This window comes from Brienomyrus brachyistius, chromosome 2, assembly GCF_023856365.1.
Source record: "Brienomyrus brachyistius isolate T26 chromosome 2, BBRACH_0.4, whole genome shotgun sequence".
NCBI lineage: Eukaryota > Metazoa > Chordata > Actinopteri > Osteoglossiformes > Mormyridae > Brienomyrus > Brienomyrus brachyistius.
The window spans coordinates 8,898,781-8,964,144 of record NC_064534.1 but is presented as its reverse complement, the minus strand read 5'-3'; the positions used below and the strand labels follow the sequence as shown (position 1 = coordinate 8,964,144).

The 65,364-nt window shown below is 40.8% G+C and overlaps 1 long non-coding RNA gene across 1 annotated transcript; it reads right to left on the bottom strand.

Annotated features, from left to right (window-relative positions):
* Positions 1-35,076: 35,076 nt before the first annotated feature.
* Positions 35,077-45,273, bottom strand: LOC125728317 (uncharacterized). The gene is made up of 3 exons (XR_007389025.1): positions 45,160-45,273; positions 43,789-43,919; positions 35,077-35,449 (listed from the first exon to the last, which is right to left on the bottom strand). It is a non-coding gene; the product is annotated as an uncharacterized LOC125728317 (long non-coding RNA).
* Positions 45,274-65,364: the final 20,091 nt, after the last annotated feature.

Sequence of the window (65,364 nt, the reverse complement as noted above, 5' to 3'; positions counted from 1 at the left end):
AAAAATTCTTGTATTTGACTGAAGACCTGCCAGTGTACTGAGTAAATGGGAACACTTCACTTGAAGCTCTTATCTTTATTGCATTATAGGCACCGTCACAATGTATTACAAAGCATCTATAATGCATAATAATGGTCGGTATAAGAATTGATAAAGCATTACAGAATCTTCTATTGCCAATCATAAAGCATTATAGCATTGATTATAATACTTCATAAGCTCCAATGAAGCTCTCATCTATAATGCACTACAGATACCTTCATAATGCATTATAATGGTCGATATAACAAATTAAGGATGCTTTTCAATACACTGTGAAGGAGTCTATAATGCATTATTATGGTATAAGAATTAACAAAGCATCACCACATTGGAAACACTTGAAGCTTTCAGCAATAATACATTATATCCAGATACCTTCATAATTATCATGGTAGGTATAGAATTAATAAAGCATTATAACATCGTCTGTTGACAATCAAAATGCAAGTAAAGTATTACTATGCAACTTATATCAGTTTGTCCCATCAAAAGTAAATATTGTCTCAGCTTTAGTATTATTTAGTACTGTATCCTTATAAAATAAAAGAACTCAGAGTCCCAATAACACGAAGGACACTAAAGTTTTTCCTTGTTATGGTTCTGCAAGGGGCCTGAATAGATGAACATTTGGGTGTTTGCTGAGTACGTGACACATACACTTAAAATGACCTCTGAGTGATCACCGACTCTGAATGTGTAGATGCATGCGGTTTAAGCATTTCAGCCCTTTCTGTAGTAATAGCTGCCAACTCATGTGCAAAAAAGCTGGGAAAGATATTACTGTTACTAAGAAGGAGACAAGACAGTAGAGGAAAGAGAGTGAGAGTGAGTTACGTCACCTGCATCTCCAAATATCTGAATTTTCAATTTCCCAAGGTTGCTACTAGTTTGCTAATATCTTACATTTTTTTTGTCCAAAATGAAATGACAATATCAAGCATCCACTTTCAGTATATGGATGCGGGGCAAATTAAAACTTAAATTGTTTACATTTTAGACATCTCTCTTTTCTCTCTTCTTAGGACCTGTTGGCGAAACAGATTCAGAAAAATCCCAAAAATTTTACACAATGACTGGATTGTTTTTTTTTTTTTTTTTTTTAATCAGACCTGGACAATTATGACCATGTCAGCAGGGGCTATTGTTAATGATTATTTTCGTGTCCCACAATAGCTGAAGCAGAATAGGTTTAATGGGTTTAGAAGTTTCCATATGTTTTTTTTCTTCTTCATTTTGATGATTGTGCAGACCAGTAAAACAGATACACATCCATGGTCTGCTTTAAATGTACCGGACTAGATAAGGAGACTCCGCTGTTACAGAATGATTGCGATGTAACTGGTTGGTAGGGAATTGTTAGCATGCATTTAGAAGCAGGGGGAGGCATGTTTCGTATGTTTTGAAGTAAACAGAACAAAAGATCTAAAAGTCTGCAGAGGTTTGTCTCCGTGGAAACTGGCAGGAAGTTGTTCTCCGTGGGAAGCGGTCAAGCCGCCCATTAGCCACCTCACAGGGCCGCTCTTTGCGTGTTCGCTTTTTATTTTAGAATCACTCTTCCTTCCATCTCACCATGAGATCCCACGGCTGCACGGCTGATTTTAACTTGAAAGGCAATAATTTTCCGGTTCTCTCTAAAGTGACCAGAAGGCTCACATCACTGCTATGGATAGTGACAACTGCGTGGCGACGGAAAAGGAAGTCGTCACGTGAGGTGCTCCGCCTCCTCGTTAACCTAAATCATCTCAGCTGATTCGTGTTTTGCACTCCGTGTTACCCACCTCTCGTTTCTCATTTTAATAAAGTGAGAGGATGGAGATGGGAGGTAAAGAACAGCAGTGGGGAGTTTATTAATGTATTAATGTGTAATTAATGTCCTTCCGCACAATGTCCTACTGCGTGTATGTCTCAGGTCGCATAAGATTAAAATCCTGATTGGCTAACTGGACACAGCTCACGTAAGGGGCCATAGTGCACCATGTGCAACTGGTGTAAAAAAAGTGAGATGCCCATAAGCAACCGTATAATGGTACAGAATATAGCGTACAGTATTTAACTTATAATACCAATGCAGTGCTCCCCTGCCTGTTGCGGAAGTTACGTTCCAGACCCATCAGCGATAGGTGAAAATCCGCGATATAAACATTTTTTTTATAGTTTAAGCCTTAAAGTACCCCTCCCACACACTTGAAACACATGTAAACATATTAAAACAACATATATGATATGTGGATGTTGGGCTAAGGATATGAGTAACATAAAAATAATACATCTCTCTCTCTCTCTGTGTACGTAATGGAATATGTAAGAATATGAACATTTTAATAATGGCGAGCGACGTCTGCGTAGCGCTTTCCTTCCCGAAGCATACCCAGCAGTTTGACCTTCTCCTGAATGGTTAAGGTCTTCCTCTGATGCTTAGGCTCACTACTACCAGAAAGCTTAGAAGATGCATCGTAGGGCATCGTAAGCCATCATAGGGCTTAAAAGAAAAGGAAAACAATTGGACCACAAGTAAGGTACGCGATACACAGAGAACTGTGACGCGTCGGGGAATAATCCGCGATATAGCAGGGGTGTGATAGCTGAACCGCGATATAGCGAGGGATCACTATAATACTTCATAATGATGATATACATAAGTCACGCATATATATATTTACTTTTATCATTATGTTAATGCGTATTCTCTCTCTAACATAAAGTATGTTGGCTATTTAGGCATTTCGAGTACAGTGTAGGTACAATGTACCATATAGGTTTGTATAAAGTGCATATGACGTTCGCATAGCACTCAAGTCACATAACATGCGTTCCGTTTATCTTGCCTGCCAAGGGATTGCCTGTTATTGTGTGTTTGTATGACATGTCTCCTGGGCATAAATTATGGGGGCATTTCTTGAAGGTGGACAGGAAATCCGATGACTGGATGTAGTTCAGCATCTCATCCCACCACACGAGGCAACCTTCTGGAGTGACACTTCCTGCGTGGTGGTAAGAGGTCCGAGCTCTTTGCCTATGGAGGGGAGCTCTTCTCTAGCAAGCTTTGTGGCAACTGAGATAAGAGAATGTATTAAGTGACTCAATAAAGGCACCTCCTCTTAAGTGTAATAGAAAACCAGGGCGTCCCTGAAAAGAACCACAGTGGGGGGGGGGGGGGGGGGGGGAATCATTTTTCCTCGATTATTCATACACCTGGTAGAACAAACGACTCAGGCCTTACACATGATTCAAAGCAGCAGCAGTGGGCCCTCGTCCAAGGCATTACTGATGCTGGATTGAAGGCCCAGGTCTCACCACTTGAGAGAAGCTGCATATAAGAGTGTTGATTCGTCGAAAAAGCTGAAGATCTCCCGGTTGCCACAGCATCACGCCTAATGGGCTCGTTGGCCGCTCCGGCATAGAGAAGCAAACCCGATTTTAGCTGACGTGTGACCAGTCAGCTTTTCATACTACGCCTTCGCATGTTTGTTTTATAGCTCTCGATGAGTGAATGAAATAAAAACACTTAAATTCTCGCCACCAAGTTCATTTACCCTCTTAACAAAACACATGTCACATATTGTGAGGCAGAGATGAGGGGCTGTGATGGGGAAGAGGAAAGGGGGCTTATCAATGCTTTCTCTCATGCATTACAGAGTGAAAAAGCCACGTCTGTCCCTGCAGACCACCTGAGCTAAATCTCCACAACATTCACACTCTTGATTTCTTCTTTCTGGCAGAAACGTTATTTTAAATCTCCCTGTAAAAGCTGGGTATTTGTCTGTGTTACTAGGTTAGAATGTAAAGTCTTGCTTTGCTTTATCTGGGCTTTTATGTATGTATGTATGTATGTATGTATATACATATATATATATATATATATATATATATATATATATATCCATCCATCCATTTTCCAAACCGCTGATCCTACTGGGTCGCGGGGCATCCGGAGCCTATCCTGGAAGCAATGGGCACGAGGCAGGGAACAACCCAGGATGGGGGGCCAGCCCATCGCAGGGCACACTCACACACCACTCACTCACACACCATTCACTCACACACCACTCACTCACACACCACTCACTCACTCACACACCATTCACTCACACACCATTCACTCACATATGCACACCTATGGGCAATTTAGCAACTACAATTAGCCTCAGCATGTTTTTGGACTGTGGGGGGAAACCGGAGTACCCGGAGGAAACCCCACAACGACATGGGGAGAACATGAACGGAGGAGACTCGAACCCAGCTCCCAGAGGTGTGAGGCAACAGTGCTAACCACTGCACCACCAATGCCGCCCCACATATGTATATATATATATAGTATACTGTACTGAACCAGCAATAAGCCAAAGTCTGAGAGAATTTACAGAATATACTGTACATGAATTTCTAATAGCAATGGCCTGCAGTGGAATATCGTTGTGGGATACATGTGGAAGAAATGAATTTCTCTCTTGTACAAACAAATAATCTACAAGCATCACACTTAAACATCTATTTTTTTTGGAAGTACCAAAAAGTGGGCTCTTGCTGTTAAAATGGGTTCAATTTCTGCAGAATCCACAGGGATTCATTTAAAGAGAAGAATGGAAATTATTTGTCAAAGGACATGTAACAACAACAAATGAAAGCTCTTTTCTGTTTTAATCTGTGTTTCAATGGAAAGTTACAAAGCAGTCAAAAGTAATTAGAAAAAAATGTCACATAACAGTGTGAAAAAGTGAAAAGCAACACATAAATGTAAATGTCATTTTAACTTGAAGCTTTTTGGATCCTTCAGTTTTGTAATGGACTGATGTTGAGATAATGACCTTAGGAAGGAAAAAGAAATTGCTGATACCTTAAATAAAGCACTTTTAAATACAAGGTAGAAGACCAGCAGTTTCTGTAAATCATCACCTTCAGCTTTTTCGACTGTCTGACTGCCCACAGATTAGAGGCTGCATGGATGACCTTTATAAGAGTTGGTCATTGATGCAGTAGGAGGAAGGAGAAAGGCATCATCAGAAAAAATTATGATTGTAGATTAAAGCTAATTTGACATCTGAATAGCTTCACTCTAATCAAACATTTTCAGAGAGTAAGTGAATCAAAACCTTGAGGAACCTGCAATGCTGCAGTTCAGCGATGATCAATTAAACGTTTAAAAGTGTAACATGATGTTTCTCATTCTGGCTCTTGCGGACCCGCAGAGAGTCCAGATTTTTACTTCCTCCCATTAAAAGGAGCAAAAGCAGCAAAACTGTGGCAATGAGCTGGGAGGGAGCAAAAATATGAACTGGCTGTGGGTCCCCGAGGGCCAGATTGGGAAACACTGGTCTAACGTCTTGTAAATTTGCCATATTCTTAGACTGCTGAGCTGATGTTATTCTAAGAATTGGCGCAGCGTATTTTAAAGAGAGATGTGGAATTGTACGATTTTAACCTTAAATTAACTTGCCGTACTCCAGCTGAAGTCGCAAATGAGGTGTGATTGATTATTTGGGCACGGTCGGCCGTCTGTTTTCAAGGGTCCCGCATCCGCAGATTCGACCAATCGTGGATCGAAAATACCCAAAAGAAAGAAATTCCAGAAAATTCCAAAAAGATAAAACTTAAAATTCTCAAGTGCCAAGCACTACACTAAATCCACACAAATTAAGTGTAGTTTTTGTTGGTGATATGTGTGTGTGTGTGTTGGGGAAGATGCAAAGGTGTGTAAGTTATATGCAAATACTGCATAATTTTATATAAAAATCAGCGGACTTTAGTATGTGTGTGTGTGTGTGTGTGAGTGTGTGTGTGTGTGTGGGGGGGGGGTCCTGGAACCGATCCCTGTGGATATGGAGGGACAGTGTATGTCAGGCAACAGTACATGGGGGGGCTGTACCCTTGGAAAAAATATGATCAGATCTACTTCATGGCAATAGTTTACATTTACTCTACTCATAACCCTAAAAAACATGACCTAGAAGAAGGTACATTGACTTACTTGATATCTGTACACTTTTTACATCCACCTGAATTCAAATAAACATCTATGTGATTATTTCATAAAGCCGGTAGGAAGAGGGGTTAGGATGATGAGTTACATTTCACTTCATTTATTTTTGGTTTCTGTTTACTTTCGCCTTTTCCTTTCCCTTGTATTTTTAAAAAGCCATATGCACTGACGTGTCATACATTTTTAGAAATGCTGCTTAATGCAAGCATGTAACAACAAGGAACAAACTGTATCTTTCAGCAAGGGGACACATTTCTACTCAAATGAATGGCTTGGCACATAGTGAGCAGGCAGCTGAAAGTTTTCTTGCTTTTTTGTCATTGGAGAAATTCACTTACGGCGCCTTTTATCTGCTTGGGTCAAGTTTGAATAACTAATGGGCACTAAATATAACCAGGTGGTTTGAATTGGGAAGGACGTACTGTAATGTAGCCATTGTAGGGTTTTGCTTTGACAGTTTGAGTTGAATGAGTTTAATTCTATGTCTCATTTATTTTCAGTTTTGCAGTTTTATTTAACAGATTTTAACTGAAACAGATCCATTAAAACTACATCCATCCATTTTCCAAACCGCTTATCTTACTGGGTTGCAGGGGGTCCGGAGCCTATCCCTGAAGCAATGGGCACGAGGCAGGGAACAACCCAGGATGGGGGGCCAGCCCATCGCAGGGCACACTCACACACCATTCACTGACACAGGCACACCTACGGGAAATTTAGCAACACCAATTAGCATCAGCATGTTTTTGGACTATGTGGGGAAACCGGAGGAAACCCCACGACAACATGGGGACACATGTAACCCAGGCGGGGACTCGAACCCGGGTCCCAACTGTGCTAACTACTGCACCACCATGCCGCCCCCATTAAAACTACAGTGTCCCGGTTTTCTTAATCAATTTCTTTTATGTTCCCATAATCTGTGATCCTCATTCTTTTATCTGGCCATGGGGAGGCGCGACAATGACAGCATTCACCGGAACATAACAATACATGACCCTTCCATCCAGGCAATAGAGCATACAGAAGATTACAGCAATTAAAAATTAAAATAGCATGTCAAGACTGCTAGAACACTGGAGTCAGTAACACACGTCAGTTCGATAGGATCAAAAAAGTATTTATGCTTTAGTGCGTAACTAAGGACCAAACTGTGACTTTGCGTGGTCTCTGCTGTATGACCTTCTGTGTCTAAGTACCTCTTTTCTGAAACAGCCGACTCATTTAGAAAATAGGTGTGCGCTCAGCAGAAATAATGTACCTGAACACTTCAAGAAATACTTCCCTTTAACTGTCGTGGCTCTTGTAGGTCAAACTCATTATTTCCTACTGATTTTCCTTGGGGCAAGAAGCATGTAATCATACGAAACTTCACAAACATAATACACTCTTCTGCTTTGGAGGGTCTTCATAATCGACGGGTGCTTGTACCTGACCTTGTGATCCGCTGTGCCCCTAATTCATGGGGCAGGCTGCAGCTGGAAAGGAATTGTCAACACCTACACTTTGTCTCATAATTGGTACCACTGACATGATACGATGATGATAGTTCCTAATGCTCTGCGATGATTCGGTGTGAACTGCCACTCTCCTTTGCACAAACAGTCACGGTGTCTGGATATATTACGTTCAGCTTTGTCCATCTGAGCTATTCTCTGCAGTCAGGCACTAGTGCAACTTTTTAAGAAAAACCATGCAGAGATATCTAGCAGTATTTGATTTCTCACTCTGCCCAGCCACTGGTCTTGACTAACTGTATCCCAGAATCTCTTCAACGAATTCAACACCTTAACTTAACTCAGTTTGTTACCTCAAACCCCATCCCATCCCACTTGCCTGAAGCAAATAGATCTCTGATCCATGGTCATCCAGGCCACACACACACACACACACACACACACACACACACACGTAGGGTATACCTATCCTTATGGGGCCCGCTCATTCACTTCTATGGGAAAAATGCTAACGCTAACTATGACAATAGCAGTCACCGATTTATAAAAAATAGAGTTTTCCCTTATGGGGACCAGGAAACCGGTCCCCATAAGGGAAAAAAACGGATATATTTGGGGACATTGTGTCCCCATAAGGATAGGTATACCCGCTCACACAGTCATATATCTATGTATACATGTGTATGTGTGTGTGTTTAGCAGTGTGTATGGGGGAACAACACTGCAGGGTGCAAGCTGCCTTGTAAAATAGCCTCATATTCCTTGGCAATCATATGACTATGTAGAGCAGACCTTGGACATACTGACTGCCATACTATGGCTGCCTACCATGTCCAGTAATTGACCACAGATATCGTGGGCTGAAGGCATCCTCTGACTTTCTGTATGTACATGCTAATGAAAGGAAATCAGTGAGTTGAGATGACTAATTTTTTATGCTTCTTAAAACTCGCAGTGAGTCTTTGTAGACTTTCGAGTCTTTGTAGTCTAGCCTTGAATATAAGCAGTTTTCAAATGAGAGCCCCCCCCCCCCCCCCCCCCCCCGACAAAGGCCAGCTTTGTGAAGATCTCAATGTACTCTTCTTATTGAAGCTCGGCCACTGAGGTATGACTACGTGCCTGTCTATCCCTGATCTTTGACTCATGACGTCTGTTGCTCTTCACCAACGCAGTGTGGCTGTGTACCTATTCAGTCGTGGCTTTTGAGACTGTTTTCCTTGACACATTAACGAAATGTTGTCTTATGACCAGCGCACCTGCATTTCTGGCACTTTGTTGGGAACTAACGTTGTCACATATCACAGTACGACCTCTTTTATAGCTGACATTCACTGTTAATTGGCATTCAGCCTAATATGACTCACCTCTGTACATGTGTCACTTGCTTCAAGTCCTTTTTTTCTGTGGTATTAGTGCTATTTTTTTCTACCTGTTGTATACTGAACCCTGCAAAAGACAACCAGGTATAGAAGATGGATGAATAGACAGAAAGTCGTCCATCCATCCATCCATCCATCCATCCATCCATTATCTAATACAGCGTGGATGGGTGGGCAGCCTGGCATCTACCCCTGGCAGCACAGGGCACAAAGGTAAGGACACACAATACCAGTCCATCGCAGGGCACATGCACACATAATACAAAGTCCGACCGATTAATGGATTCACACCAGAGCTCATTTGCTGTAAGACATTGTCCTCTCTGCAGAGACTAATGCGTTGCTATAATGCATTCATGGTGGGGGAGGACATTCTGCAAAGCTGACAAGCCATCAGGAGAATGGACAGACAGACAGGCAGATGCGGCGGCAGCTTGTGCTCGCATTGTTCAAGTCGGGCTCCTCCGAGCTGCACGACACCGCTGTTCCTGTCCGTGAGAAAAACGATGTCATTATTCTCCATCTGTGCTTAAAAGTGCTGAAAGTCAGATCACCTAAGATTACTGAAATGAAAAAAAATAAGATGTACTTTTAAAATGCTTAAAATGGCTTTATGCGCTTATGATTGGTCTTTGTCATTAGTTGATAATGTAGTTTTCTGTAATCAGTCACCATGTATCCATTTAGAATCACAATCTATTTAGTCATTAACTCACCTGAAAGCACACAATAGTATTACATCTGAATATAATTATGATTGAAATCTTTCATTTGTTTTGTTAAATGGTTGCATATGTCTACATCAATGTGAGGCTATTTATAATTATTTTAGATTTATAATTTTTATTAGCATTGTTATACTTATCATTTTAAACAACTGACATGCTTGAACGGGGGTGTAATGGTGGTGCAGTGGTGGTGCAGTGCTTGGCACTGTCACCTCACACCTCTGGGATTTGGGTTGGAGCCTTTGCCAGTTCTGTGTGTGGAGTTTCTATGTTCTTCCAATGTTTTCATTTTGGATTCCTCTACGTATCCAGTCCCCCAGTCAAAAAAACATGCTAAAGCTAATCTGAGCTGCCAAATTGTGCATGCGTGCGCATGCCCTGCAGTGGGTTCCTGCCCCATCTTGGGCTGTTCCTTGTCTTGGGCCCTAAGGTGCTGGACCCTGTGTGACTCAGAACAGGATAATCAATCCTGGAAAATAGATGGATGCCTGAATGGTTTATGTGATTATCGTCCACAACACTGGGGAATATTAGCAATTATCCCCTATCAGCCTGAGTTTTCAATTCAGACACGGGTGGGATAAAACTGTATGGAAACATTTCAGAAAAATGCCAATAATGCATTATGGCTTTGTGTGTCCTGGTCACAAGCGGCTGTCGACGTGTCACAAATGAGCCGTGGTTTAAGGTTTGAGTTACAGGGAGATCTTCCCTAGGGAGGGACCCAGCCACGCTACTCGTCACATTTCTGCATCGACTGCTTTTCATTCCCAAACCCCAGCTGACTTATGCACGTGACAAGCTGAGAACTGACCGTCAATAGAGCGGGTCCCACATGAGAATCTAAAAGCTTGTTTGAACTTGTTTGATTCAAGATTCAAGCAATCTATTGTCATATGTGCAGTGTCTGCATAATGCAATTCTTGGTTTATTTACTCCTCCAGATGCTATGTTGATGTTTTTTTTCAGCACAAATGTAGTTACAAGAAAGCACACCTTTGTGAGTAAAATAATCCCTAGAATGAAGGAGATGGAGTTCCGTATTTGGTGGCCTGACACCTGCAGGGATGTGGGTTTGATTCCCTCTCTTTACATGTGGAGTTTACAGTGTAAAAATAAGATTCAGCTAAGCTCAGGGCTGGAATTGATAAACAGTTAAATCCACATAGCTTTGAATACAAAAATAATAGAGAGTAAGGCCTACAGTAAGTTGCATGTCACACAACAGTAACCCTAGACTGTTTGTAATCTGTCTCTTAAGTTATATCCAGTGTGATTTACACGGCTTACAGTTTTACACATCTATATTTAATGGTGTCAGTAGGGTTACCCAAGGAACCTGAACTGGAAGCCATCTGATCCAAGTGCAATGAGGTAAGTCAACAGATCAGCTAATTTATGATACAACGTGATTCTCTTACTGCTTTAGTATATTTTTGACCATCATCTGCAACCGCGTCTTTTGTAAATGACACCAGCAGCTTCTGCAGCTGGTTTCACTGAGGGCGTGAAAAGTTAACCGGTTCCGTATGTCCATGTCTCGCGACTCGCGGGGATAAACGATGCGAAATGCTTTTGCACGGCGACCAAATGGCTCCGGCGCCATGTTCAGCGTTTGCAATTTTAATCGATCCGGTTAACGGTAAATGGGGACTGGCTTTCAGTCAGTGACAATCAAATCTCCATTGAGCTGCATTTGAGGCACGACCGGGAGACAATCCAGGGTGTTAATTGAGCCGAATGAAAGCAGCACCTGCAAGATGAGCTCTCTCACCAAACCTTCCCCCAGGACGGAGTGCTGTGAAAATGATCCAGTAGCAAGAACGCAAACACTGCGGCATGCTTGTTTAGCATTAGTGTGTTTAAGTAATGGAGGGAACCCAGCTTGCAGTATAAAGGGTTAGAATCCTTTAGTTAGGCTTTAGTTTAGGCTTCTTCTAGAACCTTCCCTTATAGCGCAGCCATTGAGGCCTCACAGCGCAATATTAACTTATGATACGTTTTTTTTCAGTTACTGGTTAATGTAACTGCATGTTTTTTTAAATAAAACAAACCAAACTGCATTTTTAGTGCTACTCTTATTCTAAATAAAAGAAATATTCAGTGGAAATTGACCTGGATTTATCCTTTAAAACTACCAAATGCTCCAAAAAGAGCCAAAAACAATACTTTGCTATCTATTAAGAAATGAACAGATTTTGCAATGGTTTTTACGGACAGCATGTGTTCATTTCAAAGCCTACGGTGGCTGTCAGTCATAAGCTGTCATAAGCTGTCAGTCACAGACAGGTTTAATGTTCTTTATTTGGGTACTTTGCTGAATCCCATTCAGTTGGCCAGTGATTGATAGCTTGCTTTCATCTCTCCCACTAATACTATAATGATTGGTAAACTAATCACACTAGGTTATAGGGTCTAATCCCCATGCACAGGGATACTCTAATAAATACCCAACTGTATAAGTAAACAGATAAAACTAATAATGTAGATAACACCTGATACAATAAACAAAGGAAATGGATGCCTTCCTTAAGCATGACGACCGGCAGACCACATAGAAGTGATGCGTAGGCATGAGTGAGCATGGGGAGCTGGGACAGGCAATTTCTCTCCCATCTGTTTCGCCACATAATGAGCCTGGCAGCCCTGGCAGCCTTGCCCGCTGGCTGCCCCCAATCATGCCAGTTTTGGGGAAAAACAAATTACTGCAGCGGACGCTAATAAGGACGCTAATGGTAATGACTCATGCAGTTACGGTGCCGCTCCTAAGCTCCCTGAAGTGCTTTTCTGTCAGGGTGACGTCCACAGAAGACGTGCCAGTATAAGTGCTTTATATCACGGGAACCGGATCCATCCAGCACACCACCACTTCGCAGAGTGACCTCTATATCCCGGTGGGGAAAAACTGGCAAAAACCATCCCCCGGTATCCCCCAAAACTGCCTTGCATAATCTCAGTCATGTATAGGTAAATCTACCGACCATACCACACAATTAAAACACAATGTGTTTGACACATTTAAAAAATTAAAAAAAAAACTCCTTTTTTTCCCCACCATCATCCATGAAATATTTTTACAACTCCACCACTGTCTTTAACATCTTATTCAACGGGGCTTATGAACACAGGTACCAGGAAAATACTGTTAGTCTGCTTGTGTTCAGTCTTGATCAAGAAAACATGAATACATAGTAATTGGTTGTGGGCAGCAACAAGGTTCAGTAGGCAGAGATGAAGCCTCACATTTCCATGACTGGGAGGTGGAACAGCAACTTCATTCTGAGTATGTGGAGTTTGGGTGTTCTCTCAGTGTCACTGGGGTTTCCTCTAAACACTCTAGCTTCCACAGAGTGTGCATCTGTGTGTATCTGTGCCCTGCAATGGATTCGCATTCCATCTTGTGTCCTGTTAATGTGGATGGATGGAATAATCGTTTGAATGAGTGTATCACATATAGGTGTTTGTGTATTGTTGGTTTGATGATAAATATTCCTTCACTCATTCTACGTTTTTATTTTCAAGGAATTTTAATTCAACACACAAGCAAACAAAAATTACTACTAATGAATGAATAAAATTGAATGTACCATAGATATATCAACCCAGCAAGACCAGGATAAATAGTTAGTAGAGAAGGATGTTTTTTCATTATAGATTTTATCTTTCAGTTAAATATGAAGTCGCATATTAAATACATAGAAATAGATTCGATATTTATTTTTTGCATAAGCTTTATAAGATGCTAACATAGTATACATTTTCTTTTCTGCTCGAAATCCAGACTTATTCAACACTGAACAAGAAAATTAGATTTTTTTTTTCTGCCTGAATGCAGTTTAAATTGATTTGACATAATGTTTAATGTGTTTTTCCATTTGGGTGAATCATTTTGAATATTCACTAATGATGACAAATCAGAGAAAATTACCAGGTGTCATTAAGGTGGCACAAAGTGAATCAAGTAAGTCAAACTTTTTGAAAATAGTAGCCACACAAATCTCAAAAAAGCAGCTCTTTAGCTGAAGGTCTTCGTTAAGGAAGTTAACCAAGTTGATCTTCAGAAATAACACCATGAGTCATGCTGTGAAAAATAAATGAATTTTATTTATAAGTAAATTACAGAAACAAAGTCCAGAGTTATATAAGAACAAATCACACCCACCCACTCCTGCATCTAATTTTATAACCAAATATCATTTACTAGGCCCTGTAAGTCTGAGCTTAGTCTTGGACTCCCAAGACAGCAGGATTCTGGATGGGATGCCAGTCCGTCATAGATCATTAACATACAGCACTGTATGTAATACAATAAATAAGTCCAGGTAACAAAAGACCAAGCACTCCTTGATATCTGTTTTGCGATGCTTTAGTACGGAACTTCTTTGAGTTCTAAAATTATTTTGCATTTCATTGAGTTATACGCCCAACTTTTGGGCTTCATTTTATTAATCCTTTAAGATTTCAACCTAGAACATAAATAATAAAAACGATCAATTAAAACCTGAGGGAGATGCTGCTAAAATAACAAGCTCAGTCATTCTGAATTATGTAAATGCAATTATGTCGTTCACTACCAAGCTTGAGTCCATTCTATGTTTTATGAAGAGTTATTTTTTTTTTGCATTTTTCATTTAAATGTTTTCAATAAAAATAGAATGCCGAGATGATTATTTATCAAATCCAGGGAATATTAATGCTACTAACAATAACATATTATTGCTTACTTGTGAAAACTCGATATCCCACAGCGTTTTTTTTCCAGATAACATTAGATCCTATTATGCTGATGAGTTCCGGTGAATTGAATTTCCAGCAGCTGTTCCGAATAGGTGACACAGCCTGCATTTTTTTTTGTAAATCTCAAGATACTGTTTTTATTTTCAATCAGATCTGTCAGAGAATTGGGGAGAACGGCGTCTTCTTAACAAATGGACGATGCCCCACATGCTTGCATGACAATGCTGACCAAGTCCTGAGACAATCCTGGAGAGCATAGGAGTGGAACATTTTAATCTAACCTAATGAAAAGCCACCACAAGAAGGTACCTTATGAATAAATAATTTTTGCGGGGAAGAGTTTTCTATTATATGCGCTACAAACCATTTCTCTGTGTGTGTGTGTGTGTGTGTGTGTGTGTGTGTGTGTGTGTGCACGCGCGAGAGAGAGGGGAACCTTTGCTGTGTGGTACCTTGAAGTTCTAACTCTAACTTATCCACATTTGCTTGAAGTTATCTTTCATTATTTAGATAAGATGCTCTTTTTGTTCAAAGAAAAATTGCATCAAATAAAATTAAACATACCGTATAACAAACTAGTTATGCGCTAAAATTTTGCATCGTTTGCATTTCATAGAGTATAATCTGACAAAGAAAAGATGCAAGAATGTATAAGAAGCATGAGGCCTGTATATAAGTTAGGATCCCATTGTGGCAAAGGATGTTCCCCCATTGTTTCCTCTTGCGAAAAGCTTATCTTACTAATAACTCATACTCAGCATCTACATCCATAATCCAAGTGTTTATCCAGTACAGGGTGATGGAAGAACATAGCACCTATCACATCATAGGGCACAGACATCCATGCACTTTGGACAATTTTGAGGCGTCAAAGTGCTTAAGTGTACAGTATGTCTGTAATACTCCAAAGAAACCTACATAACCTTAGAGTGACTACATGCACAGAGAATAAGGGTAGAATTCAAGGATCCAACATACCGGTCAGAAGCAACAATACCACCCCCCCTAGTCAGCATGGACTATAACACTGATCATGTCGGCCGAACTTCAGTGACTGTGTGTTTCTGAATTAATGAACCTCTAAGTGTAAAAACAAGTGCTACATTATTAGGAGGCCATAAAGTAATCTGATATGACAAATATAAAATCACAAAGACATTGGTGGTATTATCACCAATGAGTAGTGGTCTTATAATATTTGTAAGCTGAGAGATATTACATGTTTCCAATCACAACAACAACAACAACAAAAGCATTTGTAAGAGACGATTATGATTCGCTAAGATGTGTGCTCACAGCTTTGCAATCTTCTGTTTCAGGCAGAAGAAAAGACGTTAAACAAGACTCCTGAGTATTTTGCTAAGTGCAGGATTACCCAACATTTTCTTTTTTCTAAAATTAATTTAGCATAACGAACCAAACGTCGCAACAAGCTAACTGTATGCTGTCCGTAAACCACCGTGAGGAGCAACTTCATTTGATATCCCCATTTTTATTTATTCAAAGACAGGGCAAGATAATTGCAAGATTACCAAACAGTACTCTGAAGTACTCACATACTCACTAGCACATGGCCACCTAATCGTTATCATTACCTTTCTGATTGAGTTGTATCGGAGACATAACCAATATAGGACTGATCCAAAAAGAAAGTTTTAATTCGACATAAATTATCAACCTAACCTAGTAGAAATGTCTGCAAGTTTGAAAATTGCATTAAATCAAAGCAATAGAAATAAAAACTAGTAAAAAAGAAATAAAGAATATTAATGATAATGAATAAGAAGACATAAGTGGTCACGCTCAGCTCGTCCGATCCTCGTGTGTGTCACGCCCCCTGATCATCCACGTGTGCTTCCCAGATCATGCTCAGCTGTTTCCTGTTATTTTCGGCTTCTCTTGTGTATTTAGTGCGCGTCTGAGTCCGTCTTCCCCAGACTTCTCATTAATGTTAGTTTATGGCCATCAGCTCTGTTTTCCCGGTCCTTGAATAAACCCCGATTCCAGACGATCCTGCCTCGTCTTTCTCCGCTTCCTGCCTGCCCGTCTACCCCGCAACCGGACAATAAGCTTTGCCTAAACATCATTTAGTTAAAAGAAAGTAACCTGTATTAATATACATTAATTTTTTAAAATCTTTAATCTTTTGGTTTATTCAAGCATGGTCGTGTGTGTGTTTTCCAGTATTTGCCTTAGAAAATCGGCCCAAATATGTTGTTAACAACACCGTTACGGTGTATGATTTTCCTGCCCATTTATCTTCCCAATAAACAAGCAGGTTACAATCATGAGTAATAAATACAATTGCTTAGAGATCCCATCACAGTACATAATACAATGTGAAGTAGGAATGCAGCATGTATGCTCTTTCACACCAACATCACTGTACATGTAGTGTGACATTTCGGCAGAGTGCAAAAAAATGCACTCAGAAAAAGTAGCTTTCAAAAACCACACATGATGGAAGAGCAGACGGTTCGAATCAGGGCCGACGTTTCGTCACGCCACTTTCAGAGCAAAAGTAAAAATCAATTGAGCTGTGCGCAAAATTCATATTAAAAAACAGTCATGCAAGAGAGCTTCTCAGGCAAGCCTTTCAAAATAAATTACAATCCCAAGACCTTGCTATACTTGCATATCCGTTGACTCCTGTATACAGCCATTGCTTCTTCCTCTTATGTGGAAGCTTTAGCCCTTGACAGACACTCGGAAGACATCAAATAGCTAGAAGAGGCCTGTGTGAATATGACGTTGCTACACTGCATTTACATTTGAATTCACCAAGACCTGACTTTAAGGGTCTGCATTCCACATTGCTGCTTTGCTTATTTCGCTCCAGGTGGTTCATTGTTATACCAGCTAAACCCACATCAACATGGCGTGTCCAGATCGGAGAAATTCCTCATTCAAAGGGGATCCCTGATGGTCCTGGGACCGCAGAGAATCCTGTATTTGCTCTAGAGCACAAGGACGCCATGAAATACGATCATGTCTCACAACTGTGCTTTTAGAATTTAGGGATGTGTATGAAATTAATTGACTCGGCCGTCAATGTGGGGTCTTGTGCTCATACCTGTGGATTTAACGTGAACTTTTCATTATTCATTATTCATGCCAATGAATGGCTACAAATGCAATAAAGGTAATTAAGTCTATTTAGGTAAAAGCTTTTCTTGGCAGTTAATCAGTAATTGCTCAGTCATTGAAGTGATGGGGACCTCTGAATTGGCAATAAATGAAGAGTAACAGAAACTAGAGAGGATTCTCATGTAGCTCATTGCTTCACTGTGCCTTGAGTATATAAATATTTAATCACTATTTCATCCGGGATAGTCTTTAGCTTCACCTTGACACCATAATAGGCACAGTAAGATGAAAAATGGATGGGTAGAAGGCCACATTTACTCTGTGACAGTTCTGACGGTTGTTCAGGGTGCCTCCACAAACTTTGGTTTGGTTGTCAGACAAGTCCTTAAATATTTTGCCAGTTGCTGGCTTATAAAATGCACATAATTCTGCAATGTATACAAGAGCCTAAATATTTAAATCTCAAACAAATCCACTCATTATCATATCTTCCTGCTGGGATTGCTAATGGTTTATGGGATACTAGCTTATTACTCTACAGTATTTGTGCATCACTAGTTTGTGTGGAGCCCTTTTTAAAATGATCACAGTATAACGATCATTTCAGCTGGTCTAGTTAAGATAGACTTGTAAACATAGCAATTAAGTGGTTAGAAACTGGGTGTCTGGGTTGATGGGCCAATACTTAATATTGATTATGCAACTTAGCTATGGGTTAATTTTACACTTTTGTATCATAGACCTGTTCTTCTAGGTTTGTGATCCGACTCTCTCGACAGGAGAAGCACCCCCACATTCACACACTCCATCAGACACCCCTTGAATTGTGAAAATTGCCGTGGGAGGATCAGATCGCCTCCTGGGGTTGTCTTCAATTGCTTCAGGCATATATAGTGGCCATAATGCTAAAACTGTGGTTTATGCCAATACCGAATGACCGATGATGACAATGCACCCGAGGTAGGAACACTGTCTTCTGTAGCGATGAAATAATGTACTTCAACTTATTTTATTATATAAAATGCCTAGTTTGGCCAAGGCAGACATTGTCTAAGCTTCCAGTGACCCCCCAGCTTCTAGCTAACAGCCTCTTGCACACTCATATCCATCATTCTGTATTCCACAAATACCCCCCGTCTTTCAAACTGCACTTGAAATCCTGTGAAGAAAAGCCACCTAGGTTTTGTGGTCCTTCACGCTGAACCACTGACGTATACAATGACTCGTGCAATTTCGGCTATGGGAGTTCACATGTTTTCTCTCAAATAACCTTTAACCACGACACTTCAACTTATTTTATTATATAAAATGCCTAGTTTGGCCAAGGCAGACATTGCCTATGCTTCCAGTGACCCTCCAGCTTCTAGCTAACAGCCTCTTGCACACTCATATCCATCATTCCGTATCCCACAAATACCCCCCGTCTTTCAAACTGCACTTGAAATCCTGTGAAGAAAAGCCACCTAGGTTTTGTGGTCCTTCACGCTGAACCACTGACATATACAATGACTCGTGCAATTTCGGCTATGGGAGATCACATGTTTTCTCTCAAATAACCTTTAACCACGACACGCATCCTCTGTTTACCTGTTTGCCTGCTTTTATTCTTCTTCAAACTGATACGTAAATGACTCCACCGACCCCATGCACTGAACTGCACGTCTTTTTAATCTAAACCACGTGACTGTTGGGTTTTATTAGCTTTACCGTTAGCTTTACAGTATTGTATCCATAGGCACGGTAAGTGGGAGTTTTAAAACAATGTTGCACATTCAGCATTTATATTGTACTCTGCATTCATGAACTGTGATAACCTCTGCATTTTTATGATTATTTTTTTAAACAGTAAGTCACCTTGGATAATGGCCTTTAAAATAATAATGGTGGAATAGTGTTTAACACTTAACAGAGTATATATTGTAATGCGATTGCTGGAATGGAATTTAAAAAGAACAGAACGTTTGAGGAGTTTAGAGTTTGGACACAAGGTGAGGAATAATTGTGATCCAGTGCACGGCTCGGGTGGGCTCCGAGGTTCAAAACAGAGAGGAAATAAATGCAATAGGGCACAGATGCCCATTGAAGGGCTTGAGGGGACCATCTAAATCTCAATCTCAACTGTTTGGGAATGAAACAGGAGGCTAAATCGCAGATACATCAAGAAGGACAGAGAATAGCCTACCTTATACCCAGAGGTGCTGTTTTAACAAAGATCCAGGTGTTTTTAAACAATTCCTTTGAATGTCAGAGCTAAGCTGAACCAAGGCATGAAGATATGGAATACCGAAGAGCTGTGCTGAGTGTCTGACTGAAAGAGTATATTTTGTTTGCATTAAATAGTTTAAAAATATATTGCTAATGGCTAATGGCAGACTTAAATCTGGTAGCCTGACCTCTTGCTTCCGATCAGTGTTGTTTTAGTTTAGATTTTTTCAGTTAGTTAAAATTTTTATATTCATTTCCATTTGAAAACCAGTTTAGTTTTAGTTAATTTTCAGTGTAATTATATTTTTATTTAATTTTTACAAATGTTCCTTTTTCAGTTTAAGCAATTTTATTTTTAGGGATAGACTGAAAGTTGTACAGCAGTTTTACGTGTCTGCCTTTTAGAGTGAATCCTATTTGAATACAAATAGGCGACAAATGACACATTCCACATAATAATGGAATTAAAGGTAAATCACTTGCTCTAAACAGAAAGTATTTGACGTTCATTTGTATTTAATTTCGGATAGTTTTGGATGATATTTATAGTTTTTCTTTGGATTTGGCTTTCAGTTTTTTTACACTTGCTAACAATAAAACCCTGCTTGTGATAATTCTTGGGCTGGACAAACAATGATGTGTCAGCTTCCTCTGGCATTTACAAAAGCAGGGGGTTTCACATTTAAGTGCCCTTACTGATATTTCTTTCTCATGGAGGCAGAGCGGTCTTAGATGTCTGTAAATATTGAACCGGGAGTTTCATTGATTGGCTCTGTGCTGTAGCTACAGTATACTAGAGTCCTGTGATACTGGGATGATGTGGTGGCCAGCAGGAGGCGAACAAAGGATCAACAACCTGTTGGCCTTCATTGGATTGACTCCAGGTTGCAGCAAATGTGGACTGTCAGTCTAAGAGGACAATGGGGACAAGCAATGTATAGCAAATACGTCTATGCTGATGACATACTAATAATCTACACCAGCTCTCCCCAGCCTACATAAAGTTGCTGGTTGTCCTACGTCATGTTTGTTAATGTTCTTCTCTGCTGTGGCTGAGCAGCACTGAACGTGAATTGCAAGCTAAGGAGTTTCCCTCATCTAATATCACACGAGCAGGGCTGCCCCCAGTCTGACCTTCTGAGCATGCCTCCACAGAAGCCCATGAGATAACTCTTCTGAGATTGCATTTTTTTTAACAACACTCTAGGGGTGAGGGAGGTGTCCTAACTGGGAGGGGAGGCCTGCTGACTGGGTTTGTTTGCTGATTCACTCAATCTGTCTAATGGTATAAACCAATGTGTCCCTGTTCTTTCCCTCCGCATATAAAGCTGGCCAAACTCATCCTGACTCTGGTTACTGTTTATTGCTTACTTTCCCCCTACGGAAACAGTTTTTGTTATGCTTCCCTGCTGTGTTTCCCTTAACCCTGTCTCTGCACAGTGGCTGTATAACAATGAATAGGAAAAGCCCATCCATAAGGAACCTGTTTTTTCATTCCTCATCATTATATCATATGATTCTGTTTGATAACCCTATTGGACAGGATTGTCTTGCCCCGTTCTGTATGTCATTTCCCCATTTGGCCAGCAGGTGTTGCTGGCCACCCCATTTGTGCCCTTACTTCTGGAGCCGCTGCATGGCTAGATGGGGTAAGTCAGTGACTCTGAACCAAAAAACTCCTACATCATGGGATTGAGGCCGGCTGGCATTAGCCAGGCTACAGTTTGATGTCATCTACCGTTTCCCAAGATCCCTCTTAGCACCATGCAAACCACTGTGATGTATACTGTGATTAAAATTGATTATTAACCTGGCTATAATCTGTCTATTCATTCATCTTCCAATTGCATATCCCCTAAAGAGTTGTGATGAGCTTGGATCCTATCCCAGGAAGCTCAGGGGATCCGACCAGCACAGAAAGCTCATTCACACTCACACAAAGAATTACACCCCATAAAGTGTTCAAGTAACACGCAAACACAGCTCGGGCCAGGACCCTACTCTCCTGGACGTGTGTGCCACTCTGCTGCCTTAGCCTGTAATGTTTCTTAAAAGGCCTTAGTAGTTTTTTTTAAGGGGGAGTGAAATAAAACAAATTATTGCATTCTTTTTGCAAGCAAAGCTTTACATACAGCTGATGTTCAGCTGGCAAATTTGCAGGAATGTCCAGCACGTTCTCTGACGAGTGGAAAGGATTCATTCCCTCGGCAGTGAAGGTTTTGCTACGTTCCAAGGTCAGATTTCCTTCCTTGGCAGCTGGCCTTTTGCATTTCTGCAGATATGTTACTGCATAAGATACGTGACACGATGGTATTTCGAGATGAGAGAGACTAGTATATTAGGTCTCAATGTCTGTTAGGCTTGGGTGGCCATGTCTCAGTGGTCACTCAGAATGACCAAACGATGAATTTGCAGTACAATCGCAGTCCGAGTCTACCGAGTCAGCGTGGGCCTTGTCACTAAATCCAGCTGCACCCTGAAATGAAATGAGCTGCAACGGATGAAATCAATGATTTGTCACCGGGCGCAGTGTGTTGGTACGTGACCATAAACCTCATATGGTCTCAGCCGTACCCGATATTGGCGTCGTGACAATCCGTGATTCCGCTGTCACTTTGGGTCACCTAGTCTGCGGCACAGAATGCACTGTCATTCTGAGCAGTGTGAGCAGCTGGTGGCTGCGATTCGCATGAGCTCCCAGTGTCAGAATATATAGCTCATTGAGAAGAACGATACCATGTTTGACAGAAGCAATCATGTTAGATACCATCAGATCTGCAGACCTTCTGCAGAAGTTTGAAGAAAAAAAACTATTTCAGTGTTCGGTGTTCAGTAAAGAAATAAATGTTTCACTAATAGGGAAAAGGGTAAACAGATTCTTATGCAGATTATATTACTTTTACGTGATCAGCGATGTTGAACAGAACCTTGCTTGTGTGAAGCATGGAAGGCAGTTAAATGAAACATGCATACTGTTTGTGTTTGCGATCACAAAACGCAGTGTTATGTTCTTAAGTGTAACGGGAAAGAGAGTCACATTTAAAATCCTCTTAAACATATAGAGATAATCAATTTTGCCTGTTCTTGACATTTTAGTGCAGTTAACTAAGCTAACAGAACATCAAATAAAAAGATTAAAAAATGCATACAAAGGTTTAACAAGGATGCATATCTATTGTAAGGTCAAATACAATTAGTTCAGGCCAATTTATAATTATTGAAGTAATTGCTAGTTTCTATGGATTGCATCACCTTCTTCATGTAGTAAGTTTCTCTTTTGTAATCTGGCAACATTCATTTAGGTTGTCTGTTCAGATCTATCAGATTTACGCCTGATTTATATAAAACATTCAACAGTATTTGTTCCACTCTCTACCTCTTATGTGTTTATATAATAAATACACTAAAAGATAAAACTGAAATCTGTCTTTTTGAGATAGAAACTAAATGCTTCAAAAGGGAATATAAATATCACAATATTAAGTACGTATTTCTATATTTATAAATGACAATTAATAACTAGTTAAATACAGTTTTACCAATAATTTCATTATTTGCTATTTACTATTTGCATATCTAATAAATAATAATACATTTTGGAACTAAGTATTAAACTCGGTTATTAAATGCAAAATTATTCCCTTAATGTTCACTTAAGAATAACTTTTCTCTGTCGTAATTTTATTAAATTGAGAGATAAGTGAAAACAAAGAGATTATACTTGAGAGTTATGACGTGACTCTTTATCGTCGTGATGTCTTATGTGACCGGTCACCACAGACAATGGTGCACTTTGGTCTGCTGTGGGGTTAGTGGTGAAATATGGTGAACAGGGATTTGCTGCAAGCACCAAACTGAGAGAGTCCACGGTTTGGTTCTGATCTCTCTAACTTGTGTAAGGGTGTAGTGATTTGGGATCAGAGCCTGTAACCCAATGAGGCACTTCCCAAAATTCCTACCTATTCTACTGAGCTTTAACTCCATCGTTAAAATATCACTGTATGACATTTTAGCAGCTAGTTGGAAGTATCTGTTCAGTAAAACTAGCTAAACAAACAAATAACCGCATAAATAAAGGGAAGTGTCTTGATTTTCGCTGGTTGACTTTTTTTTTTTGCTTTACCAATGTACTGCTGGTTGCTCATAAGAGATGGGGTGAATTTCCAGAGCTTGTACCGTCACGTAACCTTGTCAGATGCTTCCCGTCAGATGTGATCCTCTCAGATCTCTTCTCCACAGCAAAGGAGCGAACAAAACGGTGAGGTCAACGCTGCGTGACCCCACGCTGGCGAAGGAGCCCAGAGATCAAAGAACACATCCTGACAGCACTCCATCTGGATAAAAATATAGGCAGCTCTTCTGCAAAACGATTTCTCTTTTCTTTCACTGCATTGATGTTTTAAGAGTAGTGGGAACTTTTCTCATATTGTCACTCCTAATGGCAGCTTGACGGATGCAGCGGATGAAAAGACTAATACTGCTGTTGTGATCTACTGCTGGTGCGCTGGCAACCTCCCAGTCTCCTCTAGTTCTCTCAGTATGATCATCATCATGTAGTCTGCTGGTTGTACAGACTATAGTGGAATGAAGTCACAGTTAAGCCGATACTGAGACAGTAGAGTACTGGGGGCCACAGCTGCAGGTTGAGGCCCCATGGCCTCAATGGTGTTCCAGACAGGATCCATAAGTGCTCTGATATACCTCTGAAAGTTATTGAAAGTGGCATGGGTTAGAGGTATTATATCTAAAGCATTACTGAAGGTTGGTGGGATCTGACTTCCCAAAGAAAACTCCTCAATAATCCAACCAGTCTAACCAGTTCTGACAGATCAATCTCCTGAATGTGGAAGGAAAGATCATCTTTGGTGTCGTGACCAAAATACTCTGAGTATATTTATAGAGCAACAACTTTGTTGATATATCGGTGCAGAATGTAGGCATATGTGGCTTCTCAAGATGTCTGGAACACATAAATACCGTCTGGCACCAAATACAAACTGCCAAGAATGAATGGAGAGACCTACATGTGGTTTAAATAGATCTGGCCAATGCCTTCGAGTTGGTCCCTCACGAGACATTATGTATAGTTTTCAACTTTTTCAGTGTCTCGTAGGTCATCAAAAAGCTGGTCAACGCTTACTTCCAGGATACACCACCGCCTGGCAGAACCTTGAGATAGACCAAAGCGTCAGCAATACTATTTCTCCCCCGGTATGTACCATGGCAATGGTCTAATAACGGTCGGTAGTCAGAGGGAAACGCTTGAAGAATGGACTGCGTCATCCTCCCATCAGTGTATTAGTGGATGGCATAATCGCAATATCAACTGTCTGGATCAGTCCCCACCTTGTCGGTCATTTTCTCATGTGGCCACCAGGTGTCACCGGCCATCCTGTTCTGTCTCTGTTTCCTTAGCTTTAGCTCCCTTCTCCGTTGCTAGTGTGTTCCCCTGCCCCCCAGGCTGCCATGTGACCGAATGGACTTACCTCTTGGCTAAGCACTGTGCATCCATAATCGTCGGCTGTGTTGGACATTTTAGTTATTAGTTTTGTATTCCTCCTGTTATGTTCTGGTATTTCAGTACGAGTCCTGCGAACCGACCTCGGATTAAGCGGAAGATGATGGATGGATGGATGGATGGATGGATGGATGGATGGTCCTTGCTTTTGTATCATTGTTTCTGGTTATCCCCATCCCTGTCTAGTTTTTTAGTCGTGTCATGTTTCACATATATTCCTAATGTTTCAGTCCTTGTGCTTGTTAATTAGCCTCACCCCTTCGCTGTACCTCCTTGTGTGTAATTAGTAATGGTCCACACCTGTCCCTCGTCATGCCCTCATTATCTGTGTATATAAGTGCCTGCTCTAGATCTGTTGTTTGGTCAATCGTTTTGTTTGTTTCCTGTGTGTTACCTGATCATGTTTGTGTTTACTCTGCGGCCCCTTGTGTTTGATTTAATCCTTTGTGAGTGCCAGTATTATTTACCTGCCTTTTTGTTTCTGGTTCCGTTGAGTTCAGTTTATTTATTTATTTATTTTAAATAAAAAAAAGTTCAGTTTAAAATAAAGTTCCCTTTGTCTTGTTAGCTGCACTGAGGATCATCATTCACCACACCCTCTTCTAACAACGAACAACAAAAGCATGTACCAAATGCCTGCTGGAAAGACTGCAGGGAAACATCAAATGGGCACGAATGGAGATCAAACACTGTGAATCCCACAGTATTTCCATTGTCAAACGCCGGCTCACTGACGAAAGGATCCGCATTAAAAATGAGCCAATACCAACCGCCCTGGAGTAGCCCATCAGAAGCCTCAGACGATGGCACAATGCCAACTTCAAGGACAGAGAAGAGGTAGAACAACTTAGGCAAGATGAATCAGTGGCCTTAAGCAAATCGGCAACACCGCTCACCCAGGGAAGCTGTTGCTTTGCTGCTTTCAATTTGGACTGTTTCCCTGCCTCCTGTGGCCAGTTACCATCTACTAGGTCAGGGGTGGCCATTGTTATCTGCAAGGGGCCAGTGGGTGTGCAGGATTTTGGGAAAACCTTTAAGTCAGCTGTTCATACTCAGATGTGAGGACTCTTCAGCCAATCAGTCCTCTAATTAGTGATCTAATTAGGAAGTTGCAGTGAAAACCCGCATGCACAGCGGCTCGTTCTGGATAAGACTGGTCACCCCTGTACTAGGTCATCCTATCTCATGCAAATCAACTGGAGAGATTGGTGAATCTATAAGTAAGGAAGTGGCTTGGGCTTCCAAGACCCCTCAGCAGCATAGGGCTGTATGGGAGTGGACTCCTTTCACTGCCAATCTCTAGCCTTGTGGAGGAATATAAACGTGCCAAAGCAAAGCTGGAGATGACGCTCACAGAATCTCAGGTCTCAACCATAATAAGCGTTACTCCAACCGTAGAAACAGCAAATAAGGGACCCCAGCTACAGAAGTACTGGACACAAAATCTGCTCTCCGACACCAGGCTATAGTGGGGTATGTTCAAAAAGGCAGAGAGGGCTTTGGCTTAGGAGCACTGAAATGTATCTGGCAAAAGGCTACTTCAAATGACTGCTGGCATGGGGTGGGGGAGGAGGTGTGCAGCCAAGACGCAGCCAGGTGTCCCAAAGCAATATCTCCAGCCAAGCAAGGCTGCAGGGCGAGGTGGGAGGGCCTTGACAGGAGGCAAATCTCACGGAGGAAGCTATGAAGCATGGAGTCAAACAGGTGAAGCTTCATCATCACAACTTGCCTTCTCCCTCCGACGTCAGTGAGGCTCAGTGGGCTGAATCTCTCTGCCTGTGATCAGAAGGTCAGTGGTTCAAACCTAGGCTGTCTTAGGTCCTTTAGCAAGGCCTTAACCCCCAGCTCCTTAGGTGTCCCCCTTTTGCATCTGCAAAGCCATCAACATTGTAGATGACCCCACCCCTCACATTATCTTTCCACCCACTGCTGTCTGGTAAAACACACTGAAGCATTCCTGCCTTCACAACCAGATTCAGAAACAGTTTCTTCCCCCATGCCGTCAGACTACTGAACTCCCAGGCACTGATCTAATACCATACACACACCTTAACACTATTGTTTAACTACTATTTAGTATCTTATTCTAACCATGTTTACAGTTACTTTTATTTCTTTTTATTTCTACCTCATTGCCCTGCCAAACTGTACTTTTTCAGTATTGGGTTTACTGTGCTGTTCGTACACGTAGGTGTCAGTTGTCCTGTCCTCTTGCACTATCCTGCAATGTTTGCACAGTTTCTGCCCATTATACCCTCTACGTTGCTGGGCTGCTTGTTAGTCTCGTGTTATTTTACGTACCACCTTGGTCCAAGAGAAACGCTGTTTTCTTTTGAACTGTGTACAATATTCAACTGTGTATAGGTAAAAGTGACATTAAAGACCTACTTGACTTGACTTGAGGTGGCTGCCCTTCATGGCCAGCTTGCTCTCACCAACAAAAAGCAAGTTGGGGGGACGTTTAGAGAGAATTTCCCCATGAGGATCAATTAAAGTATCAATTACGTTATTATATAAATCTTTGATTGAGAGAGAATCCAGCCTGTCCCTTGTGTGAGGTTCCAGCAACTACACACAAGACCGGCCTAATGCAAGGCAGATACACCTGGTGACACAACCAAGTGCTGAGGTGTTTGGCAGTTGAACATGAGCGCACAACAGTAACCACCAATGCCATGCCTCTCAATGGCCAGAGAATGGTTCCACGACGACCATCCTTCATCCAGGATGGAGAGTAACCGGTTGTTAACTTCTCACGTCTCCACTCATGCCCACGGAACACGGCCAGTGACCAACCTGCGACTGGATACGGTCCTTTGGTCCAACACTTGCCCGCATGTCTTCATCATTGTGTGGAGATGTTATGGATGTGGCATTTGAATGGAAAAGGCTGCAACACAGCTGAAGCAGAGGAGCGAGGGGGCACCTGCTGATATATTTAGTACATTTATCTTTATGTGAGGAGAACAATTTAGGGTGACCGCAAGGGGGGACAGCGTATTTTCAAAGGCTATAATTTTTGTCGTTTTTTTTCCACAGGGAGGGTGGCATCCACATGCATCCTGTGATGACTTGAGCCCTGATGGTTCCTCACACCTCATGTGCCTTTTCTTGAACTGGTCTCCAACTTATTAGCCTGATTTTTAGTAATGGCAAAATTAGGTCCTTAATGGATTTTTCTTTTAGAAAATGACCAAAATAGCGAAGCTGCTTCCAGGTTTTCTATCAGGGCTTTTTAACCATTCTTGTGCCATGCACCCTTTGGCAGTCCAGTGAAGCACTTCAGAATAATGATAGAAAATATTTTTGATTACTGTTGGTGAATTCTCAGATGCTGCTAATACACTGTGTTTTGGGTCTACATTCATAACTGAAGGAAACACAGAGGTCAGAGGTTAGTGAACATTAACATGAGTAATAAATATTATGAAAAAAAAGCTTTTTTTTTCATCCAGGCTCATTGAGCCCTGCTTTGGAACATTGGTTTTATACTTTTACCCCTAATTATAGATCCATCTTAAAATTCTTATCCCTGATCATCTCCAAGCTATACCTAACTTTTCTGAAAGAGATCTTTTTAATTCCCTTTGCCGCATTTAATCCGTATTAGGCCAATATACTTTGGGTGTTTTCACAGGGTGTTTTCATGCCATTGAGGCTGCATATTCTGGAGCACCTCACTCCTGACTGGTCTTCAGCTGGAGTACTAGCTTCCGTAACTGGGAGGAAGTCTCCATCTCTATTACATCTCCCAAGGGGATTAGTTTTCATTTTTTTTTCTCCTCCGCCCATTCATTCAGATTTTTACCCTGGGGGTTGATGGGTAGGCAGAGTCCTGCTCATCGTTTCCTATGATTAGGGCCCAAGGACTGCTGCTCAATGTGTGCACCCCCGATAAGGCTGTCATTATGTCATGCGCGCAGCCGCCGTCTGATGGGAGTCGTACTTTGGTTCTAACAAATTTCACAAAGTCACCTCTCCCCTTTACCCACAATGACCTAGTTGAGGAAGGAAAAACCTGGAGAGTCTGCCTGGCTCGTGATAAAGCGGCCCACTCACCCACCTGAGATGATGGTGGCCAGCAAAATCATGTAGCTGACAAAAGCGTGCTGCCATTTATCAAAAGAGCTTAAATACAGTCAATGCCTTCCTTGACTGTTCAATGAGATATACACTCTTCTTTAACATCACAGTATGCATGTTCAGAAATATGCTATTGGCTGCTTCCCAGTTTTATTTGTGTCTGATACGTGTTGGTTTCCAGAGACCCACAGGAAAGCAGGGTTTCTGACAATAACCAACCAGTCAATTATTAGAGCTGGGATATCAAATCAGAGACAAACCCAAGGATCAGGTATTGATTCTGATGTGCAATCCTGCTTTTTGTTAGATTCCGTTTTCCTCAAAACAAATGGTCTTTGAATACAAATCATAATCATTTGTATTGCTCAAAAAGACCCAAAACTTCAATGCTGCGTGGAATAATCTGTTTATTTAATGAACTGTACAAATGCGGTATGCTTTTTGTGGGTCCTTGCTAGATGCCGAAAAGTTTGTAATCAGACAGCTGCCTAATTACAATGCAAATCTGTGTTACCACACCGGCATGTTAATATGCTTGAGTGTAAAAGGAAGCATTTTGGTTTATTATAGGAGCTTAAACCTGTTTTTATGTACCCATGTGGGTGGGCAGGGTCACTGCCACTTTAAATCCCCAGACACAGAGATCACTGCCACTTTAAATCCCCAGACACAGCGATCACTGCCACTTTAAATCCCCAGACACAGAGATCACTGCCACTTTATATCCCCAGACACAGAGATCACTGCCACTTTATATCCCCAGACACAGAGATCACTGCCACTTTAAATCCCCAGACACAGAGATCACTGCCACATTAAATCCCGACACAGAGATCACTGCCACTTTAAATCCCCAGACACAGAGATCACTGCCACTTTAAAACCCCAGATACAGAGATCACTGCCACTTTATATCCCCAGACACAGAGATCACTGCCACTTTATATCCCCAGACACAGAGATCACTGCCACTTTAAAACCCCAGACACAGAGATCACTGCCACTTTAAAACCCCAGACACAGAGATCACTGCCACTTTAAAACCCCAGACACAGAGATCACTGCCACTTTAAAACCCCAGACACAGAGATCACTGCCACATGCACTTGACATTCTGTTAAAATGTCTCTTACCCCCCCACCCCCACTCATGTAAATGTACATTTAAACCTATTAATGTGTGAGATGGTGACTCGTCATTCTCCCTATTCTCCCTATTGCTCTGAAAGGTGCAGTTATAATCGCTCTTTGTCATTAAATGTAATGTAGAATCACCTTATATTTTTGAATTTATATCCTGGCATAATGTTTGAAAACCATGCATAGTCTATTAAATCATCCAATTATTCATTATATAATATGGCTTTAGGAATTTAATGTTTGGATTTATATCCCGACGTGATGTTTGAAAATCATGCATGGTGTATTAAATCATGCAGTTATCCATTATGTGACATGACTTTTAGAATAAAATTTCATTTGTTAATTATACTTTTTTGTAAAGACTATTATAAAAAAAATGCATTACACAAAACAAATACAGCCACCTTACCTTGTTGTGTTTTGTAAGTACAAATTTAGCAAATTATACTTTGATTTTGGTCCATGGGGGGCACGGTGGAGCAATGGTTAGCACTGTTGTCTCACACCTCAAGAACCGGAGTTCAGGTCTCCCCCAGGGTTCCGTGTGTGGAGTTTGAATGCTTTCCCTGTGCCATCATGGGGTGTCCTCTGGATACTGTGGTCCCCCCCCCAGTTCAAAAATTTGCTGAGGTTGATTGGAGTTACTAAATTGTGCCCTGTGATGGGTTGGCGGCCCATCCCGGGTTGGTCCCAGTCTTGTGCCTTATAGGCTCCAGACCCCCCTCCCCCCCAATTGGACAAGCGGTTACAGAAAATGGATGGATTTTAGGCCATGTTAATCAAGCTCCTTTTGCAAATATGGCTGGTGAATGGTGATATCATTATGTGGTTTGTTCAGTGAACTAGGGGCTTGGGTCTTTAAATTAGTGAACAGATCTTCTAACTTGGCAAGTTAAAATATTTTTTGCAATGTGGGGCCAGTTTCCCCTCAGTACCTGTCATCCAATGAGTGTAGAGTGGCGTGTAGGTACTGTTCCATAAAACAGCTGATCGTAATCTAGGCAGGGAATGTAATTCTGGTTTGCCAAGTATAAGACTTGGATTACTCTGCCTTGTTAGCCATCGGAGATACAAAGATTAAAAAGTGCTTTGAAGTGTAGCTTGCCACAGTAAAAGATTTATCAAAAGTGCTCGAAAGCCATTATTATTGAGAAGGGTGGCGTTCCGAAGTTGCTTGAGGACCACTTACAGCTTCCTGTTAGTTCGCATCTTCTAACTTTCTTATATCGATACGCTTTTGTAGCTAACAGCACATTTTCTCTGCTCATTTTCTGTTTTAAGCATCTGATAGAAGTCAAAAATAAAACAAATCAGTTAGTAATAGAAGGATTTCTTCAACAATGTGCTGCGTGTTCAGGCCAGCGGTCTGTCTAAACTTCATGGCGGATTTAGGCATGGGCGACTCAGGAGACCCACACGAAAAAAAAATTGAAAGGGTGACATTTTCAGCCCCATTTTCAACAGTATAATGTCACCGTGTGGGTCAGTTAACCTTGTTGGGGGGGGGGGGGGGCACCCTGATTCTAGCTAGGCAGGGCTACCAATCAGAAGTAGGATATGGACAGGGGGGTCGGCTGGTCTCAGGTCACCACACTGGAAACCTGAGGTGGGGGGGAGAGGTACAGTAGTAATGCAATTAATAAATTTACTCCATGAAATGCTACCAAACAAATTACAATTCTTTCATAGTACTCTCAATATATAATCTCACACATATTTTTGCATTTTTTTTCTGGTTTGTGCAAAATCGTTAAGAATACTATAAAGCCAGTCTGCACACCACCAAGGTGAATTTATTTAGTCTTAACTATTGGTTGGCAGTGTTGGGCGATGGGTGGTGAATCAATGTTCGTGTGGCAAATTAACACAAATGGATAAGAAAGGGTCAGGGCCAATAGATGTCCAGTGTAGAAAAAAAGAGGAAAGAAGAAGAGGAGGGACAAGCAAACGATAGAGGTATGTAGCTATTTCATCTCCTTATAGCTATAACATTACGCGTGTAATGAAATTGGCTAGCATAACAGTAGTATTTCTGTTACTCAATAGGGTAATAGAATCGGGTAATGAAGGGTTCGCCCAGGATGCTATAGAAGGTAGAACCGCCACTGTCTAAACTAGAACATATAACCACTTGGAAAAAATTATTTGAGCCTGGATGTGATGACGGGGTTACAGCCCCCCCCCCCCAATCCAGGTTAAGTATCAGATGGATCCATGACCTGACAACATCAAAAAATAGGTTGTCAAGCAGAGGTCCTTGTAAAGACGTTAATATGTCTGATGAAGAACAAGATGGGAGGGGCCTTTTCATCATGTCATTTCATTTAGAAAAGACAATTTCCCCACAGGGATGAATATGGCATCATTACTCTACTTCTCTTCTGTCCAACTCTAGCCAAAAGAAATATGGTCAACCTCGTATTTCCTGAAGAGATAAAGTAGGTCAATTAACACAGACACAGACAGATCAGAGCAATCTGCTCACAGCACAGGGTCTGCCAGTGTCAAGTCATGTCAAGTCAACCAGGTTTAATTGTCATATCAGCCATGTACACAGTATACGGTGAAATGAAACATTGTTCTTCCAGTACCAAGTAGTTATTATAAGTATCTGGCACAACCTGGAGCAATTGGGGGGGGGGGGGGGGGGTAAGGGCTATGCCAAGGGCTGCTGTCCACCAACTTCTGGGCCAAATCCTAACTGATGGGAACCCATTCTTGCATAAACAATGTTTGGAGTTTATCAGAATTGCTACGTTTTTGTTTGTCCACCCGGATTGATTGAAGTTCTCATTGGGATTAAGGTCTGGGGAGTTTCCTGGCCAAAATGTCGCTGTTTTGTTCCCTGAGCCACTTAGTTATTACTTTTGCCTTAAGCATGGTGCTCCATCATAGTGGAAAAGGCATCGTTTGTCGCCAAACTGTTCTTGCATGGTTGGGAGACGTTGGTCTCGGAGGATGTTTTGGTACCATTCTTTATTTATGGCTGTGTTCTTAGGCAAAATTGTGAGTGAGCCCAATCCCTTGGCTGAGAAGCTACCCTACACATGAATGGTCTCCGGATGCTTTACTGTTGGCCTGAAATAGGACAGATGCTAATCCTCACCTTTTATTCTCTGGACAATCTTTTTTCCGGATGCCCTAAACAATCGGAAAGAAAGTCCTCAGCAGTCCAATCCCTGTACCTTTTGCAGAATTTCAGTCTGTCCCTGATGTTTTTCTTGAAGAGAAGAGGTTTCTTTGCTGCCCTTCTTGACACCAGGCCATCCTCCAAAAGCCTTCGCCTCACTGCATGCACTCACACCTGCCTGCTGTAATTCCTGAGCAAACTCTGCATTCATAGTGGCCCGATCCCACATCTCAATTAACTTTAGGAGACAGTCCTGGCGCTTGCTGGACTTTTTTGGGCACCCTGAAGCCTTATTCACAGCAAATGAACCTCTCTCTGAAGTTCTTGATGATCCGATAAATGGTTTATTTAGGTGCAATCTTACTAGCTGAAATATCTTTAGCTGTGACGCCCTTTTTGTGCTATGCGATGATGCCCATGTTTCCTTGCAGGCAACCATGGTTAACAGAGGAAGAACTATGATTTCAAGAACCACCCTCCCTTTAAAGTATCCAGTCTGCTATTCTAACTCTATCAGTATGACAGAGTGGCACCTTCAGCCTGGTCCTCGTCAACGCTGTCATCTGTGTTAACGAGAGAATCACTGAAATGATGTCAGCCGGTCTTTTTGTGGAAATGGCTTTTTTTTGGGAAGTTCATTTTCATGCTAAAGAGGGACTTTGCAATCAATTGCAATTCATCTGATCACTCTTCTGATAACATTAGTATTGAGTATTGAGTATATGCAAATTGACATCATAAAAACTGAGGCAGCAGACTGTGAAAATTAATTTTTGTGTCATTCTGAACACTTTTGGCCACGGCTGAATGTATTGTTAACAATGATGAACCAGCCCTATGCATTCAATAAACTGTTGTTTTCAATAAATGTCTTACCCTATATTAACAGTACATTTCTATCACAGATATGATTATTTGTCCCTGGCGAACAATTCCCTCTAAGTACGCTGGGACATTACATTTAAATTATAATTTGATTGTTACACTTCTTTAATCTGCTGTAAGATGTTTATGCTGAGAAGCCAGATAATGAACGCAGTGGATTGATGTTTGCATTAGCATTCATTTATTTAGGAGACGGTTTTATCAAAAACGAGGTACAAATGATGTAGACAATACACTGCAAGCAGGAAACTGTCAAGGAGACAAAAGTGCTTCTCAGCTTCCACAGAGTGACCAGTAACAAACACAAGACAATTATGGGAACAAGATCTATGCAAAACAATGTTTAGAACCTAGCATCCAAAAAAACTATACAAAATATCACCAAGCCTAGCTATTTCTACAGAGCTTTAATAACCCCTCCGAGGGTTGTGACCTTAGTATGACAGGAGGGTTTGCATATTCTAGACAATCCACAGAGCTTTGTTGTCTAGAACTTAATATTCTCATAGGGGCTCCCTTGGGTAAAATATTTCTGCAGAGAATGGCTTCTTGGATGTACCCCAGAGTGGCGAATTGTTATTGGACTGTGCAAGCCATGGACTCTCCATAACAAACACTATTTTTGAACACTAGGATGCTCCTAAGTATGAAGGTACCAGAGTACCATAGGCCAAAAGTCAATCATTGACTTCATTCTTGTGTCTTGTGTCTAGAGAGTATGTATTTTGGACCATTGAGGGGTGGGGAAATCAACTGGACCACCACTTAAGGGTTAGTTGAAGTCAGTGCCTGGGGAGGATACCTGATGGACCAAGATGACCCAGATGAGCAGTCAGTGTTTGTTGGGAACATCTGGTGGAAGCTTTTGTACAAGATTAATTCTACTCACACTTCCAGAAGAACTTCAATCCTTTGTGCTGGGTGAGTTCAGTGACATGGAGTCTAAATTGACCATGTTCAAGTCCTCATGGTTGCATCAGCTGCAGTCACAAAGGTGTTAACCCAGAGAACCTCTACTGGACCCCTGTGGTGAGGGAAGTTTCTTCATGCCTTCAGGACAATGCTTGCACAGAGATTGCCTAAGAAAGTGGAAAGACCAGAATCGCTATGGCAAAGGCAGTTGCAGAGAAATAATCTCATGGTCACGGCCATGGGTTCAGCTGGGGTGAGGAAGTGTGGACCAACTCTGGGAATACTGTGAAATGATGGAAGGGACTGCATGAGTGGATAATATCTGTCCAGAGATGTTAAAAGTCCTGCCTGTTGGGGGGATTATGTCAATGACCCTCCTCTTCAGTGTTGAGTTGGTGAATAAAGTACCTCTACTATGGCAAATAATGGTGGTACTAATTACAAGTATCCTTCGACTTACGTCTCATTGAGTAACGTACATTGATTGAGAGATGCCTGAATGCGGATGCAGTGGGAAGTTAGCTGGTGTATCGCTTAGTGTAACAGGTGAAGGACAGGGAAAGTGCTGCCAATATCTAATTTGTAATGCAGTATGCATGCAGTAATGTATATGTGATGGAAAGCCGCAATAAGTAGATATGATACAGCACCTGTGCTGTGCTATTTCATTACAATAAAAAGACACTTACTGTAATAATGTACAATAAAATATTTCGCCACAGTTTCAGGCACCGTCGTCTTTCTCAGCTCCCGTTGTTTGCTATCATGTGTATCTTCTGATTTCCTGCTTTATTTTTGGTGCAATTTAAGGGCGTTACGTTTCCTAGATGATCTTGCAGTGTCTTTTTATTATAAAGTGTTGTCCTTCTATATTTACATTAATATTTAGAGAGCAAGATGGGGTAGGCAAAAAAAAAAGAATTTCCCACATGAGGGGTCAATATAATGTCATTATTATTATTTGCTGTAGAGTACTTTGTTTATATGATAGTACTGTACTTAATGTTTTGCCCCTCAGCTATAACTATCGAGATACACCCATATTGACTTGTGCCAAGTGGTGTTGGTCCGAAATACAGGTGCAAGTTGACCGGTACCTGTGTATGCTTTAGAGAAAGCCTGCATCAGGGTACTGCAGTAGGAGACCTGTCTGAAGATTGAACCAATATGACGATGTGTGCTAGAACATACTGTCGGAAGTACTGCATGAATGTGAGTGTTCGCAGTGCCTCTTAGTAGTTAAAAAGGTAAAAGCTAAAACACTGAGCTTTGCTTTTAAACTCTAGAGTTTCCATTAGGCTAGATTGTGCATTCTAATTGGCCCAGCATGCTTTGATTCCTGCTCAGAATTGTACCTCTAATCTGTATACCTGTAGAGCACAAGATCTATTAGAAGTTTTATTTTTCTGAATTACCCTTCCATATGAACCAGTATGACATTGTGCACTAGAACACACTGTAGGAAGTAATGCATGAATGTGGGTCTTTGCAATGCCGCTCGGTAGCTAAAATAACTAAGAAAATAAAAATAAAAACACTGTACTTTGCTTTTAGACTCTTGAGTTTCCATTAGGGTAGACTGTGGTTCCCATTAGCCCAGCATGCTTGGACTCCTTCTCACAATTGTACTTCCAATCTGTATACCTGTAGAGCAGAAGATCTATTGGCATTTATATTTTTCTGAAATACCCATTCAAAGTTTTACAGAGAAGTACGACACTTCATAAAACTTTGTATGCCTTCTTTTTGTTTCTTTTCTTGACGACACAGAAGTTACAGCGGGGTGGTACAATGACTCAAGGATTATCTCACACCTTCAGTACTAGGGCTTCAAATCTGCTGCACATGTATGTGTGGAGTTTGCATGTTATCCCTCCGTTACACAGTTTAACTCCTATAATTGAAAGACACTCAGAGTAACTAGACTGGACTCAAACTGCCCAAATTGTGTATGATTGTGTGTGAGTGCGTCTGCAATGAACTGCCATTCCATTTCGAGTGTCGACGGCTGGAAATTACGTTGTCCCCTTGCCTCAGGTGAGTAATTTAGAAGAAGGGTGAGTACAAAAAAACTGAACTCTTGTCTGCTAGCTAGTAAAAAAAAAAGCCTGACGGAATACATTTTTACTGAACTAACCCTGTTGGCTAGTAGGAAACGACCCTGACCAGGATACATTTTTGGAGATAGATGGTCACAGTTACCATTTTTTGTTACAATAGAGACATAATGTGGCTGTTCATAAAGAGTTACTACCAGAGGTGGTTAAGATAGCCGTGGGACTGTTATAGTTTAAACTATATTTGCAGATAGGAAACACAGGAAAGTGTATTCAGACCAAGCCTTTTGCTAGAAAACGGAGTCGTCTAGGCATAAGTGCAGCTAGGCTGAGCTTCCAGTGAATGTCCAGGTAAAAGTGCAAGCTGTATTGAAGTAGGAGCTACAAGTTAACAATCCAGGTAAGAGGAAACATTCCCAGAACTTCAGCCAGTGTTATGTGAAGGTCTTACAAAGTTGGCAACATTAATGGAACATTATTTTCATGCTTTACATTTTAACAAAGGTTCTGTCAATGTGAACATGATCATGTTATTACATGAACACATTTGTAATGCAATTGATGTTGAAAACTATTGTTTTAGAATAAAATATTGCTGCACTGCAGGTACCCATTGGGTACCCATTGGATCGGTGCCAACCCTGTAATTAAATACTTCCCTGTAATTATCATGTATTGGGGTGTCATTGAGTGGTACGTAATGCCATGCGTAGTGTTAAATGTTAAGTGTTGTAGATAGTGGTTTGCATGGGCCCACCATGTGGTCACTCCGACTACCCACCTTACACATGGTAGTATGTGTGAGTTGTCAGAATGAATAGCATGGGTGCAATAAACACCATCTTATCTACGTGCTATACAGCCTCCTGCTTTTATGTATTCCGGCAACACTCTGGCTGATCCGATTCAATAGGTCTAGGCCTACACTAAAAACACAACGTCCAGCCTGGAATTGATGATCTTTGATGGGTAAAGAAACAGTGTTACCTGCTCTGCCATGACCTTTGTTCATTTTATATTAATAGTCTTAGTTTTAATGACTGGACACTTTGAACATTTACATAATTGTAACGTTCGGTTAACTTACCCTGAATGAAAAACTGTTAGTGGGTTTTTGAAAGATAAAATGTCGTGTCCTGTTATGAATGAATAAGGAGCACAATTTGTCTTGTAATTTGCATCCCTACCAGGCAGTGAAATAGGTTCTCAGTACTACCAGTTTTAGTTGTTTATAAGTTTACAGAAGAGTTTAGAAATACACAACACCAGTCCGCAACGTCGGACTTTAAATTGTCAATATACCGCCACACACCGATGTTTGTTTGTTTATTGTCTTGTTTATTGACGATATCTCCTTTTTTAAAAGTTGCTGCGGCTGCTGAGCTGTTGCCTTCTTCGGCGACACTTCACGTTTCCTCTGAGTGAGTGTTCATCTCTCCCATGACTTACAAGTATTACCAAAACCGTCGCATGTGGTGGGCTCTGCAATCTCCTCGTACCTTGAGTTTGGTGTGCATGCAATGTCTGTTCTGTTCTGGGCGTGACACACATGAGCATTGTACGAGCGTATGACACCTACTATGACCTAAAAGTTTATATTTAGCTAGTCAAGATAAGTCCTTATAATGTATTCATCAATCATTAGCAGCATGGAAATATACCTTAACATCCCAACGTACGTTGACAGATGTTAAGGTATACTTACATGCTACTTATGAATGTTCTATGAATGCATTATGAAGGTGCACTAAATGTTTTATGAATGCATAATGAATGCATTGTGAATGTGCAGTTTATGTAAAGCATTACCTTTCATAGTCTGTTTCATAAACCTGTTGGTTGTTGCAATATTGATGGTTTTATCTTGTGCGTGTAGCTTGCCTAAGAGTGGAGACAATCATCTCAATAATAAACACTTTCTAATATCTTGTCTGAGATTAACATTAAGAAGGGATCAACAAAGGAGGTCCTATATGGTTGTAGAGTTTTTAAAACCATTTCCCCATCCAGCATTGTCTGGTTGTTTCATTATCTCAACCAGCTTGTTTCTCAGGTCAACAAACTTGCATCCATTAATGAGCAAGACCCAGACCAGTTACACTCTACAGCACTGGTGATTTTAGCTGAAAATCCCAGTGTCTTTTCTGTATCTCTTAGTATTATAATGGTGTTTTGCTGATGCTTCTGGGTTCTGGTAGTAAAGCCAGACATATAAGCCTATTATTCAAGAAGTGTAATGAAATTGCATATACCATTGTCCTTTTTCACTTAAACATCTCCCATTGTCTTATGCTTGTCTTTGTAAAGCAATTGGAATGAGTTGTAAGCGATGCAAAATCTTGTAAAATGTAATGTCTGGTTCAAGGTTTTCTTTCTGGAGATTAGGGCAGTCTGATTTCATTCAGAGTCTTCAGTGTTGTCGCTGCCTTATGTTGTGTCCTGTTCCAGCTGTTTGGTTGGCATTTAAAGTTCATCATATAGACTAGGAAAAAAATGATGTTAGCTCTTGTAATACTTTCATCTAACATCTGCTCACATTCCTGTCACCGAACAAGCAGCAGCCAATGGCAACTGCTCTGGATGTGATGAATAAACTTCAAACGACGAATGGGTCTGAAAGCCTGCTTTGAGCTGCCGAGAAAGTGGGTCCGCAGTACGTTTCCACGGCAATCCAAATGAATTCATCACTTCCCCTGCATTCATGCGGAAATGCGGCGATGTGGAATTGAAGCGATCTATGTGAACACATATCAGTGTCGACAGAATTTAGGGCTGGACCAAACATTGATTTTGCTTTTTTCTTTTTGCTCCATTCATTCATCTGTATGGTCCCTGCAGAGCCATGGGTAATTTTGGCGTGGGAGGTGTCAGAGCTGTCCTTTGATCTTGAGGCCAGACTGAAACGGGATCGTGCGGCTCTGAGAGCCGATACACCCTCTGGAGACACATTTGGATCATAAGCTCCACTGCCAAGATGGGTCCCAGTTTTCCCTCGGGGTGGACTAAATGTCTTTATCTGTTCCCCTTCAGGCACAGAGGTCCCGTCCCTATACTGCACCCACACACTGGCACGGGGCCCAGGGCCCCATCCCATTACTGCACCCACACACTCACACGGGGCCCAGGGCCCCATCCCTGTACTTTCTCCTTCAGAAGGTGCAAAATGCAAATGATCTTTGCAGAAAAAATAGCTTCAATGTGCATTTCCATCACGAAAAAAGGATTAAATAGCATGCAACATGTTGATCTGCTTTATGCAATGACTTTGAAGTATGAAAACTTTTATGACTTTTTAAACTCTGTTCAGTAAATGGCATCTGTTGTTTTTCTTTTTTGTTTTAATTTTGTCGCCAGCTTTTACAGCACTGGTTAAATGAATGGCATGAACATTTGTAGGCCACATATAGCACTAAATTGTCAGCAGCTCATAAAAATATTCATAAGTAAATGTCCTCTGAGTATTTAGGGATGTTACGTGAACAAATACACTGGCTGGCATAATAAAAAGGAGATGTGTGGCTCACTGGGTTAGAACTCATGCCAGTGCCTGGGAGGTCATTGGGTCACATCCCGTGGGTGGCAGGTTACACCATTTCCCTCATCCTCAAACGCTCCCAGGAATGGCTGCCTCTGCTTTCTCAATTGTAAGTCACTCTGGATAAAAGACTCTGATAAATAAATGCAATGTAATAAACTTCTCATGCAAGCTGAAGATACTGGGTGACATGGAGCATGGACATTTCTGTTAAATTTGTTTTGAAATGTTAAATAATCTAAGCTTCACACTTTTCGGTTGGAGAGAAGCAGTTTAAACACACATACTTCTGTACATTAGGGAAGCTTAATAATTAAATAATTTGTTTCTGTTGCACCTCTTGCAGCCATTGTCTACTTCATTCCGGGTGCTTATCGGTTTCAGGGTGGACCAGGAAGGTTAAGGCTTCAGATGTAGTGTTTGAACCGGCCTGCCTTGGTGTACAAGCTCTTGGATGGCTGAAGCTTCACCTGAGCCACTTAAACATTATCGTCAACTGAGACAGGAAATACTGGGCGTTTCTCAATACCAAGAGCACAAAGATTGTACTTGTGGTCTTGGCAAGACTGGTCTGGCTAATTTGCTTTCCAAGAACGAACTTGGGGCACAATGAATCATGGGATTGACTCGTTTGGCAAAGATGCTAATGATATATTCTTGATATTTGGGGCAGAGCAAGAATGACATCCGGGGATTTTTAATGTCCTCTGTACTTCTGTTCTTGAGTATTGGAACTGGTCTTCGGCAATGGAAGATGATGTAAAATGGGTACATGTGAACCCAAGTATGCGTATTGAGAAACACCCAGTGTAAGGAAGCACTGCTAATGTTAGCATTAGCAAAACAAGGTGATCAGTAACGTTAACACCAATGACTGAAACCGAAAGAGTTGGACTGGATCACGCAGCATACATAGCTGACGTTTGGGCTCATTTTGATATCCACAACAAAGAAGGCACTAAGGACATCGACAAGAGGCAATATGATGCAGATCTTACTGTTCGGGGTCCATATTCACAAGGCATTTAAAGGCTAAAAGTAGCTCCTAACTTGCCTATTTAGGAAAAACTGGTAAAAAAAAATGGGCGTGTCAGTCTTAAATGTAAGACTTCTAATTTTTTGGACTAAGAGAAATTCACATAGCCCCTTAGCGCTAAGAGTAGAACCTAAGTCTGGGAGAACTAAAAAGTAGTTAAAAAAGTCACTAAGACCAATTCACAAACAGTTGGGAGGGAATAATGGCTGTTGTTATTGCATCCCTCACAAGCTCCACATCTCCAACAAACCGAAACAACCAAATCATATACAGTGGAAACCATTTATAGTGATCATATCTCTCTAGCTGAAATTGATCACTATAAGTGGATGATCGGTATAGGTGATTTTTTTCTTTTTCTTTATGTCTCAGGCAGATCTAATTGAAATTTGTATAGTTTATTACATGAATATAAGTATTTCTGTTTGTGGGATGTTGCGCATATTTTCACCAGCACATACTGGCCTCTCATCAGCCTGTCTGACTCTTAGCTTAGGAATTGACTCTTTTCCTAGCCACTTTGCGAATAGGTTTTAGGAGAAAATCTCTTAGTTAAAAACTTTTAGTGTGATTTATGAGTTCTCTTAGTGGTAAGTTATAATGCTTTGTGAATACGGGCCCTGATTACATAAAAGTTGCAAATGGTGGCTGGTTCTTTATTCTATGACAGTTTTATTAAAATTTGATTAAAAAAATGTCAACATATTGCCACACAGTAACACAATATATTTTAAAATATTTAATTGTAACCCCTATATCATGAAATGTATCATATTGTCAGATTCTTTCCAATATACAGCCCTAACTACCAATCCTTCAAGGTCAGAGAACCTGAGGCAGTGCATGATTCTGCTGCCCCTTCTGAAAGCTCACCTTCACCAACTCCATGTCCTGATTGGTATAAATGGCTTCTATTCTCACTGCGATGGAATGGAGCCTGATAATATGGATGCAAATTAATTGGTTTTTCCCTGAGATCATTCAAGTTAGTTATACACGTTACTTAGAATCCTGAAAGATTCATGAAATAATTATCTGACTCATAGTGAATCATTTTTCTGTTAACTTTCTTGCATTTAACAATGACCTTTACTTGGAGTGTTTAGGCTGTTCAGGTAATTCAAGGAAGACGTTGAACTGGTCAGTTTTACAATGTTACAGTTTTACAATTTATGTTTCGCCTGGATTGCTTATATCAAGGCAGAATTACTTTTAACAAGGCGATTTGAAGGCTATTTCATGCTGTAATTTGGAGCATTGTGCTGTTAAAATGAATGGCAAAAATAAATGAATGAAAGAAAATATCACAGAGGAGAACATCAGGAGAATACAAAAGCATAAATAGGGAACTCTTATATCCATATACTGATTTATCTGCAATTTTGTCATTTTGTTTCCCTGTCTGGGCGGCACCATTCGAATGATTCAAACCCAACAACTGTTTCTGTGAAAATTCTGTCCTTTCACTTGCATCCATTTATAACCAAATGCTGCCATGTGCTCAGGATCTCAGGATTTACCACACTTGTTTCATTGCTTCTGAATTGCCTCCATTTGAGGCTGAGGAGATTTAATACCCCCTGACCCAACAATCCTTTCACGGAAATCCTATAAAATCAGGAATTGTTCTTGCAGATCTTTGCTGAATTGACCATAAAGCTGTGCAGATATTATCTGTGTGTTTTTATGTTTTAACATGGAAACGAAATTGTCAACCATCAACAGTATGTGTATCTAGTAGGCAAAACAAAAGTCCAGGCCAAGATTTTGTTTCAACCAACCAGCTGAGTCCTCTGTGACTGTGACTCTTTATACTCAACTGGTTGGCTGAAATAAAATCTTGGTCTGAATTTTATCTTCTGGACCTGAATTACACACCTCTGCTCAGATGTTCTCATGTTGTTATTTGATTGGCATGTCGGCTCCGAGGGAACCTTCACACCTTCAGGTTCGTGGACTTGAATTTAAAGTCTGAACTCTTGTCATCACTGCAGGTTTCCTCCCACACTCTAAAAAACATGCGGTTAGATGGATTTGTGTGCGTAAATTATACTCTAATATCGCTCGTATAGATATGGGCTTGATCCTTGGTTAGTTTTCACACCAGGTACACAATGTACTGCAGCTGTAGGAAATCTCTCTCTCTGACACTGGATGCTGTAATCAACACAACTTTCAGAGAGGTACTTTACAAAAGCGCTGAACCGAAGGTGAAACGTGGCAGCATTTACATTAAAAGTCTATTTTTGAAATGCCACTGATTTGGCCTGGTCGATAATGAATTCCCACAGTTGGATTCCTTACCCTGTCTAATGGTTTAGTAGACTAATAACTTTAAGTGTCCCTCTAACCCGAATGCTAAATTCTAGTGGGTATTACTTATTAACGTCCTCCGTCTAGATCGATTTATTTCTGACGGAGAGTAATTTTTTTAAGAATGGTTCCCTCTACCTTAGTCGTCCATTAAACCAAATTAGAAAATTTATGTACATAGAACCTTCTGGAACTAGCTCACCCCATTCATTGTATACTTTGTGTTTCCTCTCTGCTCTGCTTGTTCATATTTTTTTGTTGATCTAAATAACAATGTGTCATTTTAACAAAGTTCCGCACGTTGATCTCATTAAGTAATTTTTATTTAATTTACAGTTTTAAACATCTCCACCCTGACTGATTTTCTTTTAAAGAATATAACCATAAATGAGGAATTGGGCTCAATATGCATGTAGCTCTGCTATGAAACATGATTGCATCATTGCCAATTCACTTTTGATGTTATATCTCAGACTAGATTCTTTCACAAAGTGTCTTTTTTTATATAGAAAAATACGGACGCTTTTATTAGCTTTTTGACATGACAAGTAGACTTTGATTTGTCTTGCTTTTATATTCTCTGTCAAAAATATAAAATGCTTGTATGGCTGCCCCTTCAATTCACTTCAGATATGCTGCCTCTCACAGCAGATTCTTTCAGAAAGCAATCATTTTAAAGAAAAATTCAGATGCTTTTATTTGTTTGTTTGCTTGTTTTTGCATGAGAAATGGACTTTGTCTTGCGAATATATTCATCAAAAAATGTAAACTGCTTGTAATCATGAGAATCCTTAATCTGTAGTAACACGATATCTGGACATTATTTTCGAATGTAAATTTCATCACGGTGCTTACTTTCCGTTGCTATGAATCAAACCCCGGTTTAGGAAATTGAACTCTTTACATATTGTCTTTCCGTTAGGGCTGCCGTTTTACCTGGATCGCTCACAGCCCCTTTTGGTTTTCCGGTTCTTCTCAGGAGGGCAAACTGCCGGACGCGAAGGGCTTCTCTGGGGCTCCGTGTTCTTTTCTAGCCTTTTTTGCCCTTTCTGTCATGCCCGGCTCGTACGATCCTCGTGTGTGCCACGCCCCCTGATTATCCACGTGTGCTTCCCCGATCTTGCCTAGCTGTGTCTGATTATTTTCGCCCAGTCCTGTCTATTTCAGTCCGTGTCTTGCCTTCTTTGTCCGTCATTGATGTTAGTCAGTGTCTGGTGTTAGTTAATGTCAGTGCTAGTGTTCCGGCCTGCCCTGCCCGTACCTTTAATTAATCCCCGTTTTCCCCGTATTCCGCCTGCCTGCCTGCTCCTTGCCTGCTTCCTGCCCGTGCGCTCACCCGCCTTAATCACGGATCGTGACACACATGCTTTGCTATCATATTTGCATTTTATTGGATTTTCACTGGCATGGTGGACGCTTTGCCCAAAAACATTTGCCAAGCTTGGGGCAGGGATTTTTAAAGTCATCCTTTGGGCTATGAACATTTGATAAATTCAGGTAAAATATAAAGTGCTCCCGGAAAGCCTTGAGACACTTGCTTTACTCTGTAAAAATGTTGCAAATTTATCGGTTTTAAAACAAAGTTCCATTGGCAAGCACTGTTTAACATATTGGCAAATACTTTTTGGACATTTTCTTTTTATTAAGTGTCATAATTTATTGACAGACGCATTCAGTTCTGTTCTTACCATTTGGCTATTAATTGCAATTGTAATCTCCACCTCCAAGTGACGTTGGCCTCAACATGAACAGGGGAGAACTGTCAGCTCAGGAGATGGAAGCACAATAGGGGAAGCTTTACATTTCCTTCACGTCTAGGACAACCTGTCAGTAAAGCATTTCTCACTTCTGCTATGCCGAAATCAGTCTCCGGAGTGAAACGTCACACATCAGTGCAATCTGTGGCAGATTCATTTGCATTTGTTTTTTTAACATCTACTTACTGTATATATGTAAATAGTCTCCTGTGATATCTATCATATACTGTATTTATGCTGAGCTGAAATGCACTGTAAGTGTATAAACGTAACATGTTACAATATGAATGCAGAACTGTAACCTACAAAGGGATCAGCTCCCTGTAATACTTCATAAAACCCTAGCGAAGGTCAGTACGCTGTGTATGGATAAAGGTATATATGGTGACCAAAGTCTGGGTTTTCTATTGACATTAACATCTATGGTCATGACTTCTAAAACTGTCTGAATGACTGATGCCACACATAAACTAATTAATTCCATTGATTATTTTTGTATTCTGGCTATGGAAGGTTCCAGAACCAATTCTCGACGCAAGGCAAGGAGTAGCTCAAGATGGGGTGTCAACCCATTATTTGGCACACAGACAGAAAATCTGATCATTGCAATTCTCCATAGTGTGTTTTTGGGCCCTGGGAAATCAGAGCTGGAGGAAACAGGGTAGGGGCTCTGGAAGTGTGAGGTAACCATACTAACCAGTATGCCACTCTGCAGCCCGTAATCTGGCAAGATACTCCTAGATTGCATATTAAATTTAAGCTTCCTTGGGGTTAATTATTGTCTTAGTAATGCAATAATAGCCTTAAATAGCCATAGTGTGAATGGGTCTTTTTAAGCCGTCATAAATACATATTTCGATTGAAGTACTTTTCAATATGAGTCAGTTCATAAAAATGTTAAAGCTAATTAAGGTGAACTGGTCATAGTCAACAGGTAGGTTAATATATTATTTAGTGGCAAGTGGCACTTTTTGCAGATGCAATTTGCTAAATTACATTTCAAATGAGTCATTTTTTGCTGATCATTAAGTTCTTATCTTTGTGTGAAACACCACTTGAGAGTCTTGGAGGTGATGAATGGTTATTGTAATACGAATTGAATTAATTATAGATCTCTTTATTGCTTTTATGTCACTTTTATTTGTTTGTTATTGTACTGCTGTCGCTTCTTTAATAACACTTTCTAGATAGATCTATTTCCTAGTTCAAATTCAACGTTCATACTCAAGATTCTATGTTCCGTCTTATATTTTTATGTCAAAGAGAAAAGATTACTGTTCTGTGTTTTGTTCTCTCAGACAGCAAAATACACTGAGTTTTACTAAAGTTCCCCATTTCACTGTCCAGATCTGTGCGACTTGACAATCTGTTCGCTATTCTCGGAGGAAGAATCATTTGCATATTATTAATATGTGGGCTACCTACTGATGAGTGAAAATTTAAAAGAGGCATATTAATTAGTCTGCTAATAAATCATTTCCCCATTTTCCCATTTATATTACCTCATAAGAAAACATTATTTCATATTAAATAACATTTGTGTTCCATATGAGACACAGTCTCAATTCAATTAGTTAAATTATGGTAACCCAATTGGCATGGTTTCCTAAACACAAATATTTGACTAATGAAATAATAAAATGCTGCAGGTTAAATGTCCCCTGATACATTAAGTAAAGAAATGTTCATTTTTTTTTTCTTACTTCTTTACTTAATTAAATTGCATTTTATTGATCAGTGAGCTGAAACTACACCTGTATCGATGGACTGTAAAAGGATTAAGGCTACTATTCGTAAAGATGGATGGTGTTATTATTGGTTTTATTATTTTTCTTTAATCTGCACGACTTTGTCATTAAAGTTTTTGTGATTTTTATTAAATAAAAAACAAAGCTAAGAACCAAAATCTGGAATAGGGGCTGTAAGGAATATTCTTCTTCCCAGAAAACTTTTTTTGTGCGTCTGTTTTATGCCAAATGTAGTTCTCTGTTGCAACAGCATTCAAGCCCATTTCCAAACTAAGGTGAAAACAGGCGGCATTCTCTGACAAATAAGAGCAAAAGAAAATGTCTGAAAGTGTCCGATAAGCTACTCGGGATGGATGCTTTCCTAGGTGAATGGTTGGCCCACCGGGCTCAGAAATTTGATTTGGCAGGAAACTGAAAGTAAACACACAGCTACCTTTGGATAAAAACCAATTAAGCAATTGAGGTTAAATAATATCTAGTGTGCAGTGAGAAATCCCAGCAATATGAGTTGTGTACGCAAGTATTGGGTACATACATTTTAATACATGCTATATTATTAATAATGTACGAAGACGCTGTGGTTTGATTGTATTGTTTTTATACACTTGTCATGGCCATAGGGGGTGTCTTCTTTAGTGTTTCATTGATGGTGAATGAATAACATGTTTTGGTTCAACTGCAAATGATGAGATGCCACTGTTAGGGTTCCATTGAGAGAGGTGCTGGATGACATCTGATATTGTTCCATTGGGAAAAATAATGAATAGCAAGGATTTACTATGAATGCTTAAGGACATCATGCAGTTGCTGTAAGAGCTTGTAGAAACAGCACTGATTTACTGTGAAAGAGAACACACAAATTATGGATTTACTGTGGCGCCTCACAGAAATAGTGAGTTTACTGTGAAAGATTACACATACAGCAGGGATTTACTAAGAGGGCTCACTGAGATAAAACAAAAGCTTATTGACACAGCATGGCCTTCCGTGAAAAGTATGTACATATGTAAGGTGGATGCGAAAGACTAGTGAATGGCTTGTAGGCTCAGATTCAAGATGGCTCTTAAAATGACCAGGTCATAGAAATTGTTGCCATTATTTTGTTATGTCTGCATGCTGAGACTGGCAACGTGACGCTCTAGTATACGTGCATCTGTCTATGGTACTGCGGGACCATGTGTCAGGATGGTGGATCCCCTTAGAGTGAACTCCACCCTTGCTATTAGTTTCAGTTGTTTCATGTTTTCAAGCGGTCCAGTGCAAGTCCCTAAAATGTCCCCACAAAGTGATAAAAACCTCTCATTCCGATGTTGTGGGGACCACTTGTTTCGGTCCCCACAAGGGGAAATTCAATGTTATAACAGTTTGTGAATGCTATCAAAAAACTAAAAATGTCAAAACTCTTGTATTTTGCTTAGTTACTTATGGTTCAGGTTAGGGCTGCGTAAGAGTTAAGTTTGTTGTTGTCACGCCCGGCTCGTACGATCCTCGTGTGTGCCACGCCCCCCTGATTATCCATGTGTGCTTCCCTGATTGTACCCAGCTGTACCCTGTTGTCTTGTCTATTTCAGTCCCCGTCTTGCCTCAGTTCAGGGTCTGTCATTGATGTTAGTTTGATTGTATGATCCTGTCCCGTCTGTAGCTGCAATTAAATTCCCGTTTACGCCGATTTCGCCTCCTGCCTGCTTCCTGCCCGCTTGCCTGCCCGTGCCTTACTCACACAACCATTGCTGCGATTACGGTTTTGGTCATTGAAATGAATAGATGGTCCCCACAAAGATATGAGTACAGGTCTTTTTGTTAGTCTGTGTATGTGTGTATTTACCAAGGCCCCAGATGTTCATTAACTCATTAGGGCTATGGCTTGTTCGTAATCATTGTTAGGAAACCCTAGATGATGCAAACTGCAAAGCTGTATAAATTCTCTGACTCCTCATCCCCTCATCCCCAAAGCATTTCCAGGTAGCTTTTTCCACAGTTAGTAATAAAGAAATGGCAGTTAACAGGATAAGAACACCTCTCCAATTATTAAGCATGGGGGTGGATCGATCATGCTTTGGGCTTGTGTTGCAACCAGTGAAACGGGGAAATCGTCATTGGTAGTGGGAAGAACGGATTTCAGTAAATACCAGCAAATTCTGGCAGCAAACATCACACCATCTGTAAAAAGGCTGAACTTAATAAGAGGATGGGTCCAACAACAAGATAATGATCCAAAACACACCTCAAAATCTACAATGGAATACCCCAAGAGGCGCAAGCTGAAGGTTCTGCCATGGCCTTCACAGTCTGCCGACCTAAACATCATTGAAAATCTTTGGATAGATCTCAAAAGAGCAGTGTGTGCAAGACAGCCCAAGAATCTCGCAGAATTAGAAGCCTTTTGCATGGCTGAATAGGCGAAAATCCCCTAAGTAAGAATTGAAAGACCCGTAGCTGCCTAGAAAAAGCATTTACAAGCTGTGATACTTGCCAGTGGGGGTGTAAAAAGTTACTATGTACTGATCATGTCAGCCATGGCTTCAGGTCCTTTTCATTGTTTTGCTATTTTATAGCCATGAATGATGGAAATCAAAAACATAATCTTGCTTGAGGTGTTAAAGAAATGTGTTAAAGAAATCTTTACAGTTAAATGCATGCATATCTGCTATCAGGGGCTGTCACTACAATCGGTCACTTTCCTTAGCAATGAGTGGCAACCACCTGCAAATATGTCTGCAGTATAATTACCCAGTGAGTACATACATGATGTGACCAAGTTGAACATGGCAACATCTAAACTAAAGCCGCAATGGAATTAAACACATGGGACTACTGTTTGTGTCCATTCCTGTTGGCTTTGTGTGAGAACGCCAAACCACCTTTGAAGGAAAACTTTAGAAAGGTCAAATACCTGAAACCACTTTCCCCTGTTTTTTCAATAATACAATATGTTACATATAATACAGTAATAGCACAATATGTAAATATATATTAATAATGTTATCATCTATCATCTATCAGTACTCTGTTAGCTACTTCTCTAAGATTTGATACAATTTAATTCGATACAAATTAAAAGGTCCGATATTTGTTAATCATGGCAGACAGGAAATTGAGGGCTGATTAGCAAAGAAGAAAGTTGCAGGAACCATGAAAGCCTCTTCATGAAATCAGCACCATGGGGGTTCTTCCCAATAGAAGATTAGCCAATAGCTAATCTATATTCATAATGCAATAACTATCAAATCATTCCTGTAGAGAATCATTTGCCATCCTACTACTCTGAAAAAATATGCTGCGTAAACAGTACGCATCATCAAAATGCCATTAATAGTTGAGACATATTACTCAAACAGACTATTCCAGTTCATCAACCATGATGCCTGGAGAGCCCTCATCCAGTTGGTGTAACATGTCATTTCTGATTGTATGTTTCTGGAGGATTAGAGAAAGCAGTCAATTTATGTGACATTAGATTGTAATTTTGGCTTGGAGGGATCAACAGGGATCACATAATCACGTTCATGGGCAATTCAGTCAAGCCTGCCACATATAAATTGAGTCAGGACATTGATTGCTTAGTTCTGTGGAAAAAGGCTCGGTCATTAATCTGCCAGAGAGGCTGTTAGGTATAAAATGAACTGTATAGTGGCTCTATAAAAATGAAGCAGATAGTACTATATTTAACTAGGGTTGCAAGATTCTGGGAACTTCCCCATTAACTCCCATATATTTCCACTAATTCCCATGGAAAGTTTCCATCTTGGACTATCTGGCTATCAAGCTGAATTTTCCATGGAATGGAAAGTTTTCAGAAAATTTCCACTCCATTGCAACCCTTTATTTGACTAACATACAACTCTCACACTATATAGTATAATATATTTTGAACACTTTTCGTAAGAGGTTCTTATGTTTTGCGTTCAACTTTTCAGGCCATAAGTTTTACTTTCACACCATTACATACTGAGGCTGTTGAAAAGAAAGTGTTTGTCATCTTCCTGGGATTCTTACTTGCTTTCGGGTAGCTTTTGATCACCTCAAACAGCTCCTGATCAATGCCTAGTGCTTGTTTGTGTTTGATTTTTGCCGTTTCCAGTTGGTATACTCAAATAAGAAACCTTCCTTCTGGAAGGCCTAAACACGAGGCATGGAGAAGATCATCTTTTGATGTCCTGAAATGCCCTGAATCTCATCCGCTTTTTTGTCCACTTGCCAGCAATGCAATATTGTTACTGTTAAAAGCTATTTTCCCTAGCTGGCCACAGCTACTGTATTGCAAAGTTGTTAGTCTTCCTTAAAATAAAAATTGCTGTACAAAAATGTTTAAATAATTTGGTTATAGTAATCAAATAGTCTGCTTACAGTGTTCATTTTTAGTCTTTTTAAACATGACTTTGATTCATTTACTTTGATAGCCCTACTTTGCCTTGTGGTAATCCGTCTGCTAGCTACCTGAGGGTAACGTTGCACACATAGAAAACTTGACGGGAAAAAGTAAGTAATTTTCTCTAAATAACAATCAATAGACTCATCAAAGCTTATGATAAACTGCCAAAACCGAGCCAATGAGATGCAGCAGTGAAGCTACAATAAGGTATATTTTATGTACAATACTGTATTATAGTAAATTTGAATTATACACAGTTTAATCATTTGAAAAGCATTCGAAACAGCTGTGCTATATTTTGAAAGACTCAATAAAATTCTGTAAATAGCGACATCGTCAGTTTTATTACCTTATATTCCTGTAATAAATATACAAATGTCAATTAGATGGCAGTCTGCCTGAAACATAAAGTAAAACAAAAAAGAAAGAAATTGGTTAAAATGATCATATAAGCGGTTTCCACTGTATATGATTGGGTTGTTTCGGTTTGTTGGAGATGTTATTGCATCCCTCACAAGCTCCACAACAGTCATTATTCCCTCCTGAAAGAGGCAGTATCTTTTAAATAAGAACTGGGACTTTGCCATCTTGATCAATTGACTTTCCCGGCTGGCCCCTGACGGATGGGCTCACCCTCTGAGCCTGGTTCCTCCTCAAGATTCTTCCATCCGGTGAGTTTTTCCTTGCTACCGTCACCTCTGGCTTGCTCACTGGATGCATTGGATGGGGATGCCGTAAAGAGCTTTGAGACAATGTAATGTTGAGAAAACGTACTACACAAATACTATTGAATTGAATTGAATTAATTCAAGACATTGCAGTGTGGATTGACGGCAGTAATTTTGCGATTGTTTGTGAATTGGTCTTAGTGACTTACGGGTCCTCTCCACTACTTTTTAGTTCTCACAGACTTAGGTTCTACTCTTAGCGCTAAGGGGCTTTGTGAATTTCTCTTAGTCAAAAAAATTACGAGACTTACTTTTAGGACTGACACGGCCATTATTTTTTAGGAGTTTCTTCTAAATAGGCCTACACAGGGACTACTTTTATCCCTAAGATGCTTGTGAATACGGGCCCTGAGTTCATAGACAACTGACAGGCCTCTGGCTGTCTACAATTCAGTATCGAGAGAACAATGCAACCCCTCAGCTGGATTCACTCATATGTATCAAAATCTTTGCCGCCTTGCCTAAAGCAAATGGGTTACCCAACCATGGTAACTAACGTTCAGAGAATATCAGCAGTGTTTAAAACATTCTCATAGAAAATATTGGTTATATTTGTGATTTGTCCATTTTTACGTTGTTTTCCAGTATAATTCTTCACCACCAATTTTAAGGACTCGAGGATATATTTTCTCTTTTCACATTTTGAAAAACTGATTTTAATCCCCCCTAAAAATCTTCTGCAGCATTAGCTTCCTAGTTGGAACATGTCATACTAAATGGTATTTGATCCAATGTTTTTTATTTGTAAGTTAATGCGCTATTATGATATGGATAAGTTTATCAAAATAGAGGTGTAACTGTACATAGATTCTGAATCTGTTGAAGGCCAAGCTGCGTAGGATTATGAGGCATAGGGACGGCCCCCATGTAGCATTTCAGAGAGCCATGCCAGTGGTAGGATAAGGAATTATAGTGTTGATTTATCCAGTTCTGTACAATACCCAGTAACATTACTTAATGTAGGCATAGAATCGGAACATTCTGCTGGTAACAATCACTTAAATCATCTGGCTGTGATGTAATTGCTGTTCTGTTCTACACTTGCAAATTTCTGAAATGTTTTGAATGTCGATTAATTTATAAAAGTCAATTAAAAGAACTCATAAAATATTTAATTTACATTTACACATATTCATTTTGCACACTGTTTCGTTTTATAGGGATTCAAATTATTTTGCGTAATACATGATTCAAGATACTGCTATTCACTTAAAAATAAGCAATGGATCACAAAATGAGTGGAGTTAATTTGTTCATGCCAGTCACTAGTAAAGAAAGGAAGAAAGGAATGCAAGAATGAAAATTGGGCATGTGGATGGGGAAAGAAGTTTGGAGGGGGAGGGCAGGGGGTTACTACAGCCTGGGATCTCTTAAAATATTCAACCATGCACAATGAAGCAGTAAATCTGAGAATTTTCAGTGTCAGTGTGTATTTCCTTGGGGAAAAATAGGCAGCAGACAACATTCCTAATGCTGTATATGTTATACTATCATTTAAGTGGAATACCTTTGTGTCACGCCCGGCTCGTCCGATCCTCGTGTGTGCCACGCCCCCCTGATTATCCACGTGTGCTTCCCTAACCATGCCCAGCTGTATCCTGTTGTTTCGCCCTGTCTTGTCTATATTAGTCCACGTCTTGCCCTGCTGGTTGTCCGTCATTGATGTTAGATGATGTTAGATGATGTTAGTGATGTCCTGTTCTTCCCGTAACCGTCTCCCCGTTAATAAACCCCCAGTTTTCCCCGTATTCCGCCAGCCTGCCTCGTCCTTCCCTGCCTCCTTCCTGCCAGCCTGCCCGTCCGCACTCGCCACACCTGACAATTTCATTGTGCTAATGATTTAGAAGAGCAAACCACGGGTTCAAATTTGCAAAAAAGATGAACCGCAAATTTTGTTTTTATTTTGTAATTATTATCTGCACCCTTTGCATTAAAAGGATAATGGCAGAATCTGATGGTATATGGCAGTGCATCTTGTGGAACATACCATTCCTGCTTAACTGAATTTTCCAGGTTCCCAGTATCCGTAGCTCTGTGTTTATGGACAGTCCCCTTCAATGTAAATAACACAATGTGATTCAGTTACATTGTTGGAAATTCTAGAGTAAAGATGACATGTACTATTCACCATATCAGGAGCTCTAGGACCAGTGAAAGCAAATTAGCACCGTAATATTTGACTCTCCCTGCCGGCCCCTGGAGGGTGGGCTCCCCCTTTGAGTCTGGCCCCTCCCAAGTTTTTCCTTGCCACTGTTGCCTTTGGCTTACTCACTGGGGCTTTGGGTGAGGATGCTGTAAAGCGCCTTGAGACAATGTAATGTCGTGATACTGCGCTATATAAAAATGTGTTTGTTTGTAATATGAAATAACCGGCGGCGTCGTTTACAGTCGGCGTGAGGTTTTTCTCTGGATCATGCCACTGATGACGAATGACCATTTCGCGTGGAAAAGGTCCCATCTGACTCAGCTCCAAATCAGGTGCCAAAGCAGTTTAACTGCAAGGGCTTAGATTTTCGGTTGGTCTCTTAAAGTTTCGTTTCCTGGCAGCACTTATAAATATCCCTTGGCATGCAGTGTGGGTATAATTATAAATTTGGAAACTCGGTAATTCCAAGATGAGCCAAGCTTTGTAAACCTGCAGCTGTTTTCTCTTCCCCCTTCTATTGTTCTCCTTATTGTGTGAAGGGAATCCAATTACTGCCAGGCTCTGGGTAAGAACTATATTATGTTTCAAATATAGATTTTATTATCCCGGGCTTGGAACCAAACAACCGTTTAGTTCTCACTCCGCTTGTGTGTCGTTTACCTTTCCGCACCGTGATGAATTTGTTAATGTGATTTATAAAGATGTGAATGTCCATATAATTTGCAGTTCATCTGATTTTCAGACTTATAGAGCTTATAAAGTGGTCAGTTGTCATGTAATCTGATCTCTTGGTCATGTGTTTTACGGTGCTTCCTCTAACTGAAAAAATGGTCCCCGCAACACCAGATTAACAAGCTTTTATGACATTGTGAGGACATTTGGTCCCGGCAATGTAATATATACATGACCCACACTCACACACAATGGGTAAGTCAAAGATGCCATGCAACAAATTTGGGGAGGGATTTGATCCCCCGGCCCTGTAAGTGTGAGGCAACAGTGCCCCCCACTGCATTACCATACAATGTTTATTATTTTTCATCAGCTGATTCCTCCCATCCATCCACTTCTAATCGCTTTAACTGTACAGATTCCTAGACCAAGTGTTTTCTTTTTAAATGAATACATAGTACAGCACTTTACAAATAGCTGTAGCTTAATGATGTCCTCCATTGTTCCCATGTTTGCATTTTATTTCCTTAAAATGTGCTTTTTCGTAATTGCATGCCAAAATTTGCATTAATGCTCCCCCGAGGATACAGAGAATGTGCATTTCTCATCTGATACAGTTGGGCCTTAGCTTAGTATAAGTGGACAGACACTGGCTCACACTTCATGATTTTTTTTTTCAACATTATGGCCCACAAAGGCTCAGCTTGAATGGAGTAGGGGGAGGGGGTACATGTCCGGCCTGCAGACTGGTAAACCGGTGACACGCATCTATCCCCCCATTGTACTATACTGAACTTCAACTTTATCAGCACATTACCCTACACCGTGGTCCTGTATTGCACTGCTGTTTGCCCTGCACCGTTTTGCCCGGTATTGCACTTTTTTTTGTCCTGCATTGTCTTGTCCTGTATTGCACTTTTGTTTGTCCTGCATTGTCTTTCCTGTGTTGCACTGTTGTTTGTTCTGCAATGTCTTGTCCTGTATTGCGCTGATGTTTGTCCTGCACTCTCTCTATTGTCTGTCCTATCCCCTGATTCCCTACCTGCAAATCAAAAGTGTTCAGCTCGACATTTGAGGCAGGTGAGAGAGGAGGAGGAGCTGAGGCGGCCGTGAGGCAGATGCTCTGCAGAACTGAATGTGTCGCATTGCAAATTACTCCCCCTGGCTGCTATCGGCCAGAAGGCTTATGCAGCTTGTGCTGTGCTGCAGACAGGAAGTGTTTCCCTTCCAGCAGGGCCTAAATTAAGCCTCAAATACAGTGAAAGGTTCTGTGTTGTGTTATATGCCCCAAACAGCCAGTCTGCCTCCAGTAATCCGTTACGGGCAGTGGGGCATGCTGGGATATCCTCCAAACAGGGATTGTCAGCAGTAAATCGGGATTAACTCCCATCTGAAAACTGCTTCCTCATAAACTCCCTCTTCACAGTATTGTCCTGGGTTGACTGCAAAAGAGCCATGTGCATTTCTGCATGTCTGTAGACTTTGCTTTCAGCAAACACATACATTCTGAGCCTGACAAAATCCATTTCTTTACAACTTGATTACTTTTCTTTTTAGTTACCAGTGTCTGATAATGAATTGAACTGGGATTCATTATATGACGTCGATTCACAGAGAGCTGACATACAAATGAAACAGAAATGTGTGCCTGTACTTGTGCGCATGTGTCTGTCTGAGCGACTGTATCTCCCTGTGTTTGTTTGTGCGCGTGTTCGCTGTTTAGCAGCATACCTGCTGAGACTTTGATGGCTACGAAGGCTATGCAGAGGGAGCATCTCTCCATACTAATCAGCTCTCCCCATTGTTCCTTTTCCCTTTGCGATGGTCTGAATCAGAGCCGCGTCTCAAGGGCAGGGAGTGCGATCGGGGATTTGTGAGGTTCTATTACCTCTCCTGGTTTTGTGGCACCCATTTTATTTAATCCCCGACGCGTCTTCCGGTGAGCTCGCTATTTACCAGCTTGGATGTCTTTAGAGAAGCTCAATTCTCACCTTTGATCACAGTGACCTAAAATGTAAAGTAACGTACCCAGCATCACGTAACCAGTTTAATGATTTTTAAAAAGTACTAAAAAAAAACAAGAACTTTTTTAAAAATGATATCTTGCTCCTTTTCCTTCTGTCAGGTGTGGCCAAGGAGTTTGCACTTTGGCCGCTGTCACTCTCAGTCAAAGTCTCTGATGTAAGAGTGAATTAAATTGCTGCAGGATTGTAGCAATTTAAGGATTGTACGTTTTACCTGACATTCATTCATGCATCTGTGATAAAAATTAGGGCAAGTATTGATTTTGGCATGTTTAAAATGTCCTTTTAATATTTCACACGTCATTTATAGAGCAGAGCTAGACAAAATGAATGTATCGGCATGAATATTTAATAAGACATATTCCAACAATTAAAAAATATGGTATTGGTCCATGGATTCTTCTTTTACTAGATATATTATATTTTGATCTTCTAGCTTAGAGAATAAAATTACTATGAACAGGAAGGTTCGACTAGATTGTTGTGCAACTGAAGCATGAAGGATTCGAAAATGATACCAGTTGCATGAGAAATTATATCAAACTGTATTTTGATAAAAGTATGAGCAGCAGGTGGTCTGCTACATGTTTGGCACAGGGTAATAGGGGCTGAAAATGGGGTGGTTTGTGATTCAGCAGGTTAAGACTGTTGACAGAAGGTTTCTAGTTTGAATCCCAGGGTTGTTTGAGTGATTTCACCATCCGGCTCTCAACCAAGACCCTCAGTATACTAATTCCAAAAGCCAAAAAAACACTATAGACTCTCCAGTCATCATAAAAATAACCTTTATTTTTTATTTTAATCGTATCATATTTAAACTTAAGAAGGCAATCAATCCAAATGAGGCTCATCTATGTTTCATTACTTGAGTTGTGTCTCTGAGAGAAATTAATGCTAAATCACTATGGCAATATGAGAGTTACCCAAAATAGCTATGTGCGATTGTTTTGACTCCCAAGAGCTAAGAATTACAATCTATGTCAGCAGATGTGAAAATGGTGTCTGCCAAGCCACCGAGTGTATTAATAGTGTAAAACGTCATGTGATGTTAAGTTACACTTGTAATTGGTCACAGAAGATAGATGGGTTTATAGCTTTCAAGTCAGAACACAAGTAAAACAGGCTTTTTGGTTTGTCACCCTGCTCAAGTATAGCAAAATTTTTTGAGTAATATTTAAGATATCATTCTGTGGGTAAGGAGTGGGAGGGGCTTAACTTTATCCCATGTCTCAATTTTAATATATTGCATTTCAAGCTAAGTGGCTATAACTATTACAGTCCATGCATTCTATTGGTCTTTCCCTGTACTGTATATGTATAGGTAAGTGATATGGGTGTGGGGGGATGTAGCATGTGGGGAAACAGCACTCTGTTATGCGGCAGGATATTTATTTAAAAACATTCACCCACCTGCAACTCTCTTATGTTGGGTTTTTTTTGGTTTATACTAAAATATGTAAATGCTTCCACTAGTCCTCAGTGCAGGTTTCTGTTTTTCCTTTAATTCTTCAGCAGAAGCTCTGATACTCAAATGCTTCAGTTTCACTAATTTATACCACAGGGACTCAATTATTACGCTTCAGCTCATTAATGCATTATAAGGACCCCGCCTTGAAAACATTTATTTTTTTCTGAAATGCACATACTAAGGAAGTCATTAAATTCACCGTTTGTTAAACATTTTCAAGTAAGGATAGAACTATGAATTATCTCTTGAACGATCTCGCCAAATTCCCTTGTGTCTTGCTTCTGCGGTTTGGTGGACATCAGTTTGTGTGCGACTCTGAATCACATCCCTCCAAAAGTATCTATTATGGCCTGAGCCTTGGCTTCCAAATGTGTGAAAACAGTAGCTAAATGTAACAAAGACGAAGTGCCTGAAGTGTTTCCTTCTAATTGTCAGGGGTGGCGATAGGGCTATTTTAGGGGGCATAGGACCCCCTGAAATGATCTGTAGCCCCTCCCTACTAAGTATATATACACTAATTAGTTTTAAAAATGGAACATGGTTCCACCGGACCTGCCCAGTAAAAGCTTAGCCCCTCTTTTGATGCTCTCGTCCCACCTGAAGCATTTTCGTACAAATTTCGTACAAATATTTCACGTACAAATATTTCACGTACAAATTTTTCACGTACATTTCATATAAATTTTTTGCTGTGGGGCTGGGGTTGGGTGGTCAACATCCCATATTCTTTCAGATTGAAAGTGGAAAGTTTTCTAGCCCAAGGCTCAAGTCCTAGAATTATTATGCTGCATTTGAATTGCATTGCCTCTATAAGGTCAGTGGACAATGACACATTCTTCCCAGCTCTTTAATTTACTTCTTTGTTGTTTGGTTTGTTCTTTTGCAGGGTGCTCACTTTACAGCTCTTTGCAAAAACTCTGACCATACTCCTTAGATTTCAATAACCTAAATCAAGCAAGAGAAAGACACCTGGCACAGCGAACAGCAAGTGTGATCAGCAGATGAAGGTATATGGAAGAACAAAGAAATAAAACAGAAAACCACAGAGATGCTTCAGATTAAGTGAATTGTTCAAGAGTCGGATCTCAGCATCCATCCGGGGAATTGAACCCGCAATATCCCAGCTGTAAGTCCCTCTCCTTTCTCTTAACACCCCAGGCAACAGGCTGAACATACCCTGCGAAAAGTGACCATTCTCTGGCTTCTGTTATTTCAGTTGGCGTTTAAGTATAATAACAGTGATGACTGCCATGTTCTCCAGGGTTTCATTAGAGAAAAGAGCCCATGTAACAGAAAAGCAGGTATAATTGCAGCTACCTATTCTGTGGCGTAATGGTTAGCAACAGCGAGCTGGGTTCAGATCCCGGTGAGTCCTTTGTCATGGTTTTCCAGCTCGTGTTCACTTGGGCTGAGGTGTAGCTCAGTGGATTAGGGATGAGTCATGAGCTCAAAGCAGGGTAGTCATATCACTGATGAGCCCTTGAACCAGCCCCATTACTGCTGAAGGTGTGACGCTGTGCTTTGACCCCAAAACTTGCCCCTGTTCATGTCTATGTCAGTGTCTCATATGAAGAGCAATATGGGATATGTGGAAAATGTCCAGATTCCCCACAGGAATGAATAAAGACTCAGATTAAGGCTATTGGGTTGGCATGCCATCCTGGGTTATTCCCTGCCTTGTGTCTCTCCCCCCCCCCCCCCCCCCCCGACCCTACATATGACAAGCGGTTTCAGAAAATGGATGGATGGATGGATTAAAGCTATTGTGAAAGAGGAGAACTTTTCAGATGACATGGACAGTCAGACAACAAAGAGGGATTTACAGAGACGTTATCTATGCCACCTTGTTGCCAACCCCCCCCCCCCCCCAATCCACTGCCCCGACGTACAGAACCCACACAGCAGACGAAGCTCAGTCATATTTAGGTCATAAATAAAATGCAGACTAGAGCTGAAATGTGCAACTGATGCTGCAGGCCTCAGCATTAATTGTTTTGTACAGAGTCAAGCCTCTTAGGGAGAACGCACCGGATTATACCCGTGTGAGCAGAGATGAAAAGCATCGCTACGTTAATCCTAATCCCCCCCGGGGCTCCGCGACATGCTCTGCAAGCCAACCTTGGAATTGAGTCTTGTTCTGCCGTTGTCCACGGCCCTGCACACCGAGGTCGCTTGGTTAAGGGTCATCGCCCAGTGTTCCGACCCAAATGCCCCAGCGCATTCTAGCAGATGTCATGTGGGATTTGAAATTCCAATCAAGAGATCGATCAGCAGTTCAAAGCAAGAGCAAATCAAAGAGCAAGAGAATGTTGAGATGACAACTAACTTGTGTGAAATCATCAAGGTATCATACAAAAAATTACATGCATACAACAAAAGTATTAACATGTATTGTCCAGTATTACTCTTTGCTTGATTCCTAAAAGATGGCATTCTGAGATGGAATTGCTCTTTTCATACAATGGTTTTGAAAACTGACAGAACCTATAACACAGAGTTGTGACCCAGTGTGCTTTTAGGAGTAAAAAAAAATGCCTGTACAAAATACACATGCAATTAGCTTCAGAGGGATTCCCTAGTCTGAACTGCAGGTGGTACAGGTGATACTGAACTGTATGGCTGGTAAGACTGAGCACCATACATGTATGTATAATGCACAAATGTTCTGTAGATATAATGATGGTGAGACAGAGCCAGACACAATAAAAGTTTATATTTGTTCTGTGGCATCCTCTACGCGAGCAGCAGCTTTGCATTATTAATGAAGAAAGCTTTCAACAGTAGCGATGCACTAGCCTATCTATCCCACAGATATTAAACTTCATGCCCCTGCTTTAAAGCATATGTAATTGTTTTAGACGTACCTGGGGAAGCTGTATTACAGTACTTAATGGCTTCGTTTTCTATTAATAAGATAATAACCCCATCAACTCATCAGAATTATATTTCTTCAGAGATCTTCATAGCGTTATTGGATCAATCAAAACAACACATACTGTGCCGTAAATCCGCTTTCCTGACATTTCCAGAAATAAACTTTATAATAAGCTGTATGGCAGCCCCACCATATCCAGTCGCATGAAAATACGCATCATATGAGAAATATACTACAGTGACCCTGAAACTAAATCTTGACAATAGCCATTGATCCAGCAGAAAACTTTTAATCTGTGTCCCGTGCATTGCAGCTCACTGAACATCATGGCCACTGTGAAGCCAACGTCTGGCCCTTCCCAGCTAGCGGGACACGACCCAAGTGCTCAATTAGTCTCCTTTGTTATGGACCCAGCTCTCTGCCTTAGCCATCTGATCCTCATGCCAGGAGCTCCTGCAGGTTGCCCACATCGCTATCAATAGCAGTGGCTGCAAAAAATAAAAAAATAAATCCAACAAAAATAAATAAAACAAACAGAAGATCTGGGCAGCATGCTGGCTCGGAGATTAGCCTCACAGCTCCAGGGTTGTGGATTTGAAAAAATCTTCCCATGACCCTGCAAAGGTTCTTTCCATGGTTTTTAGTTTCGTGGCTTGAGGGATAGACTTCTCTAAATTTCTCGTAGTGAGTGAGCGTGCCCTGGCATCGTATCCTCAAACTGGAGTACTGTGGGATAGACTCCAACACCCCCCCACCCCCCAATATTATATGGCAGTAATATATATATATATATATAAAAAAACAATTTGTTGATGTTATTCATAACACAAGATCAAACTAAATGGCAAAGAGCATTAAGGATGGAAAATCTGCAGTGCAAATACTGTGAAGAGGTGTGTTGATTCTTTTTATTTCATTCATATTACATTGCAATATAATAATGCATGTGCATGATTGATGACATTCAATAAAATTAGAATATCTGTACAGAAAGGCAAAAGTGCATAAGTGATCCATCTATGTGACATATGTTCCTATTCATGTACTCCGTGATATCGTGACTGATGCTCTCATGAGAACATCTCCGGTCAGGCCGGCACGACACAGGAAGCTGGGTTATTGAAAAAACATTTCAACTTTTCAAAGATGGATGGGTATGGGATTGACTGTATAGAATATAAGAATCAAACCAAAGAGCTGAGTTAAGAGAGAAAAGACACAACGGGACAGAATAGAGAATCAGCTGAATGGGAAGAGTCTTGGGATTGATGTGAAAACTGGGCTCTGGGGGCTTTACTGGCAGTAAAAATGAAAATGAAGCGTACAAACAAACACACTATACAGGTATTTATATCCATCTTTCATAACAGTTTATCTCAGACAAAGAGCCAGGAGACTGTTAAAGCGAGAACAATGCAGGGAACACTCACACACAGCCCACTAATTTCCACTAATTAGTCACCCAGCCGCACGTTTTTGAATTGTGGCAGGCAATCGCACAAACATGAAGGGATCGTGCAAATTCCATACACACCCACTTGAAGGGTGTGAGTGCTATAGCATATATATAGCCAAGAAGACCCTGCACATGCCAACACCCCTGAGAATTTCCAGACAGGCGCCGGTCGGTGTACCTGTGTCGAGAGATAAACGCAGAACGATGAACACAGGCTAAGGTCTTTTTCTTTTTAATTTACGACTTGCTGCTCACTTTCTTGGTACACACTCTTGAGCTAAATGGCTGGGTGAGCTTGATATTCTCATGGAATAAATTATTACTGATAAAATGGTGGGCGGCATGGTGGTGCAGTGGTTAGCGCTGTTGCCTCACACCTCTGGGACCTGGGTTCGCGTTTCCGCCTGGGTCACATGTGTGTGGAGTTTGCATGTTCTCCCCATGTTGTCGTGTGAGCATGTGTGCGTGAATGGTGTGTGAGTGTGCCCTGCGATGGGCTGGCCCCCCATCCTGGGTCGTTCCCTGCCTCGTGCCCGTTGCTTCCGGGATAGGCTCCAGACCCCCCGTGCCCCAGTAGGATAAGCGGTTTGGAAAATGGATGGATGGGTGGATGGATCTTTATAAAAAATTTGTGTCGCCAGACTTCAAAAGACTAAATGCAGAGATTAAATATGTCAATAAAATGTGTATGTGGGTAGAAGAGAAGAGGGATAGTTAACTGTCTCTTTTCTGTTTTTGATGTCCCTCGGATGCCCTCAGTTTTAAAACTGTAGTTTCCACAACTCATGTGGAGTGTTGAGTAAATTAATAATACCAAGTACTTGATTTGAAGGACATTATGTGCAATATCTAACCTATTCTGAAAAAGTCAAGAGACATAAGATGAATCGACGAAGAGGATAGTTCATGGCTTTATTCTGAAAGTATGTAGTCAGAATAGATTTTTAGATTATATTTTAAGGGCCAAGGAAGAAAAAAATGTTGAAGGAAGTTGAAGATCGCTAATATCCATGCTGATAAATATGAGTGCAATTCAAAATAAGTTGAATCTTTTGAAGAAACCTGGGCAGCAAAAGAGAAAAAGGTCAGACAGAAAATGATGAAATTCAGCAACATTCTGCAATAATTGTACAACATTTAAACGTGAAGAGAAAAAGTTACAAAGATTCCAATGATTATTCGTGAAAGCACGAAGAAGCCACATTTTAAAAATCCATCAAAAAGACGCAATTATAATTTTTTTTACATAAGACAGGCAACACGAACTGGGGGAAAAAGTAATTTAAAGCCTAGATGCTCAAATGTTTGCTTATTTCCTCATGTGTTTCAGTGGGACATGACATGAAGGAGGGGGAGGGAGAGGCACAGGCAATCAGAGGTAAAGGACCAGGGCTTAATGATGCTCCATTTGATGACGCATGTTTACAAGTCAAACTGCGATGAGTCAACTTCCTCAGAAGGTTGTGTTGCTTGGGTTACACTAGGCTGAGTGATCCGGATTACGTTGCTGTTCTAGTAGGGTGGCATACACATGGAAAGCAAGTAGCTTTTGATTGACCGAGGTGGCGGTCCCTAGCAGTTGGTCTGTTCCAGCTGTCGGAGATCACAGTCAGTCTCAACGGTAAAGCCGATTCAAGGATTTTGGGGAGGAGAGTTTATCTGATAGTTGCATACAAATTTTTTTGAGGAACCATGCAAACTATTTTGACCCTATGATATAATAATGGGCCAGCTCTTGTCCCATGACCTTCCTGTGACATTTTTTGTATCAGGGCAGGTCATTACTTTGTCCCTGTGTGAGGAGAGTCAGAGCTGTATCAATATTCCATGCATTTTGCCGGCAAGCGGCAAAATGTTTGTAGCATTCTATGTCAATGGGGAGAGCATCGCTGATC